The sequence below is a fragment of the Triticum urartu genome, chromosome 5A (genome assembly GCF_056163025.1).
Source record: "Triticum urartu cultivar PI428250 chromosome 5A, HENAU_Tu73, whole genome shotgun sequence".
Lineage (NCBI taxonomy): Eukaryota > Viridiplantae > Streptophyta > Magnoliopsida > Poales > Poaceae > Triticum > Triticum urartu.
The window spans coordinates 427,205,587-427,275,801 of record NC_141877.1 but is presented as its reverse complement, the minus strand read 5'-3'; the positions used below and the strand labels follow the sequence as shown (position 1 = coordinate 427,275,801).

Below are 70,215 nucleotides of genomic sequence, written 5' to 3'. Positions count from 1 at the left end.
AACATGGATACGGGGATACATTTATATATAGATATTACATATATTAATTATTAAAAATGTTGAAAACAAAATAGAGCTTCTATGTCAAAGCATGCCTTAATAGGATTATTCTTTTTGTTTCCTTGCACTTGATCCACTTTCATTAATTGGCGATGGGATTTTTTTAGGTTTGTTGTTCCAATCAGTGCATAGACTCTCTTTTGCTCACCTTTCAAATTAACAAGAATATTGACAGTCATGTTTTGGCATGAACTCGGGCCCATGTTAGGTATCTTCAAAAGGTGTGTCTTTACTATTAAAGGGATTTCACGTCGAACGAGGAGTTTCAGGTATCCAAAAAGTATCACAGAAGTATCCTAGAAGTATCAAACATTATTTTCTTTTTTAAAATCAAAAAAATCAAGAGATACTTACAGGATATGTATCAGGCCGTATTAGGGCAGTATCCGAGTATCGGGACAGTATCCGGCTGGATACGCGCGTTTTCTAAAGTATCCGCGCAACGTAGATTGCAACAGGAAGCACTGATAATGCATGATGATCGGTAGGGGTAGCGCAGGGTCAAGTTTTATGACTCGAGGCGAGGAGATCTGAAGAAGATGAAGGTAACAACACGAATGTTGAAGCAGCGATGGATGAAGATTGAGGAGGCAATAAGAAAGATGAGCTTTGGGGGTCCATCAACGGTAGTTCTTACTAGTGTGACCTGGGGTGTGTTTAACCCCCGTGTAATCAATATTTTATACCATTGTCTATAGTTTTCTTTTGCCTAAAATCTAAAAAGTGGCCGCCCACTAACTAAACGAACCGGGCGGCTGACTTGTGGCCGTCTGATCTCGCTCGAATTGTCGTGCGCGTGGGCCAGGTGCCAGATGGTCGGGACGCTCACACGACTAACTGAGGCGAAATAGTAGACCACTTCCGTCCGCACCCATCGCTATCCACTCGCCTCCCCACCTCCCTCGCATTTGTCGCCGCCTCCGCCGGTCCGCCCCAACTTGTGCCGGCCGCCACTGTCGACCCACCTCGCCTCGGCCGACGCAGCCCACCACGGTTGCGGCATCTCGCCTGCCACGCCTCCACGCCGCCGTCTCCCGTCCGCCGCCTCACCTTTTCTTCTGCATCTAGCCGTCGGTCCTCCGCGAACAGCCCTTCCCTCGCCTCCTTGCTAATTAGTCCGTGCGAGAGCGAAGAAGGTGTCCCCCCTATCCACGAATTTTAGCAAGCACTCAATCTACAAGCTCACCCGTACAGCCGGTGCTCCGTACTTCTACATCCTTTCATGGTACATGTCTGCCTTCTATGGAATTTAGTGAGAAAAAAATTGAGCCCATCCATGGAGCTATGTAATTTGAAGTGGGATGCGGCCCTGAGTTTTGTTTTTCCTCTGATGTTCGAGGAACTGAAGAAATTTCAGTGAGAAGGAAGCATGTGCGCGTGTGTGGTCGCTGCTATGTTCCCATTCGAGTTGTGTGTATGCGCTGCTGCGTCCAGATCCATCCTCAATGGAGGTTTGCTGCCGGGTATGACTTCAACGCTGAGGCTAATTGACTTTGATGGGATCAGGGGTTTCCCTGATTAGTTGGTCCCTTGAGTACCAATGGCTTCCTGCGCTTGTTGAATTATGAGATGTGTTTGGTTGGGTTGAATCAAAGGAATTTCTAGTTCTTGTAAGTAAGAATTACTGAAGACTACTTGGTATAGTTACTAGTTCCTCTTGGTTTTGGTTGGTGCTCATTACATCTAGTTGAATCAATGAAAATAATTGAAGTTCTAAAGATTTTTTGTCACTAATGGTATGAATTTAGGATCCTGCTTTTCAAAACTCCATGGATTTGTAGTTGATGCAACTTGATCCATCTATTTCTTGTTTAGACTGCATTTATCATTACGATACCGCTCGTTGGAACTGCTACTCAGTAGAGCTCAATTTTGTCCGTTTCCTCTCTTTTCTAATCGAAAGATATGCAAGTTAGAATAGTGTGCACACTTGTTATATATAGTTGCACAGAGAGGAATTACAAGCTTCACAGAAAGCAGTACATAGTTGCACACCTAAGCATACATAGTAGCACATTGACTGCCAAGTAGTTGGTCAGGGCAGCCGCCGAAGTGGCACATCCTACTCGTAGGGGTAGTTTGTGAGCAGGTGTCCACAACACGCCTACAGCGGTGGTCAAGGTCTGACTGCTAGATCCATTGTGGCTGGGTTAGTAGGTCACCAGGGGAGTCCTTGGTCGTGGAGTCGGAGTAGCACCTCCACTACCTCCTCCAATTCCTTTTTTCCGGTGATGGAGCTGGACCGTTATGGTCGTTAGGAAGCCACGCAAAGTCGCACAACCATGCTTTCGTAGTTGCACATCGACAACCAGACAATTGGTCAGGGCAGCCGCCGAAGTCGCACATCCTACTGGTAGGGGTAGTTGGTGAGCGGGTGTCGACAGCATGCCTACAGCGGCGGTCAAGGTCTGACTGCCAGATCGATTGTGGCAGGGTTAGTAGGTCGCCAGGTAGTCCTTGGTCGTGGAGTCGGAGTAGCACCTCCACTACCTCCTCCAATCCCTTTTTTTCTCAGTGATGGAGCTGGACCGCTGTGGTCGTTAGGAAGCCACGCAAAATCGCACAACCATGCTTTCGTAGTTGCACATCGACAACCAGCCGCCAAAGTCGCACATCCTATTGGTAGGGGTAGTTGGTGAGCAGGTGTCTACAACACGCCTGCAGAGGTGGTCAAGGTCTGACTACAAGATCCATTGTGGCTGGGTTAGTAGGTCGCCAAGGGAGTCCTTGGTCGTGGAGTCAGAGTAGCACCTCCACTACCTCCTCCAATCCCTTTTTTTCTCGGTGATTTTTTACTCCACATACAGTCAGCCAAGTGTATTAATTTTCATACATAGTTGCAGAAGGACTAAATAAGCATTGGCATGCTCAACTTTCTCAGTTGCTCAACGTTGCCATCTTCAAGTTTTTTAGAATTGTCCCAAGAGTATGTAACGACTTGGCATCCTCAGGCTTTCTAGTTGCAGAATAATATCTAATTAGTTGGCAACCTCAGTAATTCTAGTTGCACAACAATATACAACTAGTTGACATCCTCAGCTTCTCTAGTTGCACAAGAACTCAGATTAGTCCCATCTTAAAAAAAATTGAGGATTGCCCAAGAGTATGTAACGACATGGCATCCTCAGGCTTTCTAGTTGCAGAATAGTATCTAATTAGTTGGCAACCTCGGTAATTCTAGTTGCACAACAATATACAACTAGTTGACATCCTCAGCTTCTCTAGTTGCACAAGAATTCAGATTAGTCCCATCTAAAAAAATTGAGGATTGCCCAACAGTATCTAACGACTTGGCACCCTCATGTTCTCTAGTTGCAGAAGAGTATCTATTTAGTTGGCACCCTCTGCAATTCTCATTGGACAACATTATCCAAGTAGTTGACATCTTCAGCCTCTCTAGTTGCACAAGAATTCAGATTAATCCCATCTTAAATTTTTTGAGGATTGCCCAATAGTATCTAATGACTTGGCACCCTCAGGCTTTCTAGTTGCAGAAGAGTATCTATTTAGTTGGCATCCTCTGCAATTTTAGTTGGACAACATTATCCAAGTAGTAGTTGACATCTTCAACCTCTCTAGTTGCACAAGAATATCTCATTAGTTGGCATCATCAGCATTTCTAGTCACACAAGAATATCTGATTAGTTGGCATCATCAGCATTTCTAGTCGCACCAGAATATCTCATTAGTTGTCATCACCGGCATTTCTAGTTGCAGAACAAACAGGATATCAAATTGCCATCCTCAACTTTTTAATCTAGTTTTCCAGAGAACAAATATTTGTATGTAATGATAATTAATCACCTCTACCTTTTCTAGAGAACAAACAGGATAGTCACAAGTTATTTTTTCTGTATTCTCAAAATGTGTTACAAACAAGATGTTTTGCAATGCAGAACCCTAAGTAGTTGCACACTAGTTTCACAATGTATTTGACACACCTTTTTTTTACTTCTTTTAACTTACTAATTTTCACAATCCGTTTACAATATTTTCTGGCACTTCTTTTGCACAGAGTGGTTATGTATGTAGCACAGTTTGCAGTAAATAAGTTGCACAGATACAAAACAGGAGATTTGTTCAGTGTTTTTCTCACAAATTTGTTGTTCTAATGATGTGCAGGTTTATTTGTCAAGGACCTGACGTAGATTCTGCACATAATTCAATGCTACAATTCTTATACACTGCTATTTGGACGAAGAAAGAAGATTCAGATGGCAGAAAATAGTTTTCATCTTTTTTTGTTTTTTCTTTAGTATATTGAACATATTTTCCCTACTGCATTTTCTATGTGACAAGACTATGTACGCTTGATGTTACTATGTCTTGTGCTTTATTAGTCCGCTTTGTTTTTGTTGCACAGATTGCAGCAAAAGTTGGCATGGATCCATGTGTGGTTGCACAAATATCATTTCTTTTGCACAAACACTACATGAAGTTTTATTGTTCTATCTGCAACTACACATTGTGTTTATTTGCACATATCCAGGCAAAAGTTGGCTTACATTCATGTTTAGTTACACAAATAGATGGTTTTTTTTGCACAGGCACTACATCCTGTCTATTTTTGCATATGCAACTACTCCTTTTTTTATATGCACACATCCAGGCAAAAGTTGGCTTGGATTCATGTTTAGTTGCACAAATAGATGGTTTTTTTGCACAGGCACTTCACCCTGTCTATTTTTGCATAATGGTAGGTTTATTTGCACGCATCCAGGCAAAAGTTGGCTTGGATCCATGTTTAGTTGCACAGGAAAGTGTTCTATTGTGCAGAGATCATATTCAACTCTATTTGCTGCTTCATGTTCCTTCTTCCTTCAACTATGGAGAAGACCGGAAAAGATTTGTGGCAGATCCAGAGGGAAAGGGAAGGGGAAAGTGAAGAAGGATGATCTGGAGGCTAGAGGAAAGTTACCTGATGCTGCTACCTGCTATGGCTTTGTACTCCCTCTTCTTAGAATTGAAGCTTTTCTGGCCAATTTCTTCACCTAGTTTTGCTCTGCCATGGCAGCTCTGTAGGGTTTGGATCTAGGCCTGGGATACACTTCTTTCATGGAGAATCAAAAGGGCGACCCGTGGGGGGAGGAAGTGTGGGCGAGCTGTGCGTGGGAGGCGTGGGGATGTGGTTATCACGTGACAGCGATGGGGGAGATTTTCTGTTTGTTGGGAGCGTGGGCAGTCGGGTAGGAAGGAACTTTCCTTCCTAGGACCAAGGGGGACATGAAGTTGCCTTTTATGGCTGGCCGCTCCATCGCGCTAGTGGGCAGCCGGCCGCCCACTAGACGCTCCCTTTCTTTTGCTGTTAGCTATTATGCAACACCGGTCTGCGAGGCCTTTTCACTAGGACTTGTTCGTTTGCATCAAGATGTTGTTTTTTGTTATGTTAGCCCTTTGATACTGGAACCCGATCCTTATTTGGGACTGTATGAAAAAAATACTCCTCCTCGTGAACTTGTGTCTGTCGCCCGAGGTCATGTCTCCATGTTCTTCTGCGCCCTCTATCGTGGACATGCCATTGTCGCCTTCTTCTCCCCAGGGGTGGCATCGTTCGCATGGGTCAACTATAAAGCAGATGACAACTCACATGAGTTGACTTGATGAGCCGAGCTCAAATGCCGGCTTAAGCCAATGTAAGAAAAATGCTTTCCCCCCGCTTTATATTATAAAGCAACGAACCAATGTCGGCTTAAGCCAATGTCAGCCAAGCCAAGTACAAAGTCAATGACAGGTGGGCCCCCAGATCATATTTGCAGTCAACCAGCTCATTGCATGATTACTTTTTTTTAATTTACTCCCACAATCCAGATTATGAGTTCTACAGTTGTAGTTTTTTCGTCACAATAACCCTATGTGTCGTTGCAATTTCCATAATCCTTTTCAGATCAATAATCATGATCGCAAGTGTTAGATGTGCCACAACTCCTCCAAGATTCCAAACTCGCCAACCAACCAACTACATCACGCTGTCTTCTGAATGTTTTGCTAGTTTGTTAGGCTGGTCGTAATGGTAGTATCATAACTAGTATCATGCATGCCAACTAGGCAATTTTGATGATGTGTCATATCATTAAATGAAGAAAGAGATGGTGGAGTATCTTATTATGATACCGTATCATAATAAATGCTATGCTACTTTGTGCCATGCATGACAATAAATAAAATACTACATGATACTAATATATGATACTATGCATTAGGAAGGTAGTATCATACACTAGTATCATATGCATGGTATTATTATATGATACTCCCCATTACAACCAGCCTTACGGATGTCACTTGAGATATGGCAATCATGCTTTAATGGCTCGTCTAGCAATTACATAATGATTTGGTCCATGATAAGGAGATTCCACCTGTGTACACAAATCAATTGGTGATGCCTGGAAGTAAAGCACCAAGGAGATTCTCAAGGGTAAGATGCTATGAGGCTTGGAGGCCGTCCACGCCAAACCCCCTACATCTACGCCGCCCTCTTGGTGGCCGACACCACCGGTGGCAAAGGTGGCCCTTTCGGTGAATGAGTCATTCTTCAATGGTACGACAGCAACGGGCATGATTCTTAGGGATCACGACGGCACAATCATTTTTGCAGCTTAGCGGTATATATTTTTCAACTGTAATGACTCTTTGGAGGTGGAGTATAGCACTGGCTGACCAACATATCTCTCTACCGGTCATCATTCAGTCTGATTCTGCAAAGGCATTGACAACTTCATTTTTCTGATGTCCTCTTTCGCTCTGCATATGGTCATTGAGTGGCAGAAATAAAGGCAACAATGGAGGATAGGGAGTTTATTCTCGGAAACTTTGTCGTGAACAAAATGATGTGGCAGATTGTTTGGCTAAGTAAGTTGCTTGGAATGTCCCACGGCTGTGTGATTAGGCCAAGGACCCTCTTGTATCGAGAAACTTTTGCCTTTTGACTGTAACACCATAATTATGAAATAAACTCCTTTTTACCCCGAAAAGAAAAACTAATGACGCTGGCTTTGATCGGACCACGTCCAATAAAGTCGTCACGCTTGAAACTTCACGTGCCGAACGCATTAGACCGAGACAGGTGTCTAGTCTGCTAAGAACGCAGGTTGGTATTTTGCCAGGATGAGTATATACTGCTCGTGCATCGCATGTCTCGGGCTGGGACTCATCGACGAATGAATGTGATAAAGTTGATTTACCCTGTGCTGGGACCGCTCGATCGATCGATCAGGTCCCGCGTTTCTTGACCCTGTGCATCGTCGATCGCTCTGTCCCATACTCCCATCCCAATGGCAGTCGATCGACCCGGAACGATCCACGGACACAGATCAGGTGACATGCATTTTTGCATGTTATCGTATGCCTTGCGGCCTGAATTTAAATTTAAACATTGTAAAAAATCTGAAAAAAATCATGTATGTTCACAGCACATATTAAGATAATCCCTCAAAAATTCAGATCAAAATTCGAAACATACATCGAGAAACGAAAAAGAGAAATCTATCATGAATAATTGCGAATGGTTCTCTGTATACTATTCACATCTGAATTTCTCTTTTTTGCTTCTCGATGTATGTTTCGAATTTTGATCTGAATTTTTGTGGAGTTATCTTAATATGTGTTGTGAACATGTATGATTTTTTTCAGATTTTTTCGTAATATTTAAATTTAAATTCGGGCCGCAAGGCACACGGTGATATGCAAAGGTGCATGTCACCTGATCTCTGTCCACAATCCACGTGCACATGGTTCACCAACCCCGCAGTACAAAGTGATCCATCTACTCTCTTCGTTTTAAATTACTCATCGCAGAAATGGATGTATCTAAAACTAAAATGCATCTAAGTACATCCATACCTACGATCAGTAATTACTAAAAAAGGATTTCCTCCCGCTTTGTATTCCAAAGCACCAACACTGATTACAGAGCAAACGCTGGGGCGAGTAGCACAACAAGCCAAAGAAAAAAGAAAAAGAAATAATGCCAACACCGGCAGCTCGACAGACGCGAATGACCTACAACCGTTGCGCACTCCGAAATCTACCCACCACGTTCCTAGGCTTCGATCCTCCGTGTACCAAGCAACACCTCCGGTAAGGAAACGACGCCGACGACACTGCTGCCCGGACGTATCCTAGGGTTTCCCCCGACACACGGAGGGTAGAGGGGAATGAAGACCACCGACACCCTCCAGGGAGGAATGGTGGCACCCGCAGGCGTCACCGCACCGGAGCTGGAAAATCCGGTAAGGATTTCTCCCAATTCCAAAGCCCACCGCCCAACCTCACCGCCCAACCGGATCGAAGCCAACCAACCAGCTCGCCGCCCACCGCCCACCAGCATGCGCCACCGCGGTCGCAACGCCACCCACGCCGCCTCACTGAGATCGCCACCACGAGGCAAGAGAACAAGGAGGAGGCATTGGACGATGGTAGCAGCAGCGCCGTAGCCGCGCGGGGGGGAACCACCTCCTCCGCCGACGTGCAGGAGGCTTGAACCTCCGGCACCGTCGCGGTCGCTGTCCGGACGCAGCAGCAGGGCATAACAGGCCACCCCTGGCCCGGCCAGGCCCGAATCAAGCCCGCTAAGCCCCGCCGGCCACGCTACAACAGGGCAGCGCCAGCACCCCAACGCCCATCGCCGCTCCCCCGCCTCCTGGGAGCCACGCCGTCGGCCCGCCCAGACCCTGATGGGGCCCGAAGGGCCCATATCTGGGCCGAGCGGCGCCGCCTGGCCGTGCCACCCCGTCGCCAACGGCGACGCCGCCGTCCAGCCGATCCCCCGCGCCGCGCCAGGAAGCCCCGCCGCCACGCCGGACCGCCGCCGCCTAAGGAACACCCTCGGCGCCCCCGCCCCGCGCCGGAGAGCAATCGAGAGGGGAATGGCCGGGGGCCGCCGCCACCAGCGTCGCCCGGGCCAAGCCCGGCGGCGAACGCCGGCGACGGCGGCGGGGAGGGGGGAAAGAGGGGGAGCTGGCGGAGGAGGAGCCGGGGCACGGCCGGTCGCCCGCGGGGGCGACGCGGTCGCGAGAGCCCGAGGGGGAGAAAGGTTACCACGACTAGTAATCCAAAACGGAGGGAGTAGCTAGCCAGTTCAGTGGCGCGTCCGCACGCATGCACGTACGGCGAAGGCGAAGGAACGGTTGATACATACGTTACATATTTGATTATTTTATTTTATTTTTTGAGGAATGGTTGGTACATACATACGTATTGATGAATGGTGAGGGAACGGAAGCGCAAGAGCAACTCTAGCGGGCCAACTCAAATAGACGTTAAGTTTGTCTCTCTTTCTTGTCCGTTTGAGTCGTCCGTCTCATGGTCCGTGTTCCTTTTTTAAGTAGGTCGACCGATGTGCCCAAACAAGGACGAGCACATTTCTTGACATATTCGCCTCGCTATTTCGTCGAACACGTAGCAGGTACGAAGTTTGCAGCGAGGAACGACGCTGGAGCACGAGCGTCGTCTTCACGTGGTCACCGCTGCTGCAGCCCTACTGCTCGCCCAGCTCCCGCCCTGTAGCTACTGCCACGCCACACCCTGCTGCACGGAATTCCGAGCTCAAGCTAACCTACAAGAGCACCGCCGCTGCTCCAAGCCGAGCGCAAGGCGCCACCCCGCCCCGCGGCCTCCACCGCAGCCCCGAGCTCGCGGCGAGCATGGTGGCTGGCCACGGTGAGCATGACGCGGCTAGGCAAGGCCGCGCGAGCACGGACGCCCCACGCCGGTGCACAGGCGCGAGAGGAGCACGAGCCCGCCACGGCGGAGCACGGGCGCCGAACAAGGACGAGCCTGCCTATCCTCTGCCGCTGTTGTGCAAGCATGGGAGCGGCACGGCCAGGTGCGGCGCGGGGGGCTACCGGTCCAACAGAGGCGACCGGGTGTGGGTGAGGCGGAGGCGAGGCCTGGCGCGGCGGAGCGAGCGCGGCGGTGGAGCAGATGCTACTCCGGCGCATGGAGATGGAGAGCGACGAGGACGGCGAGGAGAGCAACGACGCCGGCTCTGACCCGTTCATGCGGTGCGGGGACAGTGACCAGGGGCGGCGAGGTTCAAGGGCCAGCGAATAAAATAAGTACGAGAGAGAGGTGGGTGGGTGACAGGTGAGCTAGGCCCGGACACAGACGAACAAGGCAGGCGTAGAAAACGTTCACTTTGTGTCCGTTTCCGATTCAAATGTGAGCAAAATACGAGATGGAAATAGGTCCAAAAGGACACAAAATAAAAATGAATCTATGCATTGGGCCGACGATTTTGCCCGTTTTGACTCAAACGAACAGGCGCGCGGAGGATTAGGTCGGCCCTGTTGGAGTTTGCTCTAACGCAATCAATCAAAGCTAACCCAATATCCTCGGTCATCTTCCAACGGGTTAGATTACGCCCGTCCCCTCCTGCTCCTCGTTTACATGGTGATGGTGGCGTGGGTGTACCTTGTCCTCGTGCGGCTGCGTGCGTGGCTAACCATTCGTGGCTGGGTCGGGCATGATCGGTCGGTGTCACGCTGTCGCTGATCGGCACCAAACCTAGGAGAAAACCGTTCATTCTCCGGGGCTGCCGGTCACTTCCGATTCAGGGGGAGGCGTCTTTGATTCAAAACTGCACCTGCCACCGGCGGACCAATAAATGTGGCGACCGAAAGCGCTAGGCTGGATGAATGTGGGAGGAAAACCGAATGCTTTCGACGGCTACAAATGTCGATGCCCGATTTGCCCGGAGGAGTTTTCACATGTGTGTTTTTTCCCCTGCAAAGCCCACATGATTCTTCTGATGCCGTATCATGTCAATTCAGGTTTGAAAAGTAGACGGAGCAGTTTTGAAGCTCATTACCTGGCTAGGCATTCGTTACTATATTTCTCTTAGTAGGCCGCCATGTTTGACTGGGCAATCGCCATGATATTGTAGGACGTGTTTAGTAGCCTGCATTAGGGGCATGTACAACGCCTGGCTCTTAGCACGACTGCACGAGCGCTAGTATCAGATTCGTGGTTGATTGGGAAGTTATCATCGGAATCCCCGCGTTATGTGTAGCATCGATGCCAGAATCCCCGCGTTATGTGTAGCATCGATGCCAGACCGGGCGCCGGGCGCTTCCTTGTTTTTTCTTCCGACATGAAGCGACCAGGTAGTTCAATTTAGCCAATGTAATTAGCACATGTCGTTGTAAGATAGGGCGCTTAAGCACTTTTCTAATCATGTATTTTTTTACGGGGGTATTCTTTTTACTGTTAGCGTCTTCACAAGTGCCTATCATTGTAGATGCCCTTAGGTCCAACCAGCCCGGTGCCATGCAGTTTTGGCTCATTTGTTGCCTGTTTTGCACCTAAATTTTGGTCTGCCCGATGTTTAAAGCACCTTTAAGCCTGGCTCGGTAGGAACACTTGAATCGGTCATTTTTCCATAATCAGGCCCGGGTGATGGAACTCGAGGCACGTGGGTGTTGGAGGCTGCACGCGTGGAGTCACACTCGATACGTCGCGTTGTTTTCAGAAGCGCCGCCATAACTACCCTCACCCTTCTCTGACCGCTCTCTCTCCCTTCTCTCTACTCTCACACAGGCCGCGGCGAGTGCAAGATCTGGACAGCGAACATCGGTGGCGAGCATCCAAGCGAAGAACTGGACATCGATCACCGGCTTCACCACTTCACGAGCAGGCGCTCGGCAATGGCGGTAAGCCCTCTGTCCCGATGGAATCAATTTATACCATGTCCGCATTTGATTTACGCATCGCGCACTAGGCATCCAGTCTACCTTCCGGGCTCGATTTGGCACTCGATTTAGGCATATTCGACTAGGGATTTGAGCACTTTCAATGGGATTGAGTACAATTTTCACTAGGGGGAGGGGGTACATCGAGCTTACAACCATTCAAACCCATCCCAAGAAGCACTACATCCTAGCCGCGACGAGCCTGGAGGCACTTGGGGCGCCGGTAGCCTTGAGGCTTGTAATCGTCCACCTTCATGGGCAGTGTACAGTCACCTAGCTCCGGCGCCCTGACCACTATCTTCATCGCTCCGCCATTGTGGGCATCCTCGGACTCAACCGCAACATCCACCATCTCCTCCTCCTCGTCCACCAGAATGATGGTGGTCTGCGCCACCACAACGACCGATTGGTCATGAGGAGCCCTGACAAGTCTGTACTTGGCCCATCTGGCTCTCTGACTTGGATCGTCCAGTTCGGCCTCATCCATAGCCCATTGCAGTATTTTCACTGACATAGCGCATTTGGCTACGTCAGGATACAACCTCTTAAACTTTGTCTTCGTCGCCTTTAACAGCACCAACGTCTGCCTCTTTATGCATCTCGTCAATACTCTTCAACTAAGGGCACACCATGGTGTTTGCGAACTTGGTGCGGTAACCGAGCGAGCATCATCTATGCTTCCTAATTTTTAAGTCTCGCAATTCATTGAGGTCTTCAGTTTAGAACTTGGTCATTTGATTTTGAGCGGGTTAATAATTTCTCAAGGAGCTCTTCTATTTAATTATTTTAATTCACCATATTCCCTAATTTTAAAGATCTTTTATTCGATTGAGATATTCAATTTTTGAATTTGGATTACGATTTTGATCACGCTGACAATTTTTCAAATCAATCAACACCAACCGACTCGAAAAACATATCAACGCCGTGCACCCTCTTACCACCTAAAAAAAGAAGCGTCACCATGTGATGATACTATAGAACTAATATAGTACATGTAGTCATCAACGTAGAAATTTACACACAAAAATATGAGTTGATTAGTGCATAACATAGAATCATACCATAAAAGGCCCACCAATTATCGCATTATAAATACTAGCAATATGCCCGTGCGTTGCAACGGATCCAAAATAGATTTATACATATTCACAAATTTGAAGGAAACCTGTCTAGTTTTGATATACATATATCACTAAAAATATATCATGTTTCACTCAAAATATATTATTTGTGCTATTTTGATGAGGTAAGAGAGGAATGTGGTTGGTTTGAAGATACTAAGGGGTTTTCAATAAATTGGAGCAGAGAGTTGCAAAAAGGGCACAACTCACCTCACAGTCGTTAGATGAAGATCTAATGGTCAAAAATGACGGATAACAGACACACCATAATCACCAACTGAGTCGTTTATAGGAGTAGAGAAACATAAAACACACTCCATCATCTCCCCATCCGTCAAACTTAAATATTCCACCAGTTCCAAAATACAAGGGGTATTAATTCTTGAAAAGTTAATTTTTTTAACTTTGACCAAGTTTAGAGCCAAAAATGTCGACACCCACAATATTAAGCCAAAAGATATGGAAATTCATTTCATTATGAATCTAATAAAACCAATTTGTTATTAAAAATTTTGCTATATTTCTTCATAAATTTGATCAAACTTGAAGAGGTTGAATTTTTCAAAAAAATAATACACCTTATATTTTAAAACAAAATGAGTTTTTTTTCCAGAATTTCAACAACACCAACGACGCAACAAAGTGCACCCAACTCTTCTAGTATGTATGAATCACGCTGACCATTGCCGAGAGGCGGAACTCGGTAAAGTGGACATCGGAAATACGGACGATGCTAGCACCTAATAACATGGGCGTCAGGTAGCAACAAGGAGGCGCGAGTGGCGGCGTGGAAAGGGGCGATCCAAGCATCCGAAAACGGCTGAAAACATCCGAATGCCGTACGAAATCGCAAACCCAAGGACCCGAGACTAGAAAATGTAGCCTGGCAGTGGAGACTGGAGACTAGGAAATCACAGTGGAACTGGAGGCCCGACGAACCGGTGGTTGGTGACGGCATGTAGATGGCTGATTTTCACGAGATTCCTACCCCGTGCACATAAACAAGCATGCCATTGCCACCAACATTTACAGAAGAGTATCGCGCCTTACAAACATATCAAAAACGGAGACGGATGGAGCCAGAAGTGCCCTTTTTGCATCAACGGCTAGCTCCATTCCTTTGATGCTAATTTAGTTAGCCAGTGGCGGTACTTCCGAGGCGGCGTCTGGCAGTTTCTTCTTGAAGTTCAGCTGAGCTTGCTTCCTGGGCTTCGCAGGGTCTAAGAAAAACCAGCCAGAGAGGTCATTTTAGCTGATGGGCAATGTATGGGTGCCAGTGGCATACACAGGGATGTAAGAGCATCTACAACAGCCGCGCAACGCGCCGCGCGCTAAAAGTCGCAATACAGCGCCGGGTTAGTCAGCTTTTGCGCGTAACGGTGCGCTGACTTCAGCGGCCGCCGCAAATTAAAGCACGCCCACGCCGCTTCAGCAGGCGCGCTATATTTCAGTTTTTTCTACTACATATTTGGTTTCGTAGATAGTTCTCCTACTACATATTTGGTTTCGTAGATAGTTCTCCTACTACTACTCGTCCGACTCGGACTCTGTCTCAGTGATGTCCTCCTCCGACGTCGGAGCGTAGGCGTCAAGGAACCGCTCGTCGTCGGAGTTCCAGGAGGACGCATCTCCTAGCCTTGGTTGTATTTAGCGACCGCCTTCCGCGTTCGCTTGTCCTCGCGATAGTCGGCTCGCTCCTCTCTCCTCTTCGCCCTCCTCGCCCTCCTCTGGGCGAAGAACTGTTTCTCGTTGGTGTCTTCCAGGAAGCGATGACTCCACAACGTCATGGCTTGCTCGTCCATCTCGGCCAGCCTGAGACGATGCTCCCGTCTCCGATGCTTGCGATGATCCTCGTCAGTGAGAAGCCGCGGGAAAGGCGCCAACTCCTGTGCGCGCTCCCGCGTCGTCACGTCAATGAAGTTCATGTCCTGACGGGACCGCAGGAGGCGCCACGCCGCAGCGTCGTACGCGCGGGCGCCCTCCTGGGCGGTGTCGAAAGTTCCGAGACGGAGCCGCATGCCGCCGCCCGACCGAATCTCGGCGGTGTAGGTGCCGGACGGACGCACGCGGACGCCGCAGTAGCCCGTACCTCCCCGGCGCTGAGGCGGCATCGTGGCGCGGTGGTGGCGTGTCGGCGGCAGAGCGCGGTAGGGGGCGATGGAGAGACGGAGAGAGCGGCAAAGAGCGATGAAGAGAGCGGCGGAGGCGCTGCAATTTGTAGCGCGCGAGCGGCCGCCTTTTCCCGCGCGCAATCATTTCCCGCGCGCGCTAGTTTCGCGCCACCGCTGGAGTGCGCGTAAACGTCCCGCGTGCGCTATAAAGCCAATTTACCGCGCGCGCGTGTTTTTTGACGCGGCTGTTGGAGATGCTCTAAGCAATTGCAGAGTATTCCTACACTAACCTGGTTTGGTTTGCTTTTGTTTCTCCATCCTCTTGTGCCTTTTGTGGGTTGGTAGCTGAAATTGCAGGGATCAGGCAGCAGTCACAACAAGGATATTGAAAGAAAAAAATGCGGTAGAACAACGAACTGCAAACTATGTGACGAAAACCAGCATCCACATGTGTGTCAAACGAGAAGCTATAACAATATTCCTAGCTGCAAGTCTATGCTGCATATTATGCAGATGCATTTGATCCCACTTCATTAGCGCCTTCTGGTTGATAAATTACCAAACATGTGATGTCCCAAGATCGGAGTTTCAGTTGCCTTCCAGGGTTTTCGGGTTTCGTTGTGTGATTTGTTTCGTCTGTTGCATTCATCTTTGCATCGTGTGCATTGCATCATGTCATCACGCTATCATGTTATTTTTTTTCTTAACTCAACTAAATAAATTGCATGGATCTTCGGTCCATTTAAAATTGAAGGAACTCACATAGTGATTTCTCTATGTAACATATCCTCCCAATATTATTAGGGAGCTATAATCAATATTCCATTCTTATGAAATCAACCAAACACAATTACATCTTTCCCATGCCATCAAATCCCCCTTCAAGTTGAAACCCTATCACTAGCTTCTTTCTTTCAAATTCAACCATTCATTGTAGGTGACATTTTTCTATCACATAAAAAATGTTCACCTTTTCTCTATAAATCATACCCCATGCATACCACCTCCATGTCAAATTTCAGCTCATTTGGGTTTGGTTTGGTTGAGTTCAAAAATGGCTCAATTTTGAATTAAATTCAAACTTGAATTATTTTTCTATCTCTAAAAATTGCAAAACCATTTTATTCTATTTGTGCAAAGTTCCAGCGCTCCAAGAATATTTTATTTTCTGAAATATTCTACCTCTAGCCCCTCTTTCTTTTCTCCAGATATTTCTGTCGGAGGGAATTAAGAAAAGAAAGATGGGTTAAGAGAGAAAGAGTCCAGCAGAAGCCCCCTCGATCTAGCCCATTTTGTCTATCCTTCCCTGCAGCTGGGCCGGCCTCCCAGGCCCACCAAAGCCCCTCTCCTAACCCTAGCGCACCCCTAGCCCGTTCGATCCCATCTCCCTCGTCTCCCCTTGCGCCGCCAGGGTCCCGCGCAGCCCGACTCCTTCCTCCCTCGACACCTCTCCCCTTCCTTCGTTCCTCTCGCCCGTGACCCATCTCCGCCTGATCTCCACCTCTTCTCTTGCTTCTCCTCGCAGAGCCCCCATCGCCAGCTCCTCCCTCGAACGTCGACGAGCCTGCTCCGCCGCCTCCTCACCTCCCATGCCGCTACTGTGCCGTCCAGCGACCGCCACTGCCGGAGCTGCTCCTTCTGCCGCGCGCCACCCAGAGCCGCCGAGCCTCGTCCTCGACCAGCCAGTGCCTCCACCGTCGCTGCCCCGCGCCGGCGTGCGCCACCAGAGCTTCAGGACCACTTCCCCGCGAGCACCACCAACCTCCGCCGCCGCTCAAGTCCGAGGACCCCGCCTCCGCGCGTCTCCTTCCTCGCGCCCGACCAGCGAGGCCCCGCATCCGCGCCGACCTCCTTTCCTCTGCTTCGTTCGCGGCTCCAGCCGCCCCTTCACGCGCCCCGGTGCTACAGCTGACGCCTCTGCTCGTCATGGCCGCCGGCCATGGAGTCCTCCGTGCTGGCCCTGGTGTGTTCGTGGAGCCACTGTACCATGGCCAAGTCCCGCGGCCGTCGCCCCTGCATCGCGCCAAGTCCCTGTGTCGTGCCCCTGTTGTTGTTGACGCTAAGTCCAACGGTTACCGAACAGGGAATATGCCGTGTACCAGGTCAACGAAATCGCCAAGTTCGTCTTTTGATGTCTCCGAAATCGCCAAGTACCACGATGTCAAGTACCTCTACGCACGGATAACGCCAAGTACATGGATACGCCGAGCTTCTCTCCGAATGTGTGTACGACTACCGTAGCGCCGAAGACCTTGGATGCTCGAACGAGTACTGAACGAAACGCCAAGTACCACTATCACCGAGTACGACTACTTCCACGATGATACGAGAACAACTACCGTCGACCCTCGAAGCCTCCGTGGACGTCAAGTCCCTCGCCGTGATCCCGAACATCTACGGAAAATTGTGCAACTAAGAACGTGAACGACTACCGCCGCCAAGATCACGAGTACCTCTACCGTCGCCATGTACCCCTACTTCCACTATCGAACGTCCCGAGAACGTCTACTTCCCCTACACCGCATCGAACTTGAACCCCTCTGATAACGCACGCTTCGAAGGTATAACCATCAAGACGACGCCCATGGATGAATGCTTGCGATGTATGAGTTGCAACCTATGTTTGCACCGTGTCCGAGTTGTCACTTGCTCGGTCCTCCTCGTTGCCATGCCGTCCATCCGTGGGAACCCGGAATCCGGGATCACCCCACCATCTTTTGCATGCTCCCATCACTTTTCCTTTTGCACCGGTATTTCCATGAGCTACCGGAACCGTTATCGTTGTCGTGGCACTCCCTTTTTTCCACCACGGTGACAAATGCTTCTTAATGCTCTTGTCAATTTTTAATAAAAATTGCATAAATTTGAACATGTCATCCGCATCATGTTAATAACATTTAAAATGTTTAAAATTGTTGTTTGCACTAAATTGCTAATGCATATGGGGTTTTACCGGAATTGTTGTTTGATGTTTCGGCCCCATTTAAATTGCTTAGATTGTGTAGTTTTCTTATGCTTCACCCTCTTCCCATGTTTAAACAACATTTAATATTGTTGAGTACCTAACCGAGAGAGAACTAAATAATTAATGTGGTGTTTCGTCAATATGCATCCCGATGCATATTGAGCTCCACTTAAATTGTAGTATTGTTTGTTGCACTTTGCCATGCCATATATCTTTAAACCGGACATGCATCATACTTGTTTGCGCATCATGCCATGTTCATGTGATGGTTCTTTATTATGTTGTTTGCTCCTTTCCGGTGTTGCTTCTTCGGGTTAGTTCCGATAACGTCGCGTTTGTGAGGATCCGTTCGACTACGTCCGTTTGTCTTCTTCATGGACTCGTTCTTCTTCCTTGCGGGTTCTCAGGCAAGATGACCATACCCTCGAAATCACTTCTATCTTCGCTTGCTAGATGCTCGCTCTTTTGCTATGCCTATGCCGCGATACCTACCACTTGCTTATCATGCCTCCCGTATTGCCATGTCAAACCTCTAACCCACCTTGTCCTAGCAAACCGTTGTTTGGCTACGTTACCGCTTTGCTCAGCCCCTCTTATAGCGTTGTTAGTTGCAGGGGAAGATGAAGCTTGTTCCATGTTTGGAACATGAATATTTGTTGGGATATCACAATACCTCTTATTTAATTAATGCATCTATATACTTGGTAAAGGGTGGAAGGCTCGGCCTTATGCCTGGTGTTTTGTTCCACTCTTGCCGCCCTAGTTTCCGTCATACCGGTGTTATGTTCCTTGATTTTGCGTTCCTTACATGGTTGGGTTATAATGGGAACCCCTTGACAGTTCGCTTTGAATAAAACTCCTCCAGCAAGGCCCAACCTTGGTTTTACCATTTGCACTAACAACCTACCACCTTCCCTTGGGTTCTGCAGACTCAAGGGTCATCTTTATTTTAACCCCCTCGTCGGCCAGTGCTTCTTTAAGTGTTGGTCCGAAATGGGCAGCCAGCGGGGCCACCTCGAGGAAACTCGAGGGCTGGTTTTACTCGTAGCTTGACCTATCCGGTGTGCCCTGAGAACGAGATATGTGCAGCTCCTATCGGGATTTGTCGGCATATCTGGGTGGCTTTGCTGGTCTTGTTTTACCATTGTCGAAATGTCTTGTAACCGGGATTCCGAGCCTGATCGGGTCTTCCTGGGAGAAGGAATATCCTTTGTTGACCGTGAGAGCTTGTGATGGGCTAAGTTGGGACACCCCTGCAGGGTTTTGAACTTTCGAAAGCCGTGCCCGTGGTTATGGGCAGATGGGAATTTGTTAATGTCCGGTTATAGGAAACCTGAAACTTATCTTAACTAAAATGCATCAACCGCGTGTGTAACCGTGATGGTCTCTTCTCGGCAGGGTCCGGGAAGTGAACACGGTGTTGGAGTTATGCTTGACGTAGGTTGTTCTAGGATCACTTCTTGATCATAGATTCTCGACCGTGCTTTTGCCTTCTCTTCTTGCTCTCATTTGCGTATGTTAGCCACCAAATATGCTAGTCGCTTGCTGCAGCTCCATCTCATACCCGTTACCCTTCCTATAAGCTTAAATAGTCTTGATCGCGAGGGTTGAGATTGCTGAGTCCCCATGACTCATAGATACTTTCAAAACCAGTTTGCAGGTGCCGAAGATACCATGCAGGTGACGCGGCTGAGCTCAAGGAGGAGCTCGATGAGATTCGCATTCGTTATGTTGTTCCGTGTCCAGTTGATCAGTAGTGGAGCCCAATTGGGACGATCGAGGATCTGTGTAGCTTTTGGGGTAGTCTTCTTTTATTTTGGTTCTGTAGTCGGACCTTGATTGTATCTAAATGTTGTAATGTTATATTCATGTATTGTGTGAAGTGGCGATTGTAAGCCAACTATGTATCTCTTTCCCTTATGTATTACATAGGTTGTGTGAAGATTACCTCACTTGCGACATTGCTTACAATGCGGTTATGCCTCTAAGTCGTGCTTCGACACGTGGGAGATATAGCCGCATCGTGGGCATTACAAAACACTTGTAGGTTTACGTCATGAATTTCACAACTAACAATTAAAGTAATACTTGAAAAGCAACTCATATTAAGCAGGCTCATACATCTAGCTTGTCATCATTGTCATTCCCCGATGATTCATCGGAATGATCGCTGTCATCCTCATGTTTCCTTTTGCTAGGCAAAACATCCAGCAGTTCTGCATCAACAATTGCAAATTACAAGTTGTTCCAATAAATGGCAATCACCCAGCCCACAAACTTTTAGCATATCATGTATGAAGAATGATTGCATCGATGTTAGAGCATGTGCGGATACCTCTATTTCCTTTGATGGAGGTTGGATCCTTCTTCTCCTTGGCTATCCCGAAAACATCAAAACAAAGGTCCCCCATAGATGTCGAAACCTGCAGCCAGCACAAATAACAGTCAAAACAGGATAATGAAACAGCGCCAATCTAAACATGTATATGTGAGATGCAGGAGTGCACAACTGTCTGCAAATATATGACAAATTAAGTCCATTACCGTTGTAAATCCAGAGCTAGATGTACCACACAGGTCAATTAGCTTCAGTTTGTCAACTTTGAGCTGCAGGCGAATTGAGGAAAGATTAAGTACTAAAGGCAACAAATCATTTATACGCTTCCAACAAGCATGCAAAGTGAACTGTTTTTAGTGATTCTGTTGTCACCTTATGCCTCTTTGCACATAAACAGAATGCTGCTGCAGTAAACATTGGCCGACCAAAGTCCGTGCTTGATCGCCGAGAAGGAGGCAATGCAGCCAAGAAACGCTCCTTGTACCTGAAGCATACAATGTCACCATCAGTATGTCATCGAGGCTTCGAGCATCCAAAACTTTGCATCCCAGATCAATTGCATAACCAGACATCAACAGCAAGTTAGCCTTGCAGGCAGAACAACAGAACTACCAAAGGGAGCAGACTTACAGCACCAATCCCTTCTGCACAAAAGGTATCAGCCTGACACAGCCGAACTGGATGCCCAATTCACGCACATCCAATGTCGTCCTACAAGAAGAAACCGCTCCATTCATCAATACCTGTTACTTGCACGTATGAATTAGTGAACCAGAAACGCAATGCGGCATACTTGACACCAAGGCCATTTTGCAGCGCGTTGAACGATCTGATGTATGCCTTCTCCGACATCCCACTCATCTGCACCGCCTCTGACCGATCAAACATCACCTGAAACCTGCTCAATTATCAGACAAAACAGACGGGTCAGACATGCCTTAAATGCCGGCGGGAACCTCCAAATGTGCAGTCCGTCGAGCACTTGGAGAGCAAGCCAAACTCACTTGGTCGCGGCGACCTCAAGGCAGATGATGGCCTTGCACACCTCCCCCTGCGCGAAACCAGCATCAGAGACACGTACGACGGAGAGATCGAGGGAGAGGAGGTGATTCGAGGGGCGGTGCGGGATGCTCACGATGCCGAGGACGGAGGAGTCGAAGTTGATGTCGCAGAGGCGTCGGAGCTCGGCGGCCTTGCGCACAAAGGGACGAGAGCCGGAGAGGCCGAGGCGGGCGGCGATCGCCGACATGTCCATAGCCGCCGCCGGTGGGTTGGTGGCGGGAATTGGCGCGAAGCGGGTGCAGGGGCGGGGCCGGAGGGGGAGACGGTTTCGGTTTTCGGATTGTTTTGGCGCTGGAATATGTGCTATTTTTCGCGCCTACGCCCTTCGGAGTCGCGGCTTATGGGCCAATGGGGTGGGTGGGCTCAACTAAAAAAAGATGGGTGGGCTTGGTTGCTGGGTTGGGCTAGGCTCGGGTGGGCTGGTGAGTGGTCTGATTAGACGAGGAGTGCATCTGTGAGTGGTCTGATTAACTAACCTTGTACATATGACCTTTGCTTTGGTTGAATAAAGATGGCGAGTTTCTCTCAAAAAAAATCTATTAGGAAAATCTAAACGACAAAATCATTAATTAAGGAGTACTTTTGTCGGAGTAAATAATCATGGGTAGCTTAGCCGGCTCCCCCTAGCCCTTCTGAAAAAAATTACAAACTCATTCGGCCCTCAAGAAACCAAGACATGGGACCGCCTTCCCTTTGCCGGCTGACTCCCAGGCCGACTATCGAAAGGCGGCCCGACTTCAGCCCTCATGAAGAGAGTCACGGGAGGGCCGGCTCCGAGGAGCCGGCCGTGAGAAGGCCGACTCCAAGAAGCCGGCTCCCACAAAGCGGTTAAGATCGTACCCTCAAAGTCTGCATCCACGTAACGGCGATGTGACGGGGCGTGGCTACAGTAAAGCCTGCCACCCCCAAATCTCGGAGCACGTCTGGCACAGTGCGTCGTACGGGTGGCCATGACCCGTCCGGCGCAGCACTGTTGCCACGTTGCCCCTGATGCCATTCACGACGGGCTGCCAGTGTGGCCCACAGGCGGTGGGCCCCTTCGGGCAGAGAGACACCCGAAGGCGGCCAGTCCTCCCCCAGTCGGCCCGAGACAGAGCCGGCTCTCCACATCCGGCTTGCCCTCTCCTCGGAGAGGACACCCCATTAAGGAGACAAGACGCAGTGAGGCTACAGTGATCACCCGCCAGACGGCGGCACTGTAGCCACGCCCACCTCGGCGAAGCCCTCGCCACCAGAATTGAGCAACAGTAATCAGCCACCGACCAGGCCCTGGACAGTGGGGCCTGCCTGTCGGCCAAGGAGCCGGCAGCCAGCGGGATCCACCAGCCGGCGCAGAAGCCGGCGAGTGTAGACACAGACGGCTGGGCCCCGCGCCCAGCCGGTTTACCATTGTACCCCTGGGGGGTAGGCCTATATAAACCCCTCGGGACATCCATGCAAAGGGTTGATCCCTGCTAGTTTTAGACACCACATAAGGAGAAGAAGAGAGCGAGTCGTGCCCTTCTTCCTCCTCTCACCAAACAGCTCCAGGAGCATTGTGTAGCTACTTGTTCATCTAGTGATCATGCGGAGGCCCCGCAGAGCAACAGTAGGGGTGTTATCTCCACGGAGAGCCCCGAAGCTGGGTAAGATTCGCCGGCGTGCATGTCTTCGCCTCATCCCGTTTCCAGACACCGGCGATGTTTTACTGGCTCCTACAATGATAAGCCACCCGTTGCCATATGTCGCACCTACCACCCGACATTTGGCGCCCACCGTGGGCCAGGTGCACCGTCGTCCGGAGACCTGTTCTGGACGGGAACCCTCTTCCTCCCCAGCGAGCGTAGCCAGCCCGGCACGCCCAATGGCGCTCGGCACGACGCGCTGCAAGGCGTCACCAGCATCTGCGCGGCGAGCAGCCTCGCCGATCTCCTCGACAAAATCTTCATCTCTGACGAGCTCGCCTCCGACGCGGGCACCGACCACCTCGTCAACCTCCTCGGCCAGCTCCACGTCTCCGGCGAGCCTGCTGTGGACTTGGAGTCGGTTGGCTCCACCGATCCGATGCATGTCGACTCCGACACGGCCTCACTCGACACTTTCCCCACCGACGTCACGATCTACAACGACCCGCTTCCCCGGGCCGATGGCTGCGACGCTGTCGCCACCGAGGTGATGGTCATCGGCCATGGCGACGCTCCCGACGAGAGCACCCACGACACCCCGCATGCGGCGGCTCACGATTTGTCCATCCCCCTCCCAGCTGATGCCGACGACGAAGCACCGGAGGCTCGCCGCCTCGCCCTCCTCGCGGAGGGCCGGAGGCTGGCCTCCATGAGACGCCTCACTGAGGCCCACCAGCGCGAGGCCGACCGCGCCGCTTTTGGCACGCCGCCCCCAGGCGGGCCCAGCCGGGCCGGTGTTGTCAGACAGTGCGGCGCTGTCATCGCCGACACGCTAGGAGTCGACCGCCCAGTCTATGCCACTCCACTCGAGAACCTGCGCACCGCCCAGGCGACCGTAGACGAGCTGGACGGATTGGGGGCCGAAGAACTCCCCCACATGACCAGACGCATCCAGCAGCTAATTGATGCGGCCGCGCGACGGCACGAAGCCGACGCCCGCGCGGAAAGCCCTCCCCCGCGCCAAGATCACGGCGCGACGTCCTGGACGCCGACTACGGGTAACACCCGCGCGCGGCGCGAGAAAGAGCCGGCTGCTAGCCGAAGCCGAACCCGAATCTCCATCGAGCGAGACGCAGAAGGCCACCCCCGGGCCATGGAGTGGCGGGGCAACCCGCCTCCGCCTCGGCCCCGTGGAGAGAGACATCCCACCCCGCAGCCTGTTGCGCATCCGACTCTCAGCGGCCGGCTAGGTCGCCGCAAAGGAGTCGGCGAGAACGACGCCCGCCATCGGATCGACCGCCTGGCGCGATCCCTGGCGCTGGAAGAAGAGGACGATGTCGGTCCGCCTTGCTTCGGCCCCCGCATCCGCGACGAGCCTTTCCCCAAAGGGTTCTCACTCCCAAGAGACACGCCCAAGTACAACGGCTCCGTGAAGCCGGAAGATTGGTTGATCGACTACTCCACGGCGGTTAGCATAGCCAACGGCAACAGGCGCGTTGCCGTGAAGTACGTGCCCCTCATGCTGCAAGGCACGGCGCGGACCTGGCTCAACAGCCTCAAGCCATTCAGCATCAACAGCTGGCTAGATTTCACAGAAGCTTTCGTTCGCAACTTTACCAGCACCAACAAGCGGGCTCCCAAGCCCAGACAGCTCTCCTTGTGCGTACAAGGCCCCGCCGAGTCTACTCGCGACTACCTCACGCGTTGGGCCGAGCTCCGCAACTCTTGCGAAGGGGTGCACGAGGTGCAAGCCATAGAATACTTCACTGACGGGTGCCGAGAAGGCACCCTCCTCAAGCACAAGCTTCTCTGCGACGAGCCGACTACCCTCGACGAGCTTCTAGACATAGCGGACAAGTACGCCACCACCGACTCCTCAATGAAGACCAAGCTCCGGGTAGATGCGTCCGGGAAAGTACTCAACCCGGCGCCCAAGACGCCGGCTGGGGATTCCGGCCGACGCCCACACCAGAATGACCACAAGCGCAAGGGCCCCGTGCCGCCTTCCGCCAGTCGGCAGGTGGCCACGGTCGAAGACGAGCAGCCAGAAGGGCGGCCCGCGCCCAAGAAATCCAAGGGCGGCAGGCCGGCTTGGCAGCCGGCCTTCTCCTACGAGGAAACCCTCGACGCCCCGTGCAAGTTTCACAGCGACGCGAAGCCGTCCAACCACACAACCTGGAAGTGCCATTGGCTCACCCGAATTTCCAAAGGCGAAGGGCTCGCGCCGCCTCCGCCTGCCGGTCCGCCGCCTTCGGCTCCGCAGCCGCCGGCCGCTCGGTCCGCAGTCGGAGCCGTGCACGATGAGTTCCCCGACGAGCATGCCGCCTACGTCATCTTTACAAGCCAGCCTGAAGACCGGCGCAGCAAACGCCGAGAGCACCAGGAAGTCAGCATGGTCGCTGCCAACCCCGCTGAGCACATGCATTGGTCAGAAAAACCTATCAGCTGGAGCCGGGCCGACCACCCAGAGGTGATGCCATCTCCCGGCTCTTATGCGTTGGTTCTGGATGCCACCCTTGCAACGGACAGACGAGCCGCCCGTTTCTCCCGCGTGCTGATAGACGGCGGGGGCAGCATCAACATCTTATACCGTGACACCCTGGAGAAGCTGAACATCAAGACGAAGCAACTCATGCCTACTCGGACATTGTTCCATGGCATCGTACCCGGCCTGTCCTGCGCCCCCATTGGCAAGATCAAGATTGACGTACTCTTTGGGGACAAGGAGCATTTCCGCCGGGAAGCGATCTGGTTTGAAGTGGTGGACCTGGAGAGCCCCTACCATGCATTGCTTGGCCGACCTGCCTTGGCCAGGTTCATGGCAGTTCCCCACTATGCATACCTCAAGATGAAGATGCCGAGCACCAAGGGCATCATCACCATAGCCGGCGACTACAAGAAGTCCTCCGAGTGCGCAGCAGCCAGCAGCCGGCTGGCCGAGTCCCTTGTGATTGCTGAAGAAGAGAAGATGTTGGACCGAGTCGTGGCCATGGCCGGCAAACAGTCGGCCCTGTCCCCCGATCCCAAGGAGTATGATGCCCAAGGATCTTTCCAGCCGGCCAAGGAGACGAAGAAGATACCTCTTGACCCCGAGTACCCAGAGAAGTTTGCCGTCATTGGGGCAAACCTAAACAGAAAATAGGAAGGCGAGCTCGCCGATTTCCTCCGTGAGAATCGGGACATCTTTGCATGGTCCCCCAAGGACATGCCGGGTGTTCCGAAGGAATTCGCCGAGCACAAACTACATGTCCGAGAAGACGCAAAACCAGTCAAACAACCCCTCCGCCGACTGTCGGAGGAGAAAAGAAGGATTGTGGGAGAGGAGATAGGCCGGCTTCTGGCAGCCGGCTTCATTATGGAAGTTTTCTTTACAGAGTGGCTTGCGAACCCGGTCCTCGTGTTAAAGAAGAACAACAAGTGGCGCATGTGCATAGACTACACGAGCCTCAACAAGGCCTGCCCCAAAGATCCCTTTGCCCTGCCGAGGATTGACCAAGTGATAGACTCCACGGCCGGATGCGAGCTGTTGAGTTTCTTGGATGCTTACTCAGGATACCACCAGATAAAGTTAGATCCGGCTGACCGCCTGAAGACCGCCTTCATCACGCCATTCGGAGCCTTCTGCTACCTGACTATGACATTCGGCTTGAGAAATGCCGGTGCCACTTTTCAGCGTTGCATGCAGAAGTGCCTCCTCAAGCAGCTCGGCAGAAATGCCCACGTCTACGTAGACGACATTGTGGTGAAGACGGAGAAGCACGACACCTTGCTGGAAGACCTCAAGGAAACATTTGAGAACCTACGCCGGTTCCAAATCAAGCTCAACCCCGAAAAATGCGTGTTCGGAGTGCCAGCCGGCCAGCTCCTAGGCTTCCTGGTCTCCGAACGCGGCATCGAATGCAACCCAGTAAAGATCAAGGCCATTGAGAGAATGGCGATTCCCACCAAACTTCGAGACGTCCAGAAGTTTACCGGATGCTTGGCCTCCCTGAATCGCTTCATCAGCCGGCTCGGAGAGAAAGCTCTCCCTCTCTACCGCCTCATGAAGAAGACCACTCGCTTTGAGTGGAATGACCAAGCCGACCAAGCTTTTCACGAGCTGAAGAAGATGCTGGCCACACCGCCTGTCCTGGCGGCGCCGACTGAGAAAGAGCCCATGCTCCTCTACATTGCCGCAACCAGCCGGGTGGTCAGCACCGTCATCATAGTCCAACGCCCAGAAGAGGGCCGAGCCCAGCCGGTCCAGAGGCCGGTGTACTATTTGAGCGAGGTACTATCTACCTCGAAGCAGAACTACCCGCACTACCAGAAGATGTGCTATGGCGTGTACTTCGCCGCCAACAAGTTGAAGCCCTACTTCCAAGAGCACCCCATCACGGTCGTATGCCCCGCCCCGCTTGCCGAGATCATAGGCAGCCGGGATGCATCCGGCCGGGTGGCGAAATGGGCCATCGAGCTGGCCCCCTACACGATCTTCTACCAGCCCCGCACCGCCATCAAGTCCCAAGCATTGGCCGACTTCCTCGTCGACTGGGCCGAGACCCAGTACCTACCGCCAGCTCCCGACTCCACTCATTGACGCATGCACTTCGATGGGTCCAAGATGCGCACCGGCCTGTGAGCCGGCATCATCCTTACCTCTCCCAAAGGCGACAAGCTCAGATACACGCTGCAAATTCACTTTGCCGCCTCCAACAACGTGGCCGAGTACGAGGCGCTCATACACGGGCTCCGGCTTGCCAAAGAACTCGGCATTCGCCGGATCCTATGTTATGGCGACTCGGATTTGGTGGTCCAGCAATCATCCGGCGACTGGGATGCTAAGGACGCAAATATGGCAAGTTACCGCTTCCTCGTTCAGCAGATCAGTGGGTATTTTGAAGGATGCGAGTTCCTCCATGTACCGCGAGGCAACAACAAGCCAGCTGATGCCCTGGCTCAAATAGGCTCCACTCGGCAAGCAATACCAACCGGTGTCTCTCTACAACGCCTCCTCAAGCCGTCTATCAAGCCGTCTCCAGAGTCCGATTCCATCTTCATACCACCTGACCCCGATACAGCCGGGTCCGGCTCGAAGAACCAAGCAAGTGACCCGGGGACTTTGATAGTCGGCCCGGGGACATCAGTAGGCGGCTCGGGGACTTCCGTAGTTACGCCCAACTCGGGGACTGTCACACCCGGCTCGAGGACTGCGGTAGTCGGCCCGGGGACTGCACCAACACAACAGCCGGCGGCCGACTCTAGCATTTCACCACCCAGCCCGCCCGCCCTGGTCGCAGTAGCCACATTGGCAATAGAAGAAGTCGCAGCTCCATCATGGGCTCAGTCCATCCTCAACTTCCTAATAAACCAAGACCTGCTGGCTGATGAAACAGAGGCAAGACAAGTCCAACGCCGAGCCGGACATACACAATCGTCAACAGAGAGCTCGTCAAGCGCAGTGTCACTGGAGTCCTCCAGCGATGCGTCGAGCAAGAGAAGGGCATTGCAATCCTCAGAGACATCCACCAAGGAGAATGCGGCCATCATGCGGCCTCAAGATCACTCGTTGCCAAAGCCTTCCGCAATGGTTTCTTTTGGCCGACTGCTTTGGATGACGCCAAGGAGTTAGTTAAACATTGCAAAGGGTGCCAACTCTTCAGCTCCAAGCAACACATGCCGGCTTCAGCACTCAAGACCATCCCCCTCACTTGGCCCTTCGCCGCCTGGGGACTGGACATGGTGGGCCCATTCAAGACGGCGTGCGGCGGCATGACACATTTGCTTGTTGCCGTGGACAAATTCACCAAGTGGATTGAGGCAAAGCCGATCAAGAAGCTGAATGGGCCGACTGCCGTGACATTCATCGCAGATATAACAACTTGGTACGGCGTGCCACACAGCATCATCACCGACAATGGCACGAATTTCGCCAAGGGAGCCTTGGCACGTTTCTGCGCGACGCAAGGCATCCGGTTGGACTTAGCGTCCGTTGCCCACCCGCAGTCAAACGGCCAGGTCGAGCGAGCCAACGGCCTCATCCTTTCCGGCATCAAGCCCCGACTGGTCGTACCAATGGAGCGTTCAGCCGACTGTTGGCTCGATGAGCTGCTGGCCGTCCTCTGGAGTCTGCGCACTACTCCAAACAAGTCAACCGGCTTCACTCCTTTCTTCCTCGTGTATGGTGCCGAGGCGGTCATCCCAACCGACATCGAGTTCGACTCACCTCGGGTAGCCATGTACACGGAGGCGAGGCCAAGGAAGCACGAGAAGACGGCGTCGACCTGCTGGAAGAGGGCCGGCTGTTAGCCCTCAGCCGGTCCGCCATCTATCAGCAGGGCCTGCGCCGCTACCACAGCCGGAAGGTCAAGCCAAGATCCTTCCAAGAGGGCGATCTTGTGCTCCGGCTGATCCAGCGAACAGCCGGCCAGCACGAGCTCTCAGCCCCTTGGGAGGGCCCCTTCGTCATCAGCAGAGCTTTAGGCAATGACTCCTACTACCTAATCGACGCATAGAAGTCCAAGGCACGCAAGAGAGACGACTCCGGCAAGGAGTCGGAACGACCATGGAACACCAACCTCCTCCGAAGATTTTACAGTTGAAATGCAGTATGTATCACGCTAACTTTTGTACTAAGTACGAGACAATAGGCCCCCCGAGGAGAGCTCGGGGACTGCCACCTTCTATCTATAAATTAAGAACATTATGCTTATGACCTTGTCATTACATTCACTTTTTCTTCGTCCGGCTCCGGGTTCGACTAGTCGGCCTGGGGACTGGCCGCCTAGAGTTATATTAGAAGTCCTACCCGCGGTCAGACAAGTAGTGTGCCGGCACCCAAGCTTTCTCTCGCCAAAAGTCGCAGTTCGAAGAACCGGCTGTCCGGCTGGCAAGAGTTAAAGGCAGGAAAGGATGCCCACACGAAAAATGGCTAGGGACTAACGGACTAATATAACAAAAGCCGGTTTGTCTTCTACCACCGACCGACTACCAGAGTAGCCGGCCGGCCGGTTTCCATTCACTTCACTTCAATCCAAGAAAGCTCGAGTACTTGCCTCCCCAAAAGGGGAAGGCGGCAAAGGAAACAGCCTAAGGATAAAAAGCATACGTGAATGGAAACCAAACATACACACAATCATATTTACACAAAAGACCTTCGCAAGGCCAGCATTCAACATAGTTCGAATACACCCCCAGTGGGTGGAACTGCGCAAGTTTAATAAAAATTGTTCAAAGGGTAACAAGCAGGAAAAGCAAGGACGCCAGACTAAGCCAAGGGAGCGACTGGCGAGTCGGGCAGGTCGGCGGAAACGGCAGTGCCGGCTGGAGGAGTGGCCGGCTGGCGAACCTCGGCATGATCACCGCCCCCCGCTGAAGGCGCGCTTGCGCGCGCCTCGTTGCTGGAGGCACGGTCAGGCTGAGGCCGGCTGGCTGCTTCACCGGCCGGCTCGACGTCTTCGCCTTCCTCTCCTTCGTCGTCTTCGCCTTCGTCGCTGGAGGCGATCTCCTCTGTCGAGTCTTCACCCGCTGCCGGGTCCAGCCCGAACCACTCCTCCGGCTGGGCAACGCCATCGTCATTTATTTCAGGAGCAAAGACGCTGATGTCAGTGCACTCGGCGATCGTCGATGCGCGCTGAGCAATAGCCGGCCGCACCTCTTCTATCTCCTCGTTGGCCTCCAGCCGCCAGGTGCGCAGCTGGACCAGGTTCAGCCCCGGATACCAAGCTCGGACGAACTCCAGCGCCCACCCAGCTCCAAGCCGGGCCGCTGATGCTTTCCAAGCCTCGAAACGGCCAACCGCAACCTCCAGCCAGTCGGCAGTCCGGCTCGGGGTGCGGGGAATTGTCTTGCCTGGCCAGAGGGCGGCCAACACCTGCGCTCTGGCGCGCTGGAGGCGGCGGAGCATACAATGAGCCGGCTGCAGCCGCGCTTGGACCGCCAAGAGTTGCTCCTCAGGCGTCCGGCTCGCGTCCGGCGCGATGTCGGCCCCTGCCTGACGGCGCGCTTCGCGATGGGCCTCGATGGTTTGGGTAGCAAAGACGGAGTAGCCGGGAAAGTAGTCTGCACAGAGAATAAAAAGCAGCACAAGTCAGAACACAAATCAGGCGGCAAGGGGCAGGCAAGGAGCGAGGAAGGCGGCTTACCGTCGATCAAATCCTCAATATGGCCGAAGCCTTCATTCAGCGCTTCCCTGGTCTCAGCCCAGCCCGCCGCTTCAGTCTCGAACTCGGCCTTCAGGGCGTCTTCGTTATCCTGCGCCTTCTTCAGGGCCGCCTTGTGGCTCTCCTCCTGGTCAGCCAGCTTCTTGGCCAGGCGGTCACGCTCCAGGACCAAGGCGTCGTACTCGGTTTCCTTGGCACGAAGGGCGGCCTGCGCCTCGCTGAGCTGCCCCCTCAAGTCGGCATTGGCTCCTGCAAGCATGAAGACAAAGGAAAATCAATAAGGAAGAAGTCGTCAAGGAAGATCCGACCCGACTGCTCAGCAGTCGGCCCGAATCTCGGGGACTACACCCAGTGGGTGCGCTGACGCGCCCCCACAGGAGATGAACGAAACCAAGTACGCACTCCGGCTACTGATCAGGTCTTCGGTTCTCCGGCCCAGCTCCTGAGCCTGGGAGTTGAAGGCAGCGGCGCGGAGGTTATGATACTTCTGAAAGAACAGACAGGAGGCGGGTATAAGATGGTTGTCAGGACCTAGTAAGTTCCGAGCCGCCTGCGCAGCAGCCGACTCGGAACTCGGGGACTACACCCAGTGGGTGCGCTGACGCGCCCCCACGAAAGAAATCAAGAGAACAAAACAACCAAGGCTAGAAGACTCACCCGGATGACGGCCCGCGTCGCAAGGAACTCCTGAGTGTATTGCCGCAGCGAGGCGGCTTGGGCCTGAAGCCGGTTCCGAACCTCTTGGGCCGCCACGTTCAGCTCGCCCGTCCCCCCGCTGGGAGTCCACTCGGACGTGCTGGTGCTGGCCGCCTCCAGGGCCTCCGCCGTCCGGCTAGCACCCGTAACTCGGTGCGGCTCCGGCGCGGCGGTGCCTCCCCCTGCGCGCCGGCGCATTGCCGGCTGCACCTCGAGGCCGGCTCTTGCTTCCGGCTCACCCCCGGCCGACTGCTCTGGCGCCGCGGCGGATTGGCCGCTTTGGCCCGCTCCGGTCGGCGCCGTCTGCGGCGTCCCTTCCACGGAGGCCACATGGACCTCCCTCCTCTCCATCATCGGCGGTTCTTGGTCGACCTCATCCAACGGAGGCACAGGGATGTTGGGGGCCACGGCGCGGAGGGGAATGGCGAGCAGCGGAGGCTGGTTGTGCGAAGCCTCCGCCTCCGTCTCCACGGCTGCCGCCTCCGCCCGGGCCTTGGCTGCCGCATCGGCCTGCTCCTTCGCCGCCTGGGCGGCCTTTCGCTCCGCCACCTCCCGCTCCTCCCGCGCCTCACGAGCGTTCCGCTTCGTGGCCTCCCTAAGGTCGGCTCGGGGGTCCACGCGACAGGAGCTAGAGGACCCTCCAGTCGGCCCGACTATGGAGCCGCCAGGACCGCACTCAAGGGAAAGCGGTGCCCTGCCCGGCCGGCGAAGAAAGGGTTAGAAGGGTTTTCAATCGAAAAGAACAACAAAAATATGTATGAAATATACAAGACATTCGACGACTTACGCCGAGATCGCCTGCGGCTGTTTCACCGCCTTGCAGAAGCGGGCCGCCTTCGCGGCCGCCTCGTCCCGCCTGGTCGCCGCCGTGGAAGCCTTGGGTTTCTTCGGCCGGCTGCCGAAGAAGGTCGACGCGGCCCGGCGCTTCTGCGCGCCGCCACGGGCAGCCGGCGCAGCGGACGAGCCCGCGCCTTGAAGGTCAGGCGACGGCTGGCGGTGCTGGACGGCTTCGACCTTGTCATCATCCGGCCAGTCCTTGAAGCCGTCTCCGGGCCTCACGCTTCCTGCCTCGTCGCCTTACCCCACGATGGCGTCTTCCATGGCGGCCGCTCCCAAGTCCAGATCGTCGGCGTCGTCCATCCTGCGGTCGGGAAGGAGCTGGCGCTCTACCCCTGTGGCCCCGGTCGTCGGCGAAAGAAGAGGGTTCTGCCAAGGGAGAACCAACTAATCAGAAGTCGGCTATCATAAGGCCGGCCACAAAAGGAAGAAAAGAGGAAAAACTTACTGTCGGTGGAGGGTTGGTGCGGGAATACGGACCCTTGCCGTATCGCCAATCTTCGGTGAGCTTGCAGTTGGAGATGTAGTTCACCATGTAAGACACCTCTGCATGAGGCATCTCCCTGGTGCTCAGCCGGCACGGGTCGAAGCGGCCGCTCATTTGGCAGATCATGTGTGGCCGGCCTTGGAGCGGAAGTACCCGGCGCTCCACGAAGGCGGCCACCAAGTCGGCTCCGGTCAGGCCTTCCGCCTGGATCATCACCCGGAGCCGGGAGACGGCTGCGTTCCCGGCCTGAGACAACGACTTGGCCCGGTAGCTCCACGAGGGCTGCCTCTCAGCCGGCGGGCCGGCTACGTAAGCCGGCAGGTTGACGTAGTCGCCTTGCTGGGCGACGTTCTTCATGTAGAAATAAGACTTCTGCCAAAGCTTCACCGACTGGATCAGCGGGATGGGCGGGAACGGATTGTTCTCCCCCATCCGCCTCATGGCGATGAAGGCTCCGCAGGGGGCGGGCACGCCCGCAACGACGGTGCCGAGCTTGCTCTAGAAGAATTCCCTCCAGAGCTCGAGAGTGGGAAGAACCCCAAGAAAGCCCTCGCACAGGGTGACGAAGGCCGACAGCAGCATCACCGCGTTGGGCGTTAGGTGATGCGGCTGGAGTTGGTAGAATTCGAGGAAGGCTCGAAGAAATCCGCTCGCCGGGAGGCCGAAGCCGCGCAGGCAGTGCGAGCGGAAGATCACCCGCTCGCCTTCCTCCGGCACCGGCGAGATCTCCTTCTCCGGCGCCCGACGAACCCGCATGAAGTTCTCGCCCGGCAGGCGCCGCGTCCGGCAGAGGAACTCGACGTGATCCTCGTGGACATTGGAACCGTCCCACGAGCTCGACAGCGCCATGGGGGTAATGCGACGGGGAGCAAGACGAAGCAACGGCAGAGACGCGCGCAACCCCGCTGCGGCAGGACCAAGGGAACCGAGAGGCTCGACGGAGAAATGGCGCGGCGATGGGTGCTGCAGTAGTGGAAGGAAGGAGAAAGAGTGAAAGAAGGGGTGGAGCGAGGGAGAGCGTGCGAGCCTCTACCGCTCCCCCTCCTCCCCCTACTTATAGGCCCGCACGGCGGAGCCGAGGAGGCGCGGCGTGGGGGAACATGGGGATCAACTGCGCCCACTCCCCCACGTGCCGCGATTATTGCGCCCTAATGGCGTGACAAAACCACCGCGGGAGGGCGAGCGGTCCATGTGGGCCGCAGAAGATCCGCACTCGGACCGAGGCGAAGGAGTGGCGGGCCTGGGCCTGCGGCGGCGTCCCGCCGCGCACGTGCGTTGGCAGGATCTCCTTGCCACGTGGCCCGCGGGATGGCGCGCGGTCAGCTCGCAGGCCGACCCGCGTTCCTGCCTACGAGAAACAGAGCTATTCCAAAGACGGCGCACGCGAGCGAAGCCGACCCCTCGGGGTAGGAAACTGACCAAGCTTCTCGTCCCTTTGTCAGCCTCAGAGCTTGATCAGCTTCGGGGACTACTGTCGGAGTAAATAACCATGGGTAGCCTAGCCGGCTCCCCCTGGCCCTTCTAAAAAAAATTACAAGCCCATTCGGCCCTCAAGAAACCAAGACATGGGACCGCCTTCCCCTTGCCGGCTGACTCCCAGGCCGACTATCGGAAGGCGGCCCGACTTCAGCCCTCATGAAGAGAGCCACGGGAGGGCCGGCGCCGAGGAGCCGGCCGCGAGAAGGCCGACTCCAAGAAGCCGGCTCCCACAAAGCGGTCAAGATCGTACCCTCAAAGTCTGCATCCACGTAACGGCGATGTGATGGGGCGGGGCTATAGTAAAGCCTGCCACCCCCAAATCCCGGAGCACGCCTGGCACAGTGCGCCGTACGGGTGGCCATGACCCGTCCGGCGCAGCACTGTTGCCACGTTGCCCCTGATGTCATCCATGACGGGCTGCCAGTGTGGCCCATGGGCGGTGGGCCCCTTCGGGCAGAGAGACACCCGAAGGCGGCCAGTCCTCCCTCAGTCGACCCGAGACAGAGCCGGCTCTCCACATCCGGCTTGCCCTCTCCTCGGAGAGGACGCCCCATTAAGGAGACAAGACGTGATGAGGCTACAGTGATCACCCGCCTGACGGCGGCACTGTAGCCACGCCCACCTCGGCGAAGCCCTCGTCACCAGAATTGAGCAACAGTAACCAGCCACCGACCAGGCCCTGGACAGTGGGGCCTGCCTGTCGGCCAAGGAGCCGGTAGCCGGCGGGCCCCAGCAGCCGGCGCAGAAGCCGGCGAGTGTAGACACAGACGGCTGGGCCCCGCGCCCAGCCGGTTTACCATTATACCCCTGGGGGGTAGGCCTATATAAACCCCCGGGACATCCATGCAAAGGGTTGATCCCTGCTAGTTTTAGACACCACATAAGGAGAAGAAGAGAGCGAGTCGTGCCCTTCTTCCTCCTCTCACCAAACAGCTCCAGGAGCATCGTGTAGCTACTTGTTCATCTAGTGATCATGCGGAGGCCCCGCAGAGTAGCAGTAGGGGTGTTATCTCCACGGAGAGCCCCGAAGCTGGGTAAGATTCGCCGGCGTGCATGTCTTCGCCTCATCCCGTTTCCAGGCACCGGCGATGTTTTACTGGCTCCCACAATGATAAGCCACCCGTTGGCATATGTCGCACCTACCATCCGACAACTTTTTTTAAAGATCACTCCCACCTCTTTAGGTTATGACAAGCGGCGCACTGCATTCGCGGCACTTGTCGCAACCTGGAGTTTTCCTTTTTCATACATCCTTTATTTAAAACGTTTTATCACTTAAACCGTGTGTTCAAATTTCGAACCATTTTCACCATTGGATACCTGGCGTCGAGATCTTAAAAAAATAGATCCCATATTAATAGGTTTTGAAGAACTTTTTTCATGGAAAAAACGGACAAAAAAACCGAATGAAAAAACTGAACCAGGAGCAAATTTTTTTCCTTTTCGAAAGAGACATGGCCGTGCTTCTCGCGAAAGAAAAAACAGAAAATGTGTTTTTTTTCATTTTTGATACTTGCGAAAGCACAACCGTGCATCTCACGAAAGCAACACTATGCCTCGCGTGAAAGAAAAAACAAAAAAAGCATTTTTTTCGTTTTCGAGAGGCCGTGTCTCTTACAAAAGCAAAACCGTGCCTCTGGCGAAAGAAAAAAAAAACAAAGAGCACGTTTCTTTTTATTTCCGAGATGCACGGTGGTGCCTCTCGTGAAAGCACACCCGTGTCTCTCGGGGAAGCAAAACCGTGCTTCCCGTGGAAGAAAATAAACCCAAAAAACGCGCATTTCTTCCGTTTCCGAGAGGCATGACCGTGCCTCTTGCTAAAGCAAAACCACGCCTCTCGCGGAACCAAAAGCGTGTCTCTCGCGGAAGAAAAAAAGTGTTTTTCATGGAAAAAAAATTCTTTTCGAAAAAAAAGTTTGGTCCTAAAGCTAAGGAAGACCGATGGAAACCCAAAAAAGTCAAAAAACTTTAAAAACTCGTTTAAAAGGCTAAAAACGTGTGCAAATAAATAAAATAAAAATAAAATCCAAAGGGAATGTTCAGAGCGCGACATGTGGCGACAACTGAGAGCGCACCAGAGGGCCCACCCCCAAGTGATCGTTGGGAGGCTCCCAAAGGACCCATAATATTACTTCGCGCAAGGGTGCACCCCCCCACTCCCCCCGACGTGATGGGCCAGCCCATTCGCATTTTTTCCCCTTATATAGAGAACTGCAAAAAATGTGCATTGAGGTGGATTCGAACCGAAACCATGGGGAATCAACACAATACGCGATAACGTCCCCAACCACTTCACCTTCTATGGTCACATACATGTTCTTCGCCCTTTTGTTCTCTTTTTTTTTCTTTTCCCCCTTATTTTCCTTTTTCCTTTTTCTTTTTCTTTTTTTCTTTATCTTTTTTATTTTTCATCTTTTCTAATTCGATGAAAAATGTTCACCGGATTTTACGAACATGTTTTTCAAACTCGATGAACTTTTTTCAATTTCGCTGAACTTTTTTCTAATTTAATAAACTTCTATGAGAATTGATGAACTTTTTTCCAAATTCTATGAACACATTTATAATTCTATGAACATTTTTCAAAATCGGTGAGCTTTTTTTCAAGTTCAATGAACCTTTTTAAATTCAAGGAACCTTTTTTCAAATTTGGTGAACTATTTTCCAATTTGGATGAACTTTTTTTAAGTCGATGAACTTTTTTTTCAAATTCAAGAACTGTTTTTGAAGATCATGTTTTTTTAACGGATGAATTTTCTTAAAACTGATGAAATGTCATTGAAACCGATGAGTTTTTTTCTCCAAATTTGTGAATATTGATTTTCGAAAAAAACAGACATGAGAAGGAGGGGGGGGGGGGGGGGTCATAGAGAGGTTGGACGAAGTAGAGAGTGAGACGGGACCTTTACATTCTTTGTCAGCATGTTTACATGAACTAAGCATGCTATTTGCCTCTCTTTTTTCTTCAAGTATAATAAATGTATCTATTATGCATAGATCAATTGGTAGTCCAGATAACAGAAATGCTAAACCTACTCATACGCAATTAAGCTACGGGCTGATGTGTCGAAAGTGTAGCACTTGTGTGTCAATAATAGCATTGCTCCTTTTGTGCAGACGATGGTGACGGGCGTTCCTTGGATTACAAATACAAATGAGTTGAGAGCCAAACCTGAGGCCATTTTCATTCAGACTTTGTATAGATAATAGTTAGCCCAGAATGTCACATAGTAGTAGTGAAGAAAGGCGCGAGAAACAAGCAGCAACCTCGACACTTCCACAGCATCTGTTGCGTTATGATACAGCACATGGACGGCACTCCACACGACGGACTCGAGATCCCAACTCCCAAGCGGCTCTTGGTGCTCTTTGAAAGGCGCATCACCGTACAAGGCTTTGGTCGGTCACTCCCCGTAGAAGGCCTTCTCGAAGCACTGCAGGTACTCTGGCTCGAGCGCGAACAGCACGGACACGCCGTCGTCCTTGTCGGGCGCCTGCGTGACGTAGGCCGTGCCGCTGCCGAACATCTGCGCCGGCGCGACGAACTTGGGGCAGCCCCAGCCGAAGTCGGCGTCGTGGATGGGCATGCCCAGCCAGCTCACCACCCACAGGTCCGTCTCCGGCATGAACTGCCCGCGCGCCGCCTGGCTGCCCTTCTCCGACTCCACCTCCAGGTAGTCGATGACGGAGCGCACGAAGGCGTCGTCCACCCGCGCCACCGCGCGCTTGATCCGCTCCGCCACGAACCCCAGCGGCTGCGACAGCACGTCCCCCACGCGCACCGTCACCAGGTCCCGCACGATGGCGTTGCCGAAGTAGTTGGCCGGCAGCGGCGGGCGCAGGCGCTGCCGGATGTTGGCCGGCACGCGCAGCCGCGACTCGGCGTCGGGGGCCAGCCCGCGGGCCACGCACATGGCGCGCCACAGGTGCGCGGTCAGCGCGCAGTAGGTGGACACGCCGGGCGCGCAGCTGGACTTGATGCCGGCGAGGAGCTTGGGGGACACGGCGTAGACGCGGGTGACGAAGGGGCGGGGCAGGCCGTTGAGGTTGCTCGGGGAGTAGACCGGGTGCTCGAAGGTGGCGTGCGGGGGGGAGCGCGCGCGCAGCACCGTGCGGTCGTGCACCGGCGGGGTCGGGTGCACGGACGCGGCGTCCAGCCCGCGCGCCAGGGTCGTCCACGTCCGGATGAACTGGATCGCGCCCGCGCCGTCCATGGTCACGTGGTGCATGCCCGTGCCCACGGCCACGCCGCCGCACTTGAGGAACGTCACCTGCAAGACCAAACCCACGGGTTACATTTCGCGTCCAGTATAATAACCGTAAGACATGGCACGATCATTGATATCCTTGTTCCCATTCACGTCATCGATCTCTTTGTTCCTCTGCTCAAACACCGTGCAGCCGCCCAGCTCTGAACTTTTCTACTGTATAAAATCTCTGATCGACGTCACGCGATAACCATACTCAAATACTAGCATGGTTCGCCTGCTTGACACACGAGCCAATAATAGCGTACTGTAATACGACGGCGACTACTCACTCTCTGTCCAAATTGTCAACAGCGACGATGGAGCCTCCGGCGGTATCACGACAGCAACCAGGCCATAACTGCAGACTTTTATAAAACACAAAAAGATTGATCATGTCGTGAGAATCAGCCAGCTTCCAGGCAGCTATCGCGGAGCCTCGTTGCAGTCCCTATCCGTCATGCAGGCAACCGATAACTACCAGTAGATTAATGTTACATGTCACCGTCTAGTAACGAAGCCATCTAGAAGAAAGATATGGTTTCCATGTGGGCACGTCGGCAGGCGCACCCTCCTGATCGAGTGATCGGAGAAGCAAGCGACGCCTCCGGCTAAGTGGTAACTATGCGGCGCTTTTCGGGGAAGCTAAAGCCGAAAGCAGAGCCGTCGCGTTCGACGTCCACCTCAACGATTCAGATCAAATGCAGCTGCGGCAAGTGGTCGCTGTATGCGGATAGGCACAAAGGAGGCACATCTCGTGGCCAGATCCGGAGAAAGATAAGACTTGGACGATCAAATAAGCCTGAAATGAGAAATGAGCTGGGCTGAATGATGAGGTCGTGGATGGATCCCACGGACTTGCAAGGACAACGGATCATCTAGATGACTAGGACTAGATAAGATTTTCCTGGGGTCCCGTTTCTGTACTATAACTGACAGATTAGCACAAAGAAAATTTGTAGGAGATGATCGTAAATGTGCAAAGCAAGGCCTCCTCTACGACTCTTCTTCATTCGTCTTGTGCCTCGAAATGAATGAATCTTGACGGTGAAAGAAACATGTCACCGGAGGCTAGGCCAGCACGACACTGGGACACTGAACCCGGCGCCAAAATTGTGGACGCGGCGCGCAGGCGCCCATGCCCCCTGCTGGACCACCTGCGCGCCGTGTCGCTCCCGGCGCGGCTTCTGGACTGGAGTGCTTGGCAAGACAACGACGACGAGCGGAGTACCGCGACAGTCAAGATCAGAAGCCCCGAGTTTTTCGCTCGGGGAATTGATTATGCACATCAGTGAGCTTCCTTGGAGTACCGCTACTTCCAAGACGTGTCCTACTAGTCACTAGTCATCTCACCTCACCGGTGGACTGACTGTTGGTTACGTTCACGCGCCGGCAATCAGTGAGCCGTCCTGTGCGTGCCACAGTGCACTCCCTGACCAGAAGAAAAAGTTGGGTTCGATCGTGAAGTCAACTACAGCACATGATACGATTTCTAGCTAGCTAGCTAGTAGAAATTTCATCACTGAAAATGGGCTATGAACGCCAAAGCAGACGCTGCTATACTGTCCAAGCCGCCGTTGGTTCGCAACTCCAACCAAGCGAGATGAGATGAGATGAGATGATCCCCTGTGGCCCTGTCCCCCCGGTTTTGTCGTCGTTGCCACGAGACACGGCTCGATCCAAAGTCGCGCGTCATCTGCTTCATCCGTCCCGGGAGTGCCACCCACCCATAATTGATGGGAGTACTATTGACTTCCCTAGCTAGGCCGCCCCTACCGTGGCTGGCCGAGTTCGTGCAAACCGCCACGCCAACACGTACGCGGCGGCAGCGCACCCCCCAAGCATTCATCGCTCACCTTTAGCAAAATTATTGGCACCTAGTACAAGCCACAGTGAATCACACGCCATAGCCACGAGCTCAAGTAATCTTTCTCTCCGATCAACGACGACTAAATACTACAGTAAATAAATAAAATAAGATGTACGTCCAAGAAAGCCAGCATCCGGTTCTATCATTTTACTAAAAAAAAAAATGGGGGGGAATTATTTCTACTATTTCTTTATGCAGATGGAGATAGATAGATAGATTCCACGCTACTAGCATTTCTTAAACCTCGCAGATAAAACAATATGTAGGTCCTCGGAAGAAGAAAGATTATGGTTTCGATCCAACATCCGGTAACTGCGTCGCACGACTGTCCGGGAGCTTAGTACGCCTCACTGTCGAGGTGGGGCCTGGGTGTCGGGGCCCCACGCGACAGCGAGGGCGAACAGTCAGTCGGCGTACGTACAGAGCACCTCCCCGAGTTTCCACCGGCGCGCGCGCGAAAATAAACGGGAGAGAAAATACTGCGGGGCGATTAAATTGGGTCCGGTGCCGTCCGTACCTGGACCATGGCGAGGAGGCAGGGCGGGTCGCCGGAGGCGGCGAAGGGGACGAGCAGGCGGCGCGCCTCCGGGGAGGGCTCGAAGTCCCGGAACATCTCGTCGCCGGTGAAGTCGGCCCGCGCGACGACGAACAGCGCGCCCTCGCCGTTGCAGTCGATCTCCAGCCGCCCCTCGGGCCCCGTCGCCATCCGCCCCGCCAGCGGGTAGAAGGGCACCAGCGCCCTCGCCAGCGCCTCCCGCAGCCTCTCCGGCGCGAAGAACCCCTCCTCCTTCTCGCCGTCGCCGTCGCCGTCGCCGGCGGGGGGCGGCGCCGGGTAGTAGTAGACGAGCGGCGTGTGCGTCTTGGGCACGGCGAGGTCGAGGTTGGAGAGCCACAGCGTGTGCCGCGGCGTCGGCTCGCTCGGCGCCACCAGCGTCGTGTCCACCACCTCCACCTTCATCTCGATCTCGCTCGCTTGCTTCTGCGCTGGGCTCTGGCGGTCTCTTGCGTGTGCGTGCGCGCGCGCGTGTGTGCAGCCGCTCAAGAGCGTGAGGGTTTATTAATAGGGGCTTGAGGGAAGGACACGAGGATATTTTACCGGAGCTCTTGGTTTACAGTCTGACGAGACGGTGATTATGATTAGTCGATTAATCAACGGAGGCTGGCCGCGCTAATTGGCGCCATCACGTGCGAACGGCACCGACGGGACGTCACGTGTTCCCCTGTGCTCATCGTGATCCGCCGGCTGCCAGTTGAAACTTTGGGACGGTCGAAGTTAACCCGATCTTGTGGTACTGTAATGGCGTAAGTGTCTCGTAGCCAAGCTACTGGATTCTACTGCGATCTCTTTATCTCGTCCGCTTTTGTGTCGCTTCCGCGCTGCTGCCTGCGTGCCCTCGTCTCTGCATTATTTCGCAGGAAATAGACCGGGGGCGGAGTCGTGTTAAAATACTAATTCTCGGTGGGGTCATGTGTAAATCGGGCACGTGTTTGCATTATTACCGTCCGAACAGGGTAGTACTCTCCGTCCTGTCCGCTCTTTTTAAACCGTCTCTGCATTATTACCGTCCGAACAGAGTATTACCGACGTGAGGCGCGATAAATGTAATTAGGTAAAGGTGACGCTTCACTGGCCAGTGGTCGCCGCCAGCCGTGCATGCAGAGCGAGCGAGACTGGACATGGAGCCTGTGCCCGTCGCCGTACGATCAACAGTCGGGAAGATACCCGTCGAGCGATCACGGATCGGCGGGTACTGTTTCCCCGTGTCTAGAAACTGCTTCAGAACCGAGCGTGCGTACGTGCCAAAACCGTCGCCTCACGAGAGAAACATGCGTGCGTGCCTGCGTGCCGATCCGGCCAGTTTCGGAATGCGCAGCCGGAGTAGACAAACACCTTGGCTATGGAACCGGATCCTCTAACATGGAGAAGGGAAGTTAGAGAAGCTACAATACTCTAACTTTTCTTTTTTCTATTCATATGGTTGAGCCTAAAACGACTTAAATTAATTTACAAATTGATAATCTAGTGTGTACATTTATAGTAATTACACACAAATAAGTTGATGGTGAAATAAAATTAATTTTAAATTATTTATATCTACAGTAAATATCAATAGTAAACAACCTACTAATACCTACTAACCTTCTCTAACTACCCTTTTTCATTTTACACTAGGTTAGGACTGTAGCATTGTGACTTTCCTTTTATATGTTAGAGGATCTGGTTTCCTTGGCTATTAGCGTGCTCGGCGACGCGTCTGACGTACACCGGCTGCTATCGCAACCTATGTGGTAACAATGTGCCTGGATTTTATTTAGTGCGGGGAATCGATGTGCGCGCCACACTGTCACGGTGGATTCCATCTCCGTTGCAGAGAAAAGTATGTGGAAAAAAGAATGACTCTGAGTCCCTGACCGAGCTCCATGAAGACGAGTAGATTAATTGTTTTTCCAGTAGAGTAAAACCAAGAAGATTCTGTAACTGGGACGGCCGCCAAGGATTCGATTGGATTGGACACCAGTTTTTCCAATATATGAGAATCAGAGAATCGAATAAGGCCTCTGGCTGAGCACTGGCCCGGTGGCGCCTTGTCGCTTTATGCCAGCATATATTAACGATTCTCTGGTCAAATCACCTTTGATCATTGCAGTCTACTAGCAGGGGAAACTGATTCGTGTAGGAGTGGCCGTGCCGCGCGCTCGTCTGCGCGACGTGGGTTGTTTACCGGTGAAACTTCCACCTTTGAGCTCGCATTCTCTTTCCCGGTCTGAGCTACTGTACTACTCCTTTCGTCTCAAAATAAGCCCTCTTTTGGTTCATAGGATAGGATAGGATTATCATAGTAATAGGAATCTTGTAGGAAATGAGATGACATGTATCTCAAATTCTATGAATAGAAATAGGAAACAAAATGTCATTTGGTTGACATCAAATGAATTTTTCCATTAAGTCTAGGCTTTTTTTTTATTTTCCTATGAAATGTGGAGGATAGGAACCAATCCTATGTAAGAATAGGAATCCATTTCTATGAATCAAAGGGCTCTAAAGAAAAAAATCCTATAAGAATCCTATCCTCTAGAATTCCTATGAAATTCCTCTAAACCAAAGGAGGCCAGCTGAGACGGAGTGAGTATTTCCTTTATTTTAAAATAAATGACTCAACTTTGTATTAAAATCACCATCGTGCGGCTCCTGCGGCCGCACCGGGGCGCCCAGATCCAATCGTCGGCGGACCTCCCCACCTCCCCTTGCCGTCGTCGGAGGGCGTCATCGAGCAAAGTTCGGGCGGCGGGGTTGTTTCTGTGGCGCAGTCGCGTCGGATCCGGTGAGCTCGGCTGCGAGCTTCATCGGCTGGGCTTTCTTCCCCGAGGCAGATGTGGGCTGGCGTCGGCAACTGCTGCCGGCGGAGGGTCTCGGCAAGGCATGGGCGTGTGGTGTGAAGGCTCTGGGTGGCGCACGGTGTGGAGGCCCAAGGGTGGTGCGTCATGGGCAAGGTGCGAGACGGCCCGGGGCGGCTCGGACCTGGCCGCTGGGCGGCACGGCGAGGCGTCCGCCACGAGGAACCACACGACAGCAGAGGAGTGGCGGGGCGCGGGCGCGAGGGGCGCATTTTCTCGTCCGGCGTGCGTTGGCGCAGGTGCGTGCTGCGGCATGGCTGGATATGGCTTCGGGCGGTGCTCCACTGCAGCCTACGACGGCTTGGTGGTGGCAAACTGCGGTGGCTCAATCCGCGATGGGAGGCCTTGGATCCGGCCAGCCGTGGTCGGATCTGGCTTGGCGGCTGGATTCGATGGCTGGACGCTTGCGGCATCCGCACAGTGCGGCTGGCTGCGGCGGCTCCTATCTGTTCTTTATCGACAAGCTGATCTGCGGGTGGTGATGCATTGCAGGAGGTTCAGCTGGTTTGATCAGGGCGTTGTGCAACTACACCGGGCGAAAGCTTTGACTCTGGTTTTGGCCGGAGCCGGCAACGGCGGCGCTAGTGTGCGTCGTGACCTTCTTGAAGGTATTGCCGTGGTGAGTGCTCATCTCCCTACCGACCCTTTCTCCGAGGGAAACCTAAGATCCGTGTATTCATGGATCAGACGATGGCGGTGTCTTGTGCCGTGCACCTCTTCATGGCTTCGTCTTTGAAGGTGGGGATCAGTTGGAGGGACTACCGGACTAGTGGTAGGTGCGCTAGAGTGGTGAGTTGGCGGCGAGGCTTCTGTGGCAACGATGGCGGCAGTGAGTGAGGTCGGAGGCACGTCAATGGTTGCGTTAGTCGGCTCTCCTTCGGCGTGTTCATGGGATTGCCTTGGTCTGTTTGTTGCTGTGAAGTCAGAGCTGCGGAGGAGGGCCCTCTGTGGCAACGATGACGAGAAGCAGGTGGTCTGTTCGACGGTCTTTCACGGCGCCAACTTTGCATATTACTTTTTCGTAGCTCTCTTTCAGAGTCGGAGCTGCGCCGTCCTTGACGCGGGTGGCCGAGTTTTGCGCGGAGCTTCATTGTCTCCACATGACCTCTACGGTGAAGTCAGAGTCGTTTGCTCCGGAATTAGAGATGCCGATGACGCCGCTTGAGAAGAAGTGATGACGATGACACGAGTGTGCTAGCTCGACGAGGCCCTCTTTAGAAAGGGGTGTATGAGGTATTCTATGTGTGCCGCTCAATGAATTGTGACGGTTTTCGTCCAGTTTTCGTTAATTAATTAGGCAATTCTCTTCTGCTTAATTATTGGACAAGGCAAATCTTTTGCCTCCGTTTCGAAAAAAAACTTCATACTAAAATTAGTACAAAGTTGAGTCACTTACCTTAGAACGGAGGGAGTACTTACTAATAATTCACATGTACAGAATGAAAACTTCATTCTCGACTTAACAAGAATTTTTATAAAAATGTTTCATTTGCTTCTCTTCATTGCAACTTTTATTTTTCTTCAAAACTTATCCTCATTTTTGGCCTAATTATTCTTCTGATGATCGACTCAACCTCTGATAAAAAAGATAGACTAATTGCAATCAATGATAAAAAAAAGATAGACCCGGTTCACTGTTGTTGAATTCGATTCACAGCAACCCGGCTCCTTCCTAGGGCAAGAGGTGGCGAGGCATAAGGCTCTAGGCGAAAGCCTTGTTCTTTGACGGGGTCGTTGTCGGTGATGCTTCATGGTGGCATCGTCGAGAAATACTTCTTCTCATTTGGTCGCAGTCGATCAGTGGGGAAGTTGCGATTGGAGGTTGTTGGCTAGGTCGGACCCATCCCAAGTTTGATGGGAAGGTTGTGTGCGGTACTATGCGAAAGCCTTTTGATCGGCGAGGGTGGATGCCGGTGACAAAGGTGTTTCTTGGACGTTGTTTTTCTTTTTGAAGGCGTTTCTGCAGATCTTGCTCACAATCGCTTTGGGGTAAAATAGCGATTAGGTGGTGGTGTTCTTTTTGCTTTGGTTTTAGTGGTTGCTTTTTCTTTCCTATTCTTTTTGTTTGTTGGTTTTCGATATAGTTTTTCTTATAAACCAGATAAACTCTTTTTCCTATCTAAATGAAATCGGCAGGGCTCCTCCCTTCCTCGTTAAAAAAAATACCACTAATTGAAAGCTTCTGGTCAATAGCTTTAGAAGAAGGTTTGAAGACATGGTTTTGTCTTTCTTATTCTTGTTTTCTTTGTTCTTTTCTTCCTTTTAATTGCTTGTATACAAAAAAAAAATAGGTGCAGCAGGAATTTTCTACCGTTTACTGTCCAAAAAAGTCCAGCTCGGTTATATATGTCCCGTTCGAATGTACTACTACTAGAAGACCGGGGTGCATCTAAAAACAAAACAAGTCCGGGGTGAAGGAGTGCTTGCCATCTCAACAGGCGAAGGTTCCAAGGTCAACGGAAATTTTCTCGACCTGTCCATGTGCACTGACGAACGTTCGAGGACTACAGAACGAACCGTGGTGCCGGCGATGTTGCGATGGTGAACTCGAACTGACGGTACGATCTGGCTAGATGGACAGACTTGGGCCCTGTTTGGATCCCTAAGTTAGAGTTAGTTTTAGTTAGTTGGGGCTCAAATAACTCAAAAATATCCAAACATGGTGGGTTAATTTGGGTTAGTTGGATCTGACGTACCTAAAAAAGTAGCCTACACTAGAGGAGCTTATTTGGATTAGTTCTTCTAGGCCCATTAGAAAAAATAGTAAAAAAAGTTATTCCTCCCATTCAAACATGGTCCAAAGTAGTCAAATGATTGAGAAAGAATATTTATTGTCAATCTAACCCTACCATCCAAACAGCTCTTTGGTTAGAGTCAGCCTAGGGTTAGTTTAAGATTAGAATATCCAAACAGGGCCTTGGCACGGGAAGCGCCGGTGGGTTCCCGTCGGCGAGGAGGATAGGATACGATGTGTACGGACGGCGGGCGGGCGGGCCGGTAATTGAGTTCTGCGTGAAAAACTAGGCGCCCACGACCGCGCGCGCTCCGGTGACGTACGTGACCCCGCTTGACCGCTCGGGTGGGCGGCGGCGGGGCGATTCCGCTGTGTGGCCAGCTGAGAGCGAGACGTGCTGGACGCGCGGCGGGCTGGTCGACAGTGCAACCGGCAGACATCCGACACGAGCCGGTGTCTGGGCGCGCCGGGCGCCATGTTCCCGGCTGGACTGGCAATGGCGCGTCCCATCTGAACCTCCGGTTTTTCGCCGTTGGCCTCAGCAGAAGGGTCGATACTTAAAACCTACGCGATTCCCTTGGGCGTGAGAATTTTTTGAAGTTGTAATGATCTAGCCAAGTCAAGGATTCAGGTCCGGGAAAAAGATTTGGTTTGTGACTAACTTAGCCAAAGATTGCCACAATTAAAGTTAGGCAAATTTGATCAACTTAGGTGAGTGTTTGGTTCATGCCATACCTTATGCAAGCCACACTTGGATCCCACATGACATACATACAAAAAGTGTGACAAGATTCCTTTAGGCTTGCCAACTTGTGGTTCTTATTTTGATGAACTAACTTTAGGCAAGCTTGGCAAAAATGTGTGGTAAGATATGACAATGCTAGTCCTAGAACTAAACAACCCCAAAATCCGCTCCCTCTGTAACGGTTTATGGAGCTTGTTTGTCTCGACCTTTAGGAGGGGCAATAAGAGAAAAGTCTAAGGCCTCCTTTAGTTTGGAGGAATCCTGTAGGATTTGTAGAGGATATGTTTTTTTTAGGAAAAATTCCTATGAAGACCTTTGGTTTGTAGGAATGGATTTCTATTCCTATATAGGATAGGAATCAATCCTTCATATTTCAAAGGGAAAAAAATATTAGCCTAGATTCAATGGAAAAAATCCTATACTATGAATCAAGTGACATCTCTTTCCTTATAAGAAGTGAGATGCATGTGACCTTACTTCCTATGATTTTCCTATTCCTATGATATTTCTATCCTATAAACCAAAGGAGGCTTAATTGTTTTTCGGTCACTATCAGTGGACCAGCCGCCACAGTGCATGCCATGTAGGCGTTGTCGACTGCAACGAATGAAACTTTTTTTAACCTAGTACAAATGCAAATGTTTATATACATGCGCATACATTTACCCTTTATGAATGCACATGCACGCATCCTATTTCTATGAGTATCTCCGAAAGACCGAGCCATCATATCATCTTGAAATTTATGAATTCACCGTAGGCACCTCGTCGTCGATGAAAACGTCTCCTTCCACTGAATGCGCATCGCCGGAAATCCTGAAATAAATACAGGAATAAATACGAGCATCAGGACTTGAACTCTGATGGATTGGAGATACCATAGTCTCTCTAATCATCCAACCACAGGTTTGTTCGTGCTTTGAATGAAACTTGCATCATAATTGCACACAAAAAGTTTGTGCACCATTTTTTTTAACTTTAAGCATTAGAGTGCTCATTCTATGCAACTTGATGTATCATCGGTGTGTGTGTGTGTGTTTTACGAAAAGATCAAATCTATTATAAAGATTCACCGGAAATATAAAACACCACAAGCATAATAAAAATCACATCAAGGTCAATGGACCACCGAACGACAATTGCCGCCGCCAGACGAGTCGCCGACGCACCCTGTCGCCGCTCTCATACCGGAGTCGGCCTGACCTTGTCGATGACAACTGAGAAGTCTTTGTGCATGTGCGCCTAAGAAACAGCGCCTTGGAGCCGCAGTCATCTCCGTTGAATCTTTGAATAGATCTAAAGAACTTGCCACCAAATAACATCGTTGCGTACGCAAGATGACAAAGCCTAAGCTCGCCGTCCCGAGAAGCTGGTAAGGATCTACGCTGGAGCTGCGTCTAATCCATCCCAACGGACGAACTTGAGGAGGACAAAAACCTATTTATCTACCTAGCCGGATTCGAGGTACCAGAAATCCCCTCCCCGACACCTGCCGCCGAAGCGGCAGGCGGAGAGGAGGCGAATCCACAGACTCGCCGGTGAAGAGTGAGGGGAGGAAGGCTTTCCCTAGTCACCGGTGTATTTGTCTCTAAATTTTATTATGTGATGTTTTGTACTTTTGGTGAGTATTATAATGATCCGCTATTCAAAAAAGAAAAACCAAACCAAGAAAATCATCAAAAATTAAAACAACATTGCACTTCTTTGGTCTTTAGTACTCCAGGGTATAACTGGTCAAAGGACCCGTGCTTCATGGGAGGGCCCAAAAGCACGCGTGCTTGGCACGTCACATGCTTGGCCCGACACACGACAAGCCTAGGGCTATTCGTGGGCTGCGAGCTAAACAGAGCCCTCCTTTTCTTAGAACATCCGAAAACCTAAAAAAAGAGTCTAAAAAGCCCAAATAAAAAAATAGCACCTGGGTCGCCGCCACACCTGGCATGCCAGGCCGACACGTTTAGCTAATGTATCATGCTTGGGCCTCGAGAAGAGGCACGCGTGCTTGTCACGGCCCACGATCACGAGAGCTATATCTCGCTTATAGTCTCGCCTCACCTAAAGTATCTGCAGGTATGGGTCGACCTATTTAACGCGTTTTCTCGCCGGTTCATTCACTAGTTTGTTCACTCGGCTACTGGGCATTTTTGTTCGTTTTCTTTTCTTTTGTTTTTTGCTTTCTTTCAATTTTCTTTTGGTTTTCTCACTAGTTTACTTTGTTCCCGCAAAAAAGAAAATTAGTTTTTTTCCTTTTCTCAATTTCCACTGCATTTTTTTCTCTTTTCTTTGTTTCTTTCCTCGGTTTTCACTATTTTCCTTTTCTTCCTTTCTTTATTTCTTCATTTGTGGTTTTTATTTGTTTTGCTTCATTTCCTCATCGGTTTTCAAGCTTTTCTTTGGGTTCTTTCTTTGTTTGTTTCCAAGGTCTTTATTTTGTTCTTTCCTCCGTTTCTTCGGTTTTCGTTGTTCTTTCTTCATTTTTATTTTTACTGCAACACATGGCTACATTTTTTCACACACATTTGCACATTTCACGTATGGATCAAGACTTCTTTTATACGTTTTTAATATTTTCCAAATGCATGATTAATATTTTTTCTAAATACATTTGATGAATACTTTTTTCATAAACATTGTAAATTTTCGGTATATATTAGGAACATGTTTAAATACATATTTAAAATCTTTAAAACATATAATTAAACTGTTTTTGATACACTATCACATTTTTCTTTAAAAACGTGTTTTTCTTTTCAAAATTTCAAATACACGTTCTACGTTTTTATCATATACATCACACACATTTTTTTACACGTTTAACATTTTTCTAAATAGACAACTAAAATTTTAATAAAAATGTGTTTTTCTTTTCAAAATTTTAAATACATGTTCTACATTTTTTATATAAATCGCGCACATTTTCTACACCTCTAACATTTTTTTAAATATACAACTAAAATTTTAATAAAAATGTGTTTCATGACTACTTTTTCCATACACATTGTACATTTTCAATATATATCAGGAACATTTTCTAATACATGTTTAAAATTATTGAAATATATGATTAACATTTTTGTATCAATTTTTTTGTTCAATTGTTTTAATACACGTTTTACATCCTTTTTGTATACAGCAGGAACATGTTTTTGTACCCCGTTAACATTTTTTAAATAGATGATTAACATTCTTTGAAATAATTTGTATACACAGTTTCTTTTTTGGCATATATCATAAATATTTGCTGATAAATGTTTAACATTTTTTTGTTGCATGGTCAATTTTTTTTCAAATTCCTTATTTACATTTTTTAAAATACATTATCAACTTTTTTCATACACGTTTTATATTTTTTGGATAATTTTTCTGTATATGTAAGGAACATTTTTTTCTATATGTAGTTCATAGTGGAATCTCTAAAAGGTTTTATATTTAGGAATGGAAGGAGTATATTTAGAATATTTGGATGTGTAAAAAAAAGAAAAACAAAAAGCAGAGAAGAAAACAAAAAAGTGAAAGAAAAACAGAAAAAAAAACGAGGCTGAGACCTCCCACGAGCTGGCCCGGCCAGTATGGCGCTCCCTCAGGCGAGACCAAACTCACGGAATATCCTGACGGACGCTCGTTGCGGCAGAATGTCAAGCGAAACGCACAGAGGCGAGCTACCTAACGATCAAGATGGGCCGGCCCAACTACGAGATAGTACTCGCGCTACAGTATCCGGTTTTGGGTACTTTCTCGAAGGTTCCTGACCGGTTTTGGGAGAAGGTTCTTGAACCAGATTTCACTGATTTTTCCTTTTTCTATTTCTTTTTTTCTTCTGTTTCTTTATTACATTTTCCAATTCCTTTTTCATCTCTTTCTATTTCCTTTTTGTTCTTTACATTTTCAAATTCCTTTCTGTTTCTTTTTTTTTCTGTTTGTTTTCTTTCTTTGGTTTCTTATTTCATTTTAATTTTCTTTTCTCTCTTTTTTCAAAATATTCAAATTTTGTTTGCCTTTCCATAAAATGTTCAGTTTTTAAAAAAATGTTCTCAGAATTCAAAAATTGTTCTCATTGCACAAAAAAGTTCAAAACTTTCGAAAATTAATATAATGTACCAGACTTCAATTTTTTGTTCACGTTTTCAAAAAATGTTCGTGCTTCGAAATTTGTTCGGGATTTTTCAAATTTGTTCTACGTTTTAAAATTTGTTCTCAATATTCAAAAAATGTTCGTGCTTTAAGAAATTGTTCGCGCTTCTAAATTTGTTCTACGTTTCAAAATTTGTTCTCAAATTCAAAACAAATGTTCATGCTTTAAAAAACATTCCGCGCTTCCAAATTTGTTCTCCGTTTCAAAATTTCTTCTCAAGATTTAAAAAATGTTCGTGCTTTAAAAAATATTAATGTTCAAATTTTGTTCTCGATTTTAAAATTGTGTTCTCTAAATTCAAAAAATGTTCGGGATTTTAAAAAGTGTTCATTTTATCAAAACTTTGTTCAAGATTTTAGTTTTTCTTCTAACATTTTCAGCAAACGCGAACAATTTTTGAATTTTTTAAAATTTTGAACATATCCAATGTTTAAGGTTTCTAGGTGGGGGTCTTAGCTATGTAGTACTCACTCCGTTCCTAAATATTTGTCTTTCTAAACATTTCAAATGACTACTCATTTTATCAAAACTTTGTTCAAGATTTTTAGTTTTTCTTCTAACATTTTCAGCAAACGCGAACAACTTTTGAATTTTTTAAAATTTTGAACATATCCAATGTTTAAGGTTTCTAGGTGGGGGTCTTAGATATGTAGTACTCACTCCGTTTCTAAATATTTGTCTTTCTAGACATTTCAAATGACTACTACATGCGGATGTATGTAGACATATTTTAGAGTGTAGATTCACTCATTTTGATCCGTATGTAGTCATTTGTTGAAATGCCTAGAAAGACAAGTATTTAGGAACGGAGGGAGTAGATGATATGTTAAAGTACGCGCGCTACATATGACCGAAGGTTTGCTCAAAGAAAAAACATACGTATGACCGAAGGAGTTTGTTAGCTCGCCTGGTCAGCGACAAGGGTATACTAGCTCCAGGTGGAGGGTCATTTTAGGTGATTTTTTTCGCTGTTTCGTCGCGACGATGGGCCGGCCCATTCGGGGGCTGTTTCTGTGCGGCGCGTGCGAATCGGACGCAAAGAGCGGCGCATAGGAGGTCTCCAAACCGCGCCCGCACGTTTAAGGGTGGGCCGGCCCAGAGGACCAGGTCTGCTGCACGGATCGTTCTTCCTTCCCCTGCCCCGCTGCCGCCGCACCGCCACCTCCACCGCCGGGGACTCGCGCCTCCCATCCCAGCAAAGCCCTGTTGCTGCTGTCCAATGGCTCGGAAGGATCTCTCCCGTCGCCGGCGGGCCTGCGATGATGACCGTCTCAGCGCGCTCCCTGACGACCTGCTCCTCCTAATCCTGCGCCGTCTCGACAGCCGCACCGCACACGGCGCCGCGGCGCTCTCCAAGCGCTGGGCTCACCTCCCCCGGGAGCTCACCGCCCTGGATCTCAAAGTGACCGACACACTGCCACAGCGCTACCGCCGATGCCTCCTCCGCCGCGGCGAAGCCACGAGATCGCTGCAACTAGCCCAGATTGCCAGAAAGCTAGAGGATATCGCCGGGCGGTACCAGCGCCGCGCCATGCGCTCCATGGTCGCCTCTGTCCGGAGCCTCTTGGCCAGCGGACTTCACCGGCGTGTGAATAGGCTATCGCTCGAGATCTTCGAAGACAGCACCTCGGCCTGCATCAACAGCCTTATAGCGGAAGCCGTCGACTCCTGGGGCGTCCAGGATCTCGCGGTCGTTGCCACGCCGACCGAGCGGACCGTGAACACGCCGCCGGCCTACGATCTCCCCCATGGTCGCATCAGCAGAAAGCCAGGCGAGTCTCGCCTGCAAAGCCTCAAGCTTTCCAACTGCTTGCCCCCGCCGCTTGAGGGGTTCACCGCGCTCACCACGCTCGTCTTGCAAGACTTGCCCAGATCAACGCCGGCGGCCGTCTACCGGAGGGTGATTGCCGCGTGCCCGCAGCTGCAGATTCTGCACCTCATCCGCTGCGGGTACAAAAGCAGAGCCTTTGCACTGATACTCAACGCACCCATGTCAGGAATCAGGGAGCTTCTATGGGACGGCCCGTTGATGCTAGTTGAGATCCGCTCTCTCCCGAAGCTCCAGAGCCTTACTGTTCTGCACGCCAACCTTCTGTTGAGCTCCGCCGCCTCCCCTTGCCTCGAGCATGTGAGCTTCGTCTTCTCCGTTGATCAAGGTTCTTTCCGGTACAACTCGAAGCTGGAGACCATCTCTGTCATCCTCATGCGGTTCTTTCAAGGCGCCGTCGGCATGACGGACCTCGCCCTGCGGATTACCGGGCCAGGTATGTGGATCGCCCTGAAGAATCCGGTCTGTCAAATGGCCAACGTAAGGAGGCTGCTGATTGCGGACGTGCCTTCCTCCTGGGATGTCTCGGGCTCAGGGCCGCACCTGCTCATCGACGCAGCACCATTGCTTGAGAGCATCCACGTCCATGTTCCCAAACCCGAGGAGGAGCCGTGCCGGAAGACGCCGTGGCCGCCCTCGACCGCGCGCCACCACCGCCATCTGAAGGAGCTGGTGGTCGTCGGCTTTCAGGGAACAGAGAGGCATCTTCACCTTGTAAGGTACGCCGTGGAAGCGTCCACGGCGCTGAGCCGTGTTGCTCTGTTCAAGCATGGACATGTCAGGGAGAAGGAGCCCTGCGGCTGGGAGATGGTGACCCTGCGAAGCAAGTGGAGTGACGAGGAGAAGCGCGCCGTTCTGGATAGAGTCTGCTGCCCCACCGCCCAAATTGAAGTGGTGCTAGGTTGAATTCAGTCTCTGCAGTGTATGCAGGAAATTATTATTACGCTTCTGGGATTAATTTGTGTTCTTCGAGTAAGGATGATCGATGTTTGTCTGGTTTCTGGATTTTGCTAATAAGTGAGAAGAAGAAAATGAAGGTTGTGTGATGTAATCTGTATGCTATGTAACTGAAATGTTTCCTGCCTTACTTGCTGCTGTTTTGTACTACCTCATAGCGAGGTCGATATGAGACGGCCATCCTGAAATAATCAAAGGTGGTCTGCAGGCATCAGAAGGCAAGGTACCGTTTCTCGCTCAACTCGTTTGTTTTCTGTAGTACACTGTTCTTATGCCACCCATGCTTTCTTATAGGACCTCCAGTTTACCTCAGTTTATATATGCTTTTACTCCGGAAAAGATTATAAATCACGTTTGCGCTTTCAGCTTATTAGATAGATAAATCTTTGCCCTGATTAGGAATTTTATGTTCTGCTCTTTGCATGTCTAGATGAAGTAACACGTCTTTGTTCCACGACTCGGAGTCTGTTACTCCCTGTACTACTTGGATCACATCGGTTGCTAATTAGTTGATGAACGTCATATATTCCTTGGTCTAAGATGGCATCTGGTGCTTGAAACTGCGGCTGTACTAATAAGGTGAGATGTTAATTTACGTTTGCAGAATCACTTTAAGTTTCATTTGATTATTCGAGTATCAGTATAAATGTCTTATTGCATATTGCCAGATGTTTTTGTATCACCTTTGCTGGATACACCATAACTGTAATTTGGCCTGATGGAGTTCTCTCATTTTCTATCTCATACTATACTAGATGTGTTCATGTGGTCGCCTTGATTTTGGCTTTCGATAAAGGACTGAACTTAGTTTTTGTGCTTCAGTCATTGAATATCTAGCAATATATTCATCTTCGGCAAGCAGCTACTCCAAACTCCATCTCTCCAAACGGCATAGGATAGCCTGATGTTTCATGTGCTCTCTGAGTCAAATTGCAGCTCGTGTCGCCTATCCATTCTTCCCTTGCTTTGGTAACTCCACCAACTTGCTGCCATGTATTGTAGATTATGTAGAGAGTTTGTTGTTTCCATGAAATCACCAAGATTGTGTCTAAAAATCTGAAGCCTGTATTCATTTGAAACAATTCACCAGTTTATTGGCGCATTTAGAGGGCTAATGTCTTTCATTCAGTCACTAAGCTAGAGTAATAATCCTAAATGTAGTAGCCATCCAAAAAAACAAGCAAACATCAGTTGATAGGCGGTCTGAACGCCATGGGCGTAACAGCTCCTCTCGGGGCCTGAAAGCCATAGCCATAGAAGCCCCTTCTGAACGCGGTGATCGAAAAGAAAAACTGAAATGTTTCCTGCACTTACCTTCTGCTGCCTTGTATTGCATAGTGAGGTCAATATGCTGGAGTATCATGCTTCTTTTGCAAACTTGGGTGCCGCAATCGCTTCTTTATATTTCCCTAATTGCTATTTTCTGTACACAAGTTTCAGCAGCAGCTACCTTTATGAGCAATTGAGCATTGTTGCAATCGTTGGTTGGTATCTACATTACTTTACATGTTTGATTTATACTCCGTCTATCGGTGGTCATCCATGCCTAGAATCTGGGCATAGATGTTCTGAACTTGAGAAGTGATCGGAGTGAAATCTCACATGTCCCAAGTTGCTAAATGTAGCTTCTTCTGGAGGACGGAAGATCCCCTGTTTTTTACCAACAGTTGAACTGTGCTTGCAGTACAGATGCGCGCATCCTAGTTATTTGGCTCTCTGAAAACTTGTTTTTTTGTGTCATCGTTGTTTTTTAAGATAAAATCACAGTTGAGCAAGCTGCTTCGTCTCCGCCTTGCTCAGGTACTTTTTTTTTGAATTTTTTTTCGAACTTTATTCATTAGAAATAATCATTACATCGTTTATGAGGATTGGTACAATTGCATTATGTGGTTCCTTGAACCAATCAGAAATGAAGGAAAATCTAGCAAACTTGGCAAGTTCACAAGTAATTTTATTTGCTTCTCTATTACAATGCTCGAATCTAAAAATAGGAAAATCGCAAGCTAAGTGAAAACAGTCATAAAAAATTGCAGCTGCTGCCCCCGACGATTGTCCTCCTTCGTTCATGGTCTCAATCACCTCCATATTATCCGAGTTAATAATTATGCGATTACAACCCGTCCTTTGCACAAGCGATAGGCTGAATTTTAACGCCAAAGCTTCAACCATCAACACATCTGCACACCAGTCAATCTTACCATTTCCCCCACCGATGAACCTACCTTTGTCATCTCTTAAGACCACGCCGATCGTACCCCTGAGAAGGTCGTGGTCAAAAGAAGCATCAACGTTAAGTTTAACAAATCCCGTTAGGGGGCTAGACCATCCTCCTCTTTTCATGGAAGCCTAAGGCAAGGAGGCATTAACAAAATTGGCAGTGAAAGCGCGTATCCCCATGGATATCTGTTGTGCATTCTGAGTGGTCTCATTGTGTACCAATTTGCGCCTTTCCCACCACAAGTACCAGGTTGATATGGCAATCATGTCACGCACATTTCGAGTGCCCATAATACATAGTTTCTGATCTGGTAATGAAAGTAAATATTCCAAGACTACCTCACCCGCATAGTCTATTTTACAAGCTCTGTCGATAATATCGTCCATCGTGTTCTCCAGACTTCTTTTACTCTGTCACATAGAAACAACAGATGTTTTGTGTCTTCTGGCCCAGATGAGCAGGCAGGACACTCAGGCGAGACTTTCACATGTCTATTAGCTAACTTAACACGACACAGAAGAGTGTCATGAAGTCTACGCCAAATAAATATTTTAACCTTTGATGGACACGCAAGTTTCCAAATCCTCCCCCAAATAGGATTGACCGTGGTACGTCCCATCCCATTGGTATGTTGTAACTTCCTGAAGGAAATATGCCCTAGAGGCAATAATAAAGTTATTATTTATTTCCTTATATCATGATAAATGTTTATTATTCATGCTAGAATTGTATTAACCGGAAACATAATACATGTGTGAATACATAGACAAAAACAAAGAGTCACTAGTATGCCTTTACTTGACTAGCTCGTTAATCAAAGATGGTTATGTTTCCTAACCATAGACATGAGTTGTCATTTGATTAACGGGATCACATCATTAGGAGAATGATGTGATTGACTTGACCCATTCCATTAACTTAGCACTTGATCGTTTAGTTTGTTGCTATTGCTTTCTTCATAACTTATACATGTTCCTATGACTATGAGATTATGCAACTCCCGTTTACCGGAGGAACACTTTGTGTGCTACCAAACGTCACAACGTAACTGGACGATTATAAAGGTGCTCTACAGGTGCCTCCGAAGGTACTTGTTGGGTTGGCGTATTTCGAGATTAGGATTTGTCACTTCGATTGTCGGAGAGGTATCTCTGGGCCCTCTCGGTAATGCACATCACTCAAGCCTTGCAAGCATTGCAACTAATAAGTTAGTTGCAGGATGATGTATTATGGAACGAGTAAAGAGACTTGCCGGTAACGAGATTGAACTAGGTATTGAGATACCGACGATCGCATCTCGGGCAAGTAACATACCGATGACAAAGGGAACAACGTATGTTGTTATGCGGTCTGACCGATAAAGATCTTCGTAGAATATGTAGGAGCCAATATGAGCATCCAGGTTCCGCTATTGGTTATTGACTGGAGACGTGTCTCGGTCATGTCTACATAGTTCTCGAACCCGTAGGGTCCGCACGCTTAAAGTTCGGTGACGATCGTAATTAGGGTTTTTGTGTTTTGATGTACCGAAGGTTGTTCGGAGTCCCGGATGTGATCACGGACATGACGAGGAGTCTCGAAATGGTCGAGACATAAAGATTGATATATCGGAAGCCTATATTTGGATATCGGAAATGTTCCGGGTGAAATCGGGATTTTACCGGAGTACCGGGGGGTTACCGGAACCCCCCCGGGGGTTATTGGGCCTACATGGGCCATAAGGGAGGAGAGAAGGGCCGGCTAGGGCAGGCCGCGCGCCCCCTCCCCCCTAGTCTGAATAGGACAAGGAAGGGGGGGGGCGGCGCCCCCCTTTCCTCTTTCTCCCTTCCTCCTTCCTTTTCCAACAAGGCAAGAGGGGGGGAGTCCTACTCCCGGTTGGAGTAGGACTCCTCCAGGCGCACCCATAGGGCCGGCCGCACCTCCCCCTCTCCCTCCTTTATATACTGAGACAAGGGGGCACCCCATGACACACAAGTTGATCCTCGTGATCGTTCCTTAGCCGTGTGCGGTGCCCTCTTCCACCATATTCCACCTCGGTCATATCGTAGCGGTGCTTAGGCGAAGCCCTGCGTCGGTAGAACATCATCACCGTCATCACGCCGTCGTGCTGACGAAACTCTCCCTCAACGTTTTGCTGGATCGGAACTCGAGGGACGTCACCGAGTTGAACGTGTGCAGAACTCGGAGGTGCCGTACGTTCGGTACTTGGATCGGTCGGATCGGGAAGAAGTACGACTACTTCCTCTACGTTGTGTCAACACTTCCGTTGCCGATCTACGAGGGTACGTAGACAACACTCTCCCCTCTCGTTGCTATGCATCACCATGATCTTGCGTGTGCGTAGGAAAATTTTGAAATTACTACATTACCCAACACTTGCTCCCATATTGGTGGCCCCATTCCACAAAATAAGCAGACCGAACCAAAAAGATCCCATTTTTCATGAAATTCCAAGCTACAAAATCAGGCATATCATGTTGCGATATCGGGATCGCAAGCACTCGCTGAACATCAATAGGCCATAGAGTTTGTCTGAGAAGATCTTCATCCCAAATTTAGAATTGGATCAATCAAACCTTCTACCTTCCGTAACAACTGGCCTCCCTTAGGGGTAACAATTTTACGGTTTGCACAATTTGAAATCCAGGCGTCCTCCCAAATGTCAATATTCTGCCCATTTCCCACTCGCCAAATATGACCACGCTTCAGGGAGCTCACACCCGCCATAATACTTTGCCAGGTGAAGGAAGAACCCTTCTTCAGGTCAGTGTTCAACAAGTCACCGTCAGGATAGCATTTGACTCTCAAAATAGTAGCACATAGAGAATCCAGATTCTCGATAAGACGCCAAGCCTGTTTAGCAAGCATAGCCAAATTGAAACAATGGATATCCCGAAAACCCATTCCTCCTTGGTTCTTGGGTATAGACATTTTCCACCAAGCCATCCAATGCATCCTCCTTTGGTTGTCCTCATCTCCCCATCAGAAATGCGCCATCGCGTCAATAATTCCTTTGCAATTTTTTTAGGAATTTTAAAGACTGACATTGCATAGGTGGGAATAGCTTGAACAACCGCTTTAAGTATGATTTCCTTTCCTCCAGCCGACAGAAGTTTTTCCTTCCAACCACTAATTCTCTAACAATACGATCTATTAAGTATTGAAAACAATCAGTTTATCTAAACTCACATTGGCTGACAGTCCTAAATATTTGTCTTTCAAGGCCTCAGTCATTATATTAAGAATTGTACACATTTGTTCTCTAGTGTCCACTCCTGTATTAGGGCTAAAAAAGATGCTGGATTTGTCGACACTGACCATCTGCACTGAAGCTGCGCAATACGAATCTAGAACTAATTTTAATGTTTCCGCCCTTTGCAAATTTGCTTTCATAAGGATTAAAGAGTCATCAGCAAAAAGAAGGTTCGTGACAGATGGGGCATCTCTGCAAACCTTTACTCTTGAAATATTCTCATTTTCTTTCGTATGCGTTAGTAAAGCTCTGAGACCCTCCGTGCAAAACAAGAACAGGTAAGGAGACAACGGGTCTCCTTGCCTCAGACCCCTAATAGGTTTAAAACTTTCACTTTCCTCCGCATTAAACCGAATAGGATATTCAACAGTAGACACACACTCCATAATAAAATTTACCCACACATCACGAAATCCAAGTTTGAGCATAATCTCCTTGAGAAAAGGCCATTCAACCCAGTCATAAGCTTTATGCATATCCAATTTTATCGCACAAAATCCTTCTTTGCCTGATCTCTTTTTCTTGATGGTGTGGAAGCATTCGTATGCCACCAACACGTTGTCCGTAATAAGTCTTCCAGGCACGAACGCGCTTTGAGTTGGGCTAATAATATCTAGTAGGAACACCTTTAGGCGAGAGGCAATTATTTTTGCAATAATTTTATACACCACATTGCACAGACTAATTGGTCTAAACTGGGTTACCTTCTTCGAATAGTTGACTTTTGGTATCATCACAATCGCAGTATCATTCCAACCAGATGGGATAGTGCAAGTGTTTACTGCTTTCAAAACCTCCTCGATCAGATCATCTCCTAACATTGGCCAAAACCTTTTATAGAAAATAGCATGGAGCCCATCAGACCCTGGGCTTTCAAATCCCCAATGTCGAACAAGGCTTTACGAACATCACCAGCCATTTACGGAGAAAGGAGGGCATTGTTCATCTCAGTAGATACTCTCCTCTTTACTAGTGATAACACATCCTGATTAGGTTGCTCAATCTCTGAGGTAAACAGCTTTTTAAAATATTCTGTGATATGATCCTTCAATTCTGTATCTTGTCGCCAGACCCCAATATCATCGAGAATCTTTTTAATATTATTTCTCTTTTTTCGAGCAGTAGCTGCATTATGGAAGAAGGGAGTATTTCGGTCTCCGTGCATCAACCAATTTGCTCTACCTCTTTGCAACCAAAAAATCTCTTCGCGATCCAACAGATTCTCAATGAGAACTACAATTTCTTTCTTCCTAGAAAGGGAATATGTATTCATAGGGCCACGTTTCAATTTCTCTAACTCTTTTTATTCTCCGTCTTGGTCCTTTCAAGATCTCACGGTCCCAGGAATGTAGATCGACGTGTACCGCTCGGGTCCTGTCTGCGAGCGTCGGGCCAATACTGGCCAGCTGTGCCTTCTCCCAAGATGCCTTGACAATTTCACTAATAGTTTCTTCTTTAAGCCATCTGGCTTCAAATTTTTTAATACCCCTATTCAGCGGCCGAAACATATTATCGTCAAAATAATCCATATCCAGAACTAACAGTGGGTGGTCAGAATGTACATGGTTTTCATTAATCACAGCCGCCCACGGAAATTTATGCGCCATTGTACATTACATACTGCACGGTCAAGACGTTCCCTAATCTCACTTCTCCTCCATGTAAAGGGGTCGCCTATGAACCCCATATCATCCAAGCCACATTCTGCTAGATAGTCACGAAAATCCTTCATCATTCCATTTGGTCTGGCATTGCCTCCCTCTTTCTCCTAGGAATATAAAATCTCATTAAAGTCTCCTAGAATCATCCATGGATGATTACCCTTATGACACAAATTACGAATATCCTCCCAAGATAAATTAAGATCGCCCCAGTTCGGGTGACCATAAAAACCCATGAAACGCCACTATACGACTTCCTCATTCATAAACAAAATATCAATAAAATTAGCCAAGATATAGTTCAACTCAATTTTGTTCACTTTATAATAAAACAAGACAAGGCCCCCGGCCCGACCATTACTCTCCACCACAAACATGGAATCAAAACTAAGGACCCGACGTAGCTCATCGACTTTACAATTATTCAAGTGGGATTCTGAAAGAAAAATTAAGTCTGCCCAAACCCGCTCTTGAAGGTCCAAGAGCTCTCGAACTGCCATGGTAGATAGCATTGAAGGAAATATGCCCTAGAGGCAATAATAAAGTTGTTATTTTATATTTCCTTATATCATGATAAATGTTTATTATTCATGCAAGAATTGTATTAACCAAAAACTTGATACATGTGTGGATACATAGACAAAACACCGTGTCCCTAGTAAGCCTCTACTAGACTAGCTCGTTAATCAAAGATGATTAAGTTTCCTAACCATAGACATGTGTTGTCATTTGATGAACGGGATCACATTAGTAGGAGAATGATGTGATGGGCAAGACCAATCCGTTAGCTTAGCATAATGATCGTTAAGTTTTATTGGTATTGCTTTCTTCATGTCATATACATATTCCTTTGACTATGAGATTATGCAACTCCCGGATAACGGAGGAATACCTTGTGTTCTATCAAACGTCAAAACGTAACTGGGTGATTATAAAGATGTTCTACAGGTATCTTTGAAGGTGTTTGTTGGGTTGGCATAGATTGAGATTATGATTTGTCACTCCAAGTATCAGAGAGGTATCTCTAGGCCCTCTCGGTAATGCATATCATAATAAGCCTTGCGCAATGTGACTAATGAGTTAGTTGCAAGATGATGCATTACAGAACGAGTAAAGAGACTTGCCGGTAACGAGATTGAACTAGGTATGGAGATACCGACGATCGAATCTTGGGCAAGTAACATACCGATGACAAAGGGAATAATGTATGTTGTCATTATGGTACGACCGATAAAGATCTTCGTAGAATATGTGGGAACCAATATGAGCATCCAGGTTCCGCTGTTGGTTATTGACCGGAGAGGTGTCTCAGTCATGTCTACATAGTTCTCGAACCCGTAGGGTCCGCACACTTAACATTCGATGACGATTTTGTATTATATGAGTTATGTAATTTGGTGATCGAATGTTGTTCGGAGTACCGGATGAGATCACAGACATGACGAGGAGTCTCGAAATGGTCGAGAGGTAAAGATTCATACATTGGACGATGATATTCGGACATCGGAAGTATTCCGAGGGTACCGGGTGCATATCGGGTCACCGGAAGTGGTTCCGGTCATCCCCCCGGCAACTACATGGGCCTTAATGGGCCAAGAGGGGGACAAACCAGCCCCTAAGGGGCTGGTGCGCCTCTCCCATATGGACTGGACAAATTGGAGTAGAAAAGGGGAAGGAGGAAAGGAAAAAGGGAATAGGATTCCCCCTTCCCTGTCTTCCCTTCCTACTCCGAATATGAATAGGAAAGGGGGGGAGGCCGAATTGGGAGGACCCCAGGTAGGATTCTGCCACCTCTTGAGCACTGCGCTGGTTTTCCCTTGAAGAGGAAAGGGTGATGCAGCAAAGTAGCATAAGTATTTCCCTCAATTTTTGAGAACCAAGGTATCAATCCACTAGGAGACTACGCGCAAGTCCCTCGTACCTACACAAATAAATAAGAACCTCGCAACCAACGCGATAAAGGGGTTGTCAATCCCTTCACGATCACTTACTAGAGTGAGATATGATAGAGATAATAATAATAAGATAAATATTTTTGGTATTTTTATGATATAGATTGAAAGTAAAGATTGCAAAATAAGAGGCGCTAGAAATAACTTGTTGACGGGAGATTAATATAATAGAGAATAGACACAGGGGCCAAAGGTTTCACTAGTGGCTTCTCTCAAGATAGCATAAGTATTACGGTGGGTGAACAAATTACTGTCGAGCAATTGATAGAAAAGTGAATAATTATAGGAATATCTAGGCATGATCATGTATATAGGCATCACGTCCGCGACAAGTAGACCGAAACGATTCTGCATCTACTACTATTACTCCACACATCGACCGCTATCCAGCATGCATCTAGAGTATTAAGTTCATAAGAACAGAGTAATGCTTTAGGCAAGATGACATGATGTAGAGGGATAAACTCAAGCAATATGATATAAACCCCATCTTTTTATCCTTGATGGCAACAATACAATACGTGCCTTGCTGCCCCTGCTGTCACTGGGAAAGGACACCACAAGATTGAACCCAAAGCTAAGCACTTCTCCCATTGCAAGAAAGATCAATCTAGTAGGCCAAACCAAACTGATAATTCAAAGAGACTTGCAAAGATAACCAATCATACATAAAAGATTTCAGAGAAGAATCAAATATTGTTCATAGATAAACTTGACCATAAACCCAAAATTCATCGGATCTCGACAAACACAACGCAAAAAGAGTTACATCAAATAGATCTCCAAGAAGATCGAGGAGAACATTGTATTGAGATCCAAAGAGAGAGAAGAAGCCATCTAGCTAATAACTATGGACCCGAAGGTCTGAGGTAAACTACTCACACATCATCGTAGAGGCTATGGTGTTGATGTAGAAGCCCTCCGTGATCGATGCCCCCTCCGGCGGAGCTTCGGAAAAGGCCCCAAGATGGGATCTCTTGGGTACAGAAGGTTGCAGTGGTGGAAATAGGGTTTCGTGGTGCTCCTGGATGTTTTCAGGGTAGATGGATATATATAGGAGGAAGAAGTAGGTCGGTGGAGTCACGAGGGGCCCACGAGGGTGGAGGGCGCGCCCAGGGGGTAGGCGCGCCCCCTGCCTCGTGGCCTCCTCGTTGGTTTCTTGACGTCCACTCCAAGTCCCCTGGATCACGTTTGTTCCAAAATAACTCTTCCAAAGGTTTCATTCCGTTTGGATTTCGTTTGATATTCCTTTTCTGCGAAACACTGAAATAGGCAAAAAAACAACAATTTGCACTAGGCCTTGGGTTAGTCCCAAAAATAATATAAAAGTGTATAAATAAGCCCATTAACATCCAAAACAGATAATATAATAGCATGGAACAATCAAAAATTATAGATATGTTGGAGACGTATCAAGCATCCCCAAGCTTAATTCCTGCTCGTCCTCGAGTAGGTAAATGATAGAAACAGAAATTTTGATGTGGAATGCTACCTAGCATAATTCTCAATGTAATTTTATTTATTGTGGCATGAATATTCAGATCCGAAAGATTCAAGACAAAAGTCTAATATTGACATAAAAACAGTAATACTTCAAGCATACTAACTAAGCAATCACGTCTTCTCAAAATTACATGGTAAAAGAAAGTTCATCCCTACAAAATCATATAATTTGGTCATGCTTTATTTTCGTCACACAAGAATGCTCTCATCTTGCACTACCCCGATGACAAGCCAAGCAATTGTTTCATACTTTAGTAATCTCAGACTTATTTCAACTTTCACGCAATACATGAGCATGAGCCATGGATATAGCACTATGGGTGGAATAGAATAATGATAGGGGGTTATGTGGAGAAGACAAAAAAGGAGAAAGTCTCACATCGACGAGGCTAATCAACGGGCTAGGGAGATGCCCATCAATTGATGTCAATGCAAGGAGTAGGGATTGCCATGCAACGGATGCACTAGAGCTATAAATGTATGAAAGCTCAACAAAAGAAACTAAGTGGATGTGCATCCAACTTGCTTGCTCACGAAGACCTAGGGCATTTGAGGAAGCCCATTGTTGGAATATACAAGCCAAGTTCTATAATGAAAAATTCCCACTAGTATATGAAAGTGAAAAAACAAAGAGACTCTCTATCATAAAGATCATGGTGCTACTTTGAAGCACAAGCGTGTAAAAAAGGATAGTAGCATTGCCCCTTTTTATTTCTTTTTATTTCTTTTCTTTTTTTGGGCCTCCATTTTTTTGGACTTTCTTTTTTGGGGGGACAATGCTCTATTAATGATGATTATCACACTTCTATTTATTTACAACTCAATGATTACAACTCGATACTAGAACAAAATATGACTCTATATGAATGCCTCCGGCGGTGTACCGAGAAATGCAATGGCATGTATGATAAATTACGCATGGTGGCTTTTCCACAAATACGATGTCAACTACATTATCATGCAAAGCAATATGACAATGATGAAGCGTGTCATGAATGAAACGATGGAAAGTTGCATGGCAATATATCTCGGAATGGCTATGGAAATGCCATAATAGGTAGGTATGGTGGCCGTTTTGAGGAAGATATAAGGAGGTTTATGTGTGACAGAGTGTATCATATCATGGGGTTTGGATGCACCGGCGAAGTTTTCACCAACTCTCAAGGTGAGAAAGGGCAATGCACGGTACCGAAGAGGCTAGCAATGATGGAAGGGTGAGAGTGCGTATAATCCATGGACTCAACATTAGTCATAAAGAACTCACATACTTATTGCAAAAATCTACAAGTCATCAAAAACCAAGCACTACACTCATGCTCCTAGGGGGATAGATTGGTAGAAAAATACCATCGCTCATCCCCGACCGCCACTCATAAGGAAGACAATCAAAGAACACCTCATGTTTCAAATTTGTTACACAACGGTTACCATACGTGCATGCTACGGGACTTGCAAAGTTCAACATAAGTATTTCTCAAATTCACAACTACTCAACTAGCACAACTTTAATATCACCATCCTCATATCTCAAAACAATTATCAAGTATCCAACTTCTCATAGTATTCAACGCACTTTCTATGATAGTTTTTATTATACCCATCTTGGATGCCTATCATATTAGGACTAATTTCATAACCAAAGCAAATTACCATGCTGTTCTAAAGGACTCTCAAAATAATATAAGTGAAGCATGAGATATCAATAATTTCTATAAAATAAAACCACAACCATGCTCTAAAAGATATAAGTGAAGCACTAGAGCAAAATTATCTAGCTCAAAAGATATAAGTGAAGCACATAGAGTATTTTAATAAATTCCAATTCATGTGTGTCTCTCTCAAAAGGTGTGTACAGAAAGGATGATTGTGGTAAACTAAAAATCAAAGACTCAAATCATACAAGATGCTCCATGCAAAACACATATCATGTGGTGAATAAAAATATAGCCTCAAGTAAAGTTACCGATAGAAGAAGACGAAAGAGGGGATGCCTTCCGGGGCATCCCCAAGCTTAGGCTTTTGGTTGTACTTGAATTTTACCTTGGGGTGCCTTGGGCATACCCAAGCCTAGGCTCTTGCCACTCCTTATTCCATAATCCATCAAATCTTTACCCAAAACTTGAAAACTTCACAACACAAAACTTAAACAGAAAATCTTATGAGCTCCGTTAGTATAAGAAAATAAACCACCACTTAAGGTACTGTAGTGAACTCACTCTTTATTTATTTTGGTGTTAAATCTACTGTATTCCAACTTCTCTATGGTTCATAACCTCCGATAGTAGCCATAGATTCATCAAAATTAGCAAACAACATGCGAAAAACAGAATCTGTCAAAAAAAGAACAGTCTGTAGTAATCTGTAGGTTTCGAATACTTATGTAACCCCAAAAATTCTAAAATAAATCGCTGGACGTGAGGAATTTATCTATTAATCATCTGCAAATAGAATCAACCTAATCGCACTCTCCAGTAAAAAATGGCAGCAAATCTCGTGAGCGCTAAAGTTTCTGTTTTTTACAGCAAGATCGCAAAGATTTTCCCCAAGTCTTCCCAAAGGTTCTACTTGGCACAAACAATAATTAAAAGCATAAAACCACATCTAAACAGAGGCTAGATGAATTATTTATTACTAAATAGAACCAAAAAGCAAGGAACAAAAATAAAATTGGGTTGCCTCCCAACAAGCGCTATCGATTAACGCCCCTAGCTAGGCATAAAAACAAGAATAGTTCTAGGTATTATCATCTTTGGTATGCAATTCTTCAATAGAACACTTATAAACCTTGGGAGTTTCCTTATTTTTATTAATTATCAAACTCCTAGGCAAGAAATCAAGAAATTCATTTGTAGCAAAAGGTTCTTTAATGATATTGAAGAAGCTGGGGTGAACACTTATAGATTTGAGATCCGCAATTTCCTTACTAGAAGTTTCACCCTTATTTTTAGAAGCATACATAAATTTGGCAACCTTGATAGTAGGAGGATCTGGAGTATTTTTAACGGATGAAAAGGCTGATCCTAAATTAGTAATAATATCCTCAAGTTTACCAATTCTTGTGAAATCTAGATCTGTTCTTTCGTTAACTATATGTTCTTTTTCTTTAAAAAAATTCAGAGTATCTCCTACCTTAGATCCATATTGAGTGATGTAGTTGTGGATCTTTTTATCCAAATTTTCAGTCAACTCCACAGAGGCAACTTTATTTTCGATAATTTCAAGCCTTTGCATCACATGTTCCAAAGTTAAAATAGTTCCACTAACCAAGAGAGGTGGTGGACCAAACAAATCTATCATAGCATTATAAGAATCAGAAGTATGGCTACCCAAGAAATTCCCTCCGGTAATGGTATCAAGAATGTATCTATTCCAAGGGGTGATGCCTACATAAAAATTGCGAAGACGAACGGAAGTGGATAGCTTCCTAGAGGATCTATTCTGAGCATTGCAAATTCTATACCAAGCATCTTTTAGATTTTCTCTCTCCCTTTGTTTAAAATTGAGAACTTCATGCTCGGGAGTACTAACAACGATAGGAGAATTAGCCATAATGACACACGGCAACACAAGAAGCAAGCGAAAAGAGACGAACGGAAAAGAGACGGGGAACGGAAAAAGAGGGCGAATAAAACGGCAAGGGTGAAGTGGGGGAGAGGAAAACGAGAGGCAAATGGCAAATAATGTAATGCGAGGGATAAGAGTTTATGATGGGTAAACTTGGTATGTCTTGACTTGTGGTAGATCTCCCCGGCAATGGTGCCAGAAATCCTTCTTGCTACCTCTTGAGCACTGCGTTGGTTTTCCCTTGAAGAGGAAAGGGTGATGCAGCAAAGTAGCGTAAGTATTTCCCTCAGTTTTTGAGAACCAAGGTATCAATCCAGTAGGAGACTACGCGCAAGTCCCTCGTACCTACACAAACAAATAAGAACCTCGCAACCAATGCAATAAAGGGGTTGTCAATCCCTTCACGGTCACTTACGAGAGCGAGATCTGATAGAGATAATAATAATAAGATAAATATTTTTGGTATTTTTATGATATAGATTTGTAACATCCCAAATTTTCAATTTGAAATGTTATACATAGGTCATTCATGCATATCATATTTTATTGCATTTCGTTCTTGTGATCCTCGAAATCCTAAGCAACTCAAGGACCCTCAGAGAGAGTTAGGGATTTTCCCTCGTTCTCATATTTGAGTTTTACCAAATATTGGAACAAGCATCACTTTGGTTTTAATTATTTTTCTTCCCCAAAAATATTTCATATTAAAATTATATGAGAGGAGATAATATGACTTCTCCAAAATAAATGAAATGTTGGAGGAAGAATATTAAAATCAATTTGTATTTTTATTTGGGGTTTTATCGTTATTTTATTTGAATTAGGAAAAATATGCTTTCTCAAAATTGCATTAGAGGCCCAAATAAATGTTCACCTTGTCCGACGTAGTTTTAGAGGACAGGGAAAATTTATTTCAACATTTTTGGAGTCCGTTTAGTATTTCTTTTCTTTGTTTTTCTGTGCGGAATTATTTTTAAAAAAGTCAACCGACCTAGCCGGGTCGTGCCCGACTAGGACTTGCCCAGCCGACCATTATAACCAGCGCCCCCGACTCCCGCAGCCCACCAGCCCGTCCCGCCGCCGAAACCCTAACCCTAACCCCCCGCCGCCGCCGCCCGCGCCGCCGGACTTCACCACCGCCCACTGCCCCGCCGCCGAACACCGTCGCCGCCGCCCGCCGCCTCGCAGCCGATTCCGCCGCCCGCCGGAGTTGCTCGCCGTCGCCGCCAGACTTCCGCCAGAGCCGCCGCTATCCCATCCCGAGGTAGCCGCCGCCACCGGTTTTTGTTGGAAAACCGTACGGTTGTTTTTTTAGAATCCGCGATTATTTTCTTTTTGATCAGTTTTTTCTGGTTTAGTTACTTAGCAAACGCCCGTTTGTACGTTCATTTTAACGAACGGTTTTCACCCGTTAACCGCAGACAACAAACGTTCGTTCGTTAGCCTGTTTGTCAGTTTTCTTTTTCCAGGGTTTTCCCGTGATTATTTTCGATCGCGATTTCTGCCCTGTTTTTCGTTTTAGTTTAACTTTTCGCTCGTTTATCGGAATCAGGCGATTCAA

At 49.1% G+C, this 70,215-nt stretch overlaps 4 protein-coding genes, 1 long non-coding RNA gene and 1 pseudogene across 7 annotated transcripts; 2 read left to right on the top strand and 4 right to left on the bottom strand.

Annotated features, from left to right (window-relative positions):
* Positions 1-14,005: 14,005 nt before the first annotated feature.
* LOC125509434 (origin of replication complex subunit 6) lies at positions 14,006-21,590 on the bottom strand. Its single transcript, XM_048674416.2, has 9 exons — positions 21,293-21,590; positions 21,082-21,186; positions 20,919-20,999; positions 20,661-20,772; positions 20,495-20,557; positions 20,286-20,373; positions 20,072-20,166; positions 15,276-15,330; positions 14,006-14,094 (listed from the first exon to the last, which is right to left on the bottom strand). The coding sequence occupies exons 1-9, from the start codon at positions 21,541-21,543 to the stop codon at positions 14,006-14,008; spliced, it is 939 nt and encodes a 312-aa protein (XP_048530373.2). The 5' UTR covers positions 21,544-21,590.
* LOC147971747 (uncharacterized) lies at positions 14,335-14,985 on the bottom strand (annotated as a pseudogene).
* Positions 21,591-30,190: 8,600 nt separating the features above from the next.
* On the bottom strand, positions 30,191-33,964 carry LOC147971746 (uncharacterized). Its single transcript, XM_087524099.1, has 5 exons — positions 33,812-33,964; positions 32,878-32,997; positions 31,498-31,675; positions 31,078-31,344; positions 30,191-30,994 (listed from the first exon to the last, which is right to left on the bottom strand). Exons 1-5 carry the CDS (start codon positions 33,962-33,964, stop codon positions 30,201-30,203), a joined length of 1,512 nt encoding a protein of 503 aa, XP_087380225.1. The 3' UTR covers positions 30,191-30,200.
* A 3,789-nt stretch (positions 33,965-37,753) lies between these two features.
* Positions 37,754-41,766, bottom strand: LOC125509433 (putrescine hydroxycinnamoyltransferase 1). Its single transcript, XM_048674415.2, has 2 exons — positions 41,229-41,766; positions 37,754-38,865 (listed from the first exon to the last, which is right to left on the bottom strand). The coding sequence occupies exons 1-2, from the start codon at positions 41,667-41,669 to the stop codon at positions 37,999-38,001; spliced, it is 1,308 nt and encodes a 435-aa protein (XP_048530372.1). The 5' UTR covers positions 41,670-41,766; the 3' UTR covers positions 37,754-37,998.
* A 2,047-nt stretch (positions 41,767-43,813) lies between these two features.
* LOC125509432 (uncharacterized) lies at positions 43,814-55,585 on the top strand. Of its 2 annotated transcripts, XR_015604811.1 has the most exons (5): positions 43,814-44,346; positions 44,600-44,726; positions 54,662-54,726; positions 54,934-55,082; positions 55,326-55,585. It is a non-coding gene; the product is annotated as an uncharacterized LOC125509432 (long non-coding RNA). The 2 variants fall into 2 exon arrangements; XR_007284084.2 differs by having other exon boundaries at positions 43,817-44,346; positions 54,934-55,585.
* Positions 50,790-54,653, top strand: LOC147971745 (uncharacterized). Of its 2 annotated transcripts, XM_087526310.1 has the most exons (2): positions 50,790-54,068; positions 54,333-54,653. In XM_087526310.1, the coding sequence occupies exons 1-2, from the start codon at positions 52,938-52,940 to the stop codon at positions 54,450-54,452; spliced, it is 1,251 nt and encodes a 416-aa protein (XP_087382436.1). In that variant the 5' UTR covers positions 50,790-52,937; the 3' UTR covers positions 54,453-54,653. The 2 variants fall into 2 exon arrangements, with proteins under 2 accessions (XP_087382436.1, XP_087382435.1); XM_087526309.1 differs by having other exon boundaries at positions 50,790-54,653.
* Positions 55,586-70,215: the final 14,630 nt, after the last annotated feature.

Coding starts and splice junctions, on each gene's coding strand:
- LOC125509433 (XM_048674415.2), bottom strand. CDS start 41,669: ATGAAGGTGGAGGTGGTGGACACGACGCTGGTGGCGCCGAGCGAGCCG. Junction 38,866..41,228: donor GCCTCCTCGCCATGGTCCAG/GTACGGACGGCA, acceptor TTGGTCTTGCAG/GTGACGTTCCTCAAGTGCGG.
- LOC147971745 (XM_087526309.1), top strand. CDS start 52,938: ATGGCTCGGAAGGATCTCTCCCGTCGCCGGCGGGCCTGCGATGATGAC.
- LOC125509434 (XM_048674416.2), bottom strand. CDS start 21,543: ATGGACATGTCGGCGATCGCCGCCCGCCTCGGCCTCTCCGGCTCTCGT. Junction 20,374..20,494: donor CTAGCTCTGGATTTACAACG/GTAATGGACTTA, acceptor TGCTGGCTGCAG/GTTTCGACATCTATGGGGGA. Junction 14,095..15,275: donor ACAAAAGCAAACCAAACCAG/GTTAGTGTAGGA, acceptor GGTTTTTCTTAG/ACCCTGCGAAGCCCAGGAAG.
- LOC147971746 (XM_087524099.1), bottom strand. CDS start 33,964: ATGGCGCTGTCGAGCTCGTGGGACGGTTCCAATGTCCACGAGGATCAC. Junction 32,998..33,811: donor TGCCGGAGGAAGGCGAGCGG/GTGATCTTCCGC, acceptor CTCCCTTGGCAG/AACCCTCTTCTTTCGCCGAC. Junction 31,676..32,877: donor CCGCCATGGAAGACGCCATC/GTGGGGTAAGGC, acceptor CACTGGGTGTAG/TCCCCGAGTTCCGAGTCGGC.